General features: G+C 51.6%; 2 protein-coding genes across 2 annotated transcripts; both read left to right on the top strand.

Annotated features, from left to right (window-relative positions):
* Positions 1-17938: 17938 nt before the first annotated feature.
* On the top strand, positions 17939-30363 carry DEFB1 (defensin beta 1). Its single transcript, XM_007089218.3, has 2 exons — positions 17939-18082; positions 29523-30363. The coding sequence occupies exons 1-2, from the start codon at positions 18025-18027 to the stop codon at positions 29669-29671; spliced, it is 207 nt and encodes a 68-aa protein (XP_007089280.1). The 5' UTR covers positions 17939-18024; the 3' UTR covers positions 29672-30363.
* An 11215-nt stretch (positions 30364-41578) lies between these two features.
* XKR5 (XK related 5) lies at positions 41579-65837 on the top strand. The gene is made up of 7 exons (XM_042982866.1): positions 41579-41636; positions 43538-43721; positions 52125-52309; positions 53371-53580; positions 55472-55641; positions 61608-61719; positions 64034-65837. The coding sequence occupies exons 1-7, from the start codon at positions 41579-41581 to the stop codon at positions 65143-65145; spliced, it is 2031 nt and encodes a 676-aa protein (XP_042838800.1). The 3' UTR covers positions 65146-65837.
* Positions 65838-70680: the final 4843 nt, after the last annotated feature.

Raw genomic sequence — 70680 nt, 5'->3', positions numbered from 1 at the left:
ATGGAAATTTAAAAAAATAAAATTAAAAAAAAAGAAAGAAAGACAGTGGTGGGGGGTGCCTGGTGGCTCAGTTGGTTGAGCATCCAACTTCAGCTCAGGTCATGATCTCGCGGTTTGTGAGTTTGAGCCCCACGTCAGGTTCTATGCTGACGGCTCGGAGCCCGGAGCCTGCTTCGGATTCTGTCTCCCTCTCTCTCTGCCCCTCCCCCGCTTGCACTCTGTCTCTCTCTCTCTCAAAAAGAAACAAACATTAAAGAAAAAAATTAAAAATAAATAAATGAATAAGTAGATAAATAACTAAAGAGAAGACAGCAGGGACTCTGCTTGTACAAACGGGGAGGAGCTGGCACAGTGTCCCCACAAGGCCACAGCCACCATCACAGAAACTTCTGTCACTGCTGCAGCCCGAGCCATGGGGCTGGAGAGGACATGCTCACACTCATGGGGAGCCTGAGAAACCTCCAGTCTCCCTCTGTGTCACTCTCACCCCTCAAAGCCCGCAGGCAATCCCCACAGTGAAAAACCCAGACCTAGGCCACCCACGAAGGAGCCATAGACAGCCCGCCCCGCCAGCTCACCGCTGATGCCCCAGCCAAAGAGGGTCTCAGACACAATGAGGGTGATCCATCAACGTCTTTGAATGAACGGACCAACTAATAAGGAACCAGTGACACTCAGATTGATTAAAAGGCACTTGGGGGCGCCTGGCTAGCTCAGTGGGTTCAGCATCTGACTCTTGGTTTCGGCTCAGATCATGATGTCATGGTTCATGGGTTCGAGCCCTGCATCAGGCTCTGCACTGCCAGCGTGGAGCCTGCTTGGGATTCGCGCTCTCTCTCTGTCTCTCTCCTTCTCTCTCTGCCCCTCTCCCACTCATGCTCTCTGTCTCTCAAAATAAATAAATAACTTTAAAAAGGCAGTCTGCTTGGGATTCTGTCTCTCCCCCTCATGCTCTCTATCTCTTAAAGTAAATAAACTTTTAAAAAAGGCACTGGGAAATTAGAAGAATATGATTTCCAACAACCAAAAATTGTGTTTGGCTATTTAAGAGCAACGCACGGCATATCCGTGTAAGCGGGAAAGCTCATTGTTAACACGGTGCGCACCATTTCCGAGCAGCGGAGAACATCACAATGCAGGTAACCACGTTTATCTGTGGAGGCTGGTTGTTGCTCATGACTTAGGAACTAGAGCAGGACCGTCTTGCAGCCCTTACCTCACCGTGTTGTGGGCAGACCTTGTTTACGGTCTCGGCCACCTGCAGGGGCCGCTGCCCTGGGCGGGGCCTGCAGGGCAAGTCTAAGAATGCAGATGCTGCCAGCACAGAGCGGGGGCTCCGCAAGGGCTGAGTGAGTAAAAAGGAAGAAATCTGTGCGTGGTCTGCTCCATTATAATCAGCCTTGATAAGGTCGAGCCCACGACACCCCCACTGATTGGTACAATGATTGGTACTGATCGGTACCCACTGATGGTACAATGAATACACCGGGCCACACCGGGGGCTGACAGCAGGTGACATGCTCGTAGCCCAGCGCTGAACCAGAATGATACCTTTACTCCTTAGAGCAGAGGTTCTCAGCCGGCAGTCGTCTGCCCCCTGAAAGGCAGTGGACAATCCTGGGGACATTTATGACTGTCCTGAGGGTGCCGCTGGCATCTAGCGAGGGATCCTGCTCAATGTCCCACAATGCCCAGGACAGCCCCCCACGACAGAGGACTGTCCAGTCTGAGATGCCCACTATGCCGAGGGTGTGAGATGCTGCCTTAAAGCAAAGGGTTCAAGCCCAAGACCTCAGACCAAGACCCACCTTTGGACAGCTTCCTCTCTGTGGGTCCCCCCAACTGGTGGCCCAGTGCAGGTGTGGTCTGGCCAGAGATCATGGGCCTGGCCCTGTTGGGGTTGAGGAGGTCAGGGGTAGGAGGACGGTGCAGGAAGCGGGGTTCAGCCAGTCTGGCCAGCTTTTTCTGGGACCACAAGCCCTGAGGACGAAAAGAAAACTTGAGAGCTGACTGGAGGAAAGTTCCGGCCGACTCTGCCCGCCTTCATCTGGAAGAAAAAAGCCTCCACTTCTCCCAGAGACAGGCCAAAACACAGCTCCTCCAGCACGAGGCAGTCGCTCCAGCCCCTTCTTCCACCCTGTTTCCTCACTCGGAAAGTGGAGGGGCACCCGGGCGGCTCAGTCGGTTAAGACTCTTGGTTTCGGCTCAGGTCGTGATCTCGCGGTTCATGAGTTCGAGCCCCACGTCAGGGCAGATAGCACAGAACCTGCTTGGGATTCTCGATTTCCCCTTCTCTCTCTGCCCCCTCCCCTGCTCACGCTATCTGTCAAAAATAAATAAACATTAAGGGGGCGCCTGGGGGGCTCAGTCGGTTAAGTGTCCGACTTCAACTCAGGTCATGATCTCACGACCCGTAAGTTCAAGCTCCACGTCAGGCTCTGTGCTGACAGCTCAGAGCCTGGAGCCTGCTTCAGCTTCTGTGTCTCCCTCTCTCTCTGCCCCTCCCCCACTCATGCTGTCTCTCTCTCTCTCTCTCTCTCTCTCAAATAAATAAACGTTAAAAAAATAAGAAAATGGAAATTTAACAGTATGTCTGTGCAGCATGGGAACGAAAACAGATTTGAAAGCCCTTTGAACGTTGCAGTGGGTTACACAAGGCAAGTCGACCCACCCAGCTTTCTAGTTGCTTGAAAACCCTCCCAGACCCAGCCACCTCCGGGAGACACGGGCCCTTCCTGTGCCCGCCATGGCTTGTTGCAGCGGTGGAGGCTGTGGAAGGTACTGGAAGGGCTCACAAGGCTCCTTCCTCAGGAGTCAGAGGGGAGGCTTGCAGGGTCACGGGAAAGGCTGTGCAAATGTATAGGTGAATCGTAAAGTGAGGACAGCCACGGAAACCCTCCATAATCATGTCAAGTAACAAAAGCAATTCACTGAATAAGGTGTAGCATGATCACACTGGTGTGAGGAAAAGAACAAAAAGGAAATCTGCGTGTGTGTGCACACATAAGTCAGTGTAGAGAAAAAAGCCAAGAGCCTAAAAAAGAAAATTACCGAATGTTCTTTATCTCTGGGAAAGAGAAGGAAGCTTGGAAGGGCAGGTAGTGAATAAATCTTGCCATTATGTATTCTGTACACTTTTATTGTTTGCTTATTTTATAAGCACAGCAGCATGGATTATTATAAAATTTTTAATGTTTAAAAAAAACAAAAACCTTTTATGGGCTGGGTTCAGCTATGTTTAACCACGTATTAACATTAGCAAATCCTACAATCACACACAAACGAAAACAATGTAGACGTGGTATTTGCATTTGATATATCAGCACATTTGTTGTGCACTGAGGATAGATAACAACTACCCAAAGCCAAGAATGAGGGCAGACGGCTTCCTGAAAGTCACTCCAGTTCCAGTGCCCTGACCTTCTGAGCCCAGTGCTTGGAACCCCAAAATGGGGGCTCTCGATGGCCTGAGATACAATGAATCCAACCAACCTCAACTCGAGAGAGCCCGGTGGGGGCCACCCCCTGGGCAGATAATAGAAATCCAAACTCCATTCAGGTTAAGTCTCCACCTTCAAGGAAGGTGAGGGGGCAAGATACCTACACAAAGAATAGAAGCAGTAAGACCCACTGGCCCGGAGTGCCGGGCACTGTTCTAATTCTGTAAGATCATGTATTTCTTACCACAATCTGAGGCAGTAGGTGTTGTTATTGCCACCAGTTTACAAATGGGGAAACTGAGGCATAGAAGGTAAGTTGCCCGAAGGCCCCCCCCGCCAGTTCCTTTGGGAGGGCAGTAGGAGTTTGGACTCCTGAGTCTATGGGCGCACTATGCCGTGCTGTACTGGTGGGTCCAGGATGGAGGCAGGAGGCATGACTAGAACATGAGTGTGATTCACAGACTCTCCAGAAGAAGGTGACCCATTCCGGATTACAGACTCCTAGCAGAGCAGAGGTAAAGGACTTTAGAAATCAAATGACCCAAACTCACCTTTGTTAAAGAACTTTTTATAGTATTTATTTCTAAGAGACGGGGGCGGCGGGGGGCGGGGGGGGGGAGACACAGAATCTGAAGCAGGCTCCAATGCTCCGAGCTGTCAGCACAGAGCCGGATGTGGGGCTCGAACTCACCAACCGCGAGATTGTGACCTGAGCTGAAGTTGGACGCCCAACCGACTGAGCCACCGAGGCGCCCCCAAACTCACCTCTTAATAAGCAGGACACCAAGGCCCAGGAAGGGACTCAGTGTGATCCTGGTTGGGCTCTGGCTGGGGAACCCAGCTTGGTTTTCTGGAAAGCAGTAACGGCCCAGCAGCACCCGCCTGTGGAGGCAACAGAGTTTGCCATGACTGGATGGCCTGGCTTGGAGCCGGGGGTCAATGCTGTACTGAGGCACAGGGACCCACATCCCACGTTCAGCACTGAGCCTGGCCTTTTGCAGCCTACTGAACTGGGAAGCAGCTTTGTGTGGGGGCAGGCTGGGGTACTGGGGGGGTAGTGCACCCCCAATTTGTCCTGCTAAGACAACTGCTCTGTCACCACTCTGAAACACTGCACTCTCGACACTGTTAGAACGTAAAACCTGCTTTGGTTCTGAACACTTAGCAAGGAAGGTGGATCGTGAAGTCCACAGATGCAGGTGGAACAGATGTGCAGAGACACGGTGCAAGGACACCTGCCTCCTGTGGGTGCTGGTGCCCAGCTCAGAGGGGCTCGCCCTGACGCCAGCCCGGGCAGCGTGAGGTCCGTGAGCAGAGGCCACACTCTGCCTCCACGTCGCCAACCTGGCGGGGACCCCAGGAGCCACGTATCCTGCACAAAGACCACTCCTTCTCATCCTCGGATTCTTTCTTCTTGCCCCACTGTTCCTGGGCACCTCTTCCCCACTTGCCATGTCCTGATCTGCGTAGTTCTTGACCGTCTCTCCCTATCCTTGGGAATCATTGGACCAGAAGACTCAGCAGCCATTCGACCCAGGAACTGTGACGTCCCAGGGAAGTCAGCTTAACGTGGTTGAACCTGTTTGCTCATCTAGAAAATGGGGACTTGGGTATAATGGACCTACTGTACTCATTTCACAGGGCTGACGTGATCATCACACAAGTGTGGGGTCGGCCGAGCATTACAAGCTTTACACACTGTGCGAACGTACCGGGCCAGGATGACCGATGGCGGGTAGGAGGCATCCAGAACAAACAAGTGGTTACCTAATGGGATATTTTTCCCAAGCTAGAGTCGGTGGAACACCTCATTCACTGTGGTAACACTCCACCCCGCATGAGGTCTCACGCGAGGCCCTAACGATCAGTTGCCAGGTGGATGCGTGCAAGAGCAAACCCGGAACCAGTTAAGGATGGATGCATTTCCAACCGCCAAGTGGCCACTGAGCTTTTATTATGTGCCAACTGTTGTCACGGGCTTAGTTTCTGTGAAACTCATAGGCTAACTGTTCTAATACGAAGGGGATAAACAACTTTAATTCAAGGCAGAGAAAGAACAGTACTGTGGGGGAGGCCCCACGTGCAAAAAACAGCTTCAAAAGGAGGAAGGTGTTACAGCTATTGGGAGGTCGAGAAAGGTTCACAAGCCTCGAAGTATGCACAGAATTTTAGCCCATGTCATTAGGAAGGGTCTCCCAGGCCCAAGGGAAGCAGGGTGGGGAGGGGAGCAGCGACACGACAGCATAGACATGGATGGGAGTGCAGGGGAGAAATGAAAGATACTCCAGGGAAGCCTGCTTCAATCCAAAGAATGGATGTCTCCAAATATCTGCTAAGGATTGTAGACTTTCTCTTAGGACAGGAAAGAGGATATGAGGTTCTTCCAGGCATTGACCTGCTCAACTGGCTCCTTTTGCAGGAGGAGCAGTTAATTATGGCTTAAATTCACGATTCCTTGGGGCCCCTGGGTGGCTCAGTTGGTTAAGTGTCCGACTCTTTGTTTCGGCTCAGGTCACGATCTCACAGTTCATGGGTTCGAGTCCCATACTGGGACTCTGTGCTGACAGTGCAGAGCCTGGTTGGGATTCTCTCTCTCCCTCTCTCTCAGCCCCTCCCATGCTCATCCTCTCTCTCTCTTCCTCTCTCTCTCAAAATAAATAAACTTAAAATAAATTCATGATTCCTTGCCCAAACCTAACTTACTGCTGCCTGTTATAGATGCTCTGTCTTCCACTCAAACAGGTCGTTGGCCTCTGAAACCTATGCATCAGCATCTATTTGACGGGATTAACCAGGACCCTACATATGTTTTGGGAATTAACAGTGACAATAGCTATGTGAGTCCTTGGCTTGGAGACGCATCTTTTTTGTCCAAGGGATCACAGCAACCTTCCTTCTCTGGTAGGGACTTCTTTGCAATACAAACACACCTGCAGTGAGGAAATGCATTCCAGAATTATCTAACTGGAGAAGATGCCATCTGACAGACCAGGAACTCCAGAGGTGGGAAGCAGTGGCTGGCCAAGCCACACGGCCAGTCTCCCACAGACCCGAGACCAGAGTCAGGGTCTCCTCCCTCCTGCCACTGGCTCCCAAAAACTGAACACCAGACGGGGACTAAAAGTACTTGAGGTATTTGTCTGCAGCAGAAGAGGCTGGCCCCCCATGTTAATCCTCAGTCTCCCATCCCTTAAAAGTCCAGAGCACAAGTGTTGAGGATATTGGCCAACTCCTCAAGATTCCTGTTGTTCCTGTTGTTGGCTTGCAGGGAGAGCAGGGAGTCAGGCACAAGGTCAAGGAACTTACCTTGTGCCAACAGGACTTTGCCTCAACTCTGTTGACAGCTATATCCCTTCAACCTACCACACCTGAATGCACAGCCGGGTGAGTTGTCGCATGGCTTTTGAGCATTGTGCAGATTTGGAAATAAAGACTCAGAGAACTCAAACAATTAGACCAAGGACACGTAGCCAGTAACCGCCCCTTAGCTCAGTTTCCTGTTTCTCCATCAGCCCTTGCCTGACGTATGTACCACGCTCCTTGTACATCGTCTTTACCAGCGTTAACTAGTTACTCCTGGGTTGCTGGAATCAACGGACACTCTTTCAGTCTTACCAAACACCTTCTTCCTGAAGGCGCTTCTTCCCTTGGCTTTCATGATACCACACTCCTCTGGTTTTGTCCTCTCTGAATGTTCTCTCTGTTTTTGGCTGGCTGATCCAACTCTACTAGACCATAAACATGGAAGTCTCTCACAGATTTTTTTTTTTGACCCCTCTGCTTTCTCTCTGCACCCTTGCTCTGGGGAATTATGTGCACACCTTGGACCTCAATTATCAGTTCAGGGCTGATGACTTCTCCATCTGAGTGGCCAGCTTATACCTGAACTCTGGACTTAGAAATCCCTGCTTGGATGGCACCCATGCCTCTCAAACTCCACTTATTCAGAGCTTAAGTCTTCATCTGCATTTCATCCTTGCACATGGCAGCCCCATCCACCTGGGATAATATCTGCCTGACTCTCTCTCTCCCTTGGGCCCCACACCCAAACAAACTTTTTGATTCCTCCTCTTAAGTAGCTCTTAAGCCTTCCGTTTCTTACCATCCTCACCACCACCTAATCCTCTTATGCTGGATTCATACAACCAGTATGAGTAGGAGACCTCAGACCCAGCCTGGAGCCTCTCCTAGGGAAGATGCTTATTGTTAATATTGGTTAAATATGTAAATCAAATAATCTGTCTAGTCTACTCAAGCCCGCTTTTTCTATGAAAAGGGAACTGTTCATCCCCTCAAGGTCTACTTCATAAGGTTCCCATAAAAATGGAAATGAGATTAGGTGTTCCTCAACTTAAAAAATGCCACTAAATGTAAGATTCACATTTCTTTACCTACTTTTGAGTGGAAGGCAGGAGACCACATTCATTGTTATCATTATTATTTAGTACCCTTTACTATTCCATAGAAATTTTATGTCAACATAATTATTATTAACTCAAATAACTATATTAACTATAACTTCAAGATGCTAAAATGAAAAGGTGTACATTGACAAATCTAAGAAATCCATTAAGATGTGTGACAACACAGAGCAAATAGCATTGCATGATTGGTGGTTATTGGGGGGAGCAGATTAAAAAGATTCTAGACTTACTGTTGGCAATTCTAATTCAGGGGCTGTTTTGTAAATAAAGATGCTCCAGTTATTCAGAAGGGGTGTCCAGTTTGGAACTGGTCACTAAAAAAACCCATAAAATCCACCCTGTTCTTTTACTAGAGAGGAAACTAAGGATTGTAGATAGCCTATAATTTGTCCCAGGTCACACACGGTCGGTCGGTCGTACCTAAGCTCTGACTCAGGATTGGCCTCCTACCTCTTTATCCCCCGGGGCTTCCTACCAGACCATACTGCCTCCTTCTGGCTCCAGCTCAGGCTTTCCCAGATCCTGATGACTGACAGTTCCAGACTCCTGCATCATTATCTATTCTCAAGAAGGAAAGTCTGTGTACAAATCACCCATGGGAAGAGCTGGCTACAGCCGGAGATGGTCTAGGGGATTTCTGTTGGGGACTGACAGTTGCACACACAAAACTGGTCTTACTTCCTTTAGGGTCTAGTAACTCTTTTGCTTCACACACCAAAATAAACTCCCCTTGAGTTTCCGGTATGCCTCCAATTGCCTCCATTTTCAAACAAGGCTAACGCTAAAAATCAGCCCGGCAGGCATTCAGCGACAGGTGGGTGTGGTTGGCTTTACTGTGAAACAGAGGCAAGTCCCCATAAACCGAGGATCTCTCCGTGTGCTCAGATTCGGAGATTCCGGAAACAAAGACCACCTGCAAAGGCGAACAGAGACTAGCTGGACCCTCTGGGCAGCACCAGCCACCCTAACCAGGCCAGAGGGGCCAGATCCCGGTGTCCAGACATAGACATACGAGCGAAACCACCAACGGTCCCCATTTCACCAAAGTCTTAGGGTTCTGAACACACGCCTCCACTCGGCACTTAGTTTCTGCATGTGTGAAACATCGGATTGTGTTGAGCTGGATTCATTCGGTCCCTCCTTTCCTCATTCCCCGAAACCCTGTTTCACACAGAAGCTCGTTCCCCAGGCCTGACACAGAGAGTGGCTATATCTGGGTTGTTCCGGCTGAAGTGGTCACAAGGTCCAGAGTGCAGGTCTTGGTTTCCGGGAGAGCCCTGAAGTCTCCATGGAACACGTGAACTCTGCGGAGGCGATGCTCTCGTTCCTTCCCCCTCAGCTGTCATGGGGCTACGATTCTCGCTGGCAGTACGTGGCGGTTCTGGGCATAACTGTGAAAAGCTGGCATCCACGCAGGGCTCTGCCTTCAGTCCCATGCCCGAGCACAGGCTTACAGCAGCCTGAGGGGAAGCAATTGGCCGTGACCATAAATGTTACCTTCATGAAGTGTGTTTACATTCTAGTGAGGGGCACTGCTCAACCTTCAGTTCTGACAGACAAGGTAACCCGTTCGGGGAGGGTTACTGGCAGCTGGGGGGCAGGTCAAGGACGTTCCTTCGGAGGCTTGCCCTACTAAGTATGGGAAGAGAGAGTGTGAGTGGAGAGAAGAGAGGAAGGTCCTTAGTTAGAGATTTTCCTAGACTGTAGCACTAGTATTGATTTTATTTCTTCAGAGCGCACTGAAACTTCACTCAGCCTTACAAAGGAGACTCTGACACCCGCCATGGCATGGGTGAACCCTGAGGAGTTATAAACACCGTGTGATTGCCCTCACATGTAGTACAGAGTGGTCTGACTCATAGAGACAGAACGTGGAATGGAGGTTTCCGGAGGCTGGGGTGGGGAGAAGGGGAAGTGAGTGTTTAACGGGCACAGAGTTCCACTTTGGAAAGATGGATAGTTCTGGGTACGGATGGTGGTGGTGGTTGCACAACAGTGCGAATACACTTAATGTGCTGTGCATTAAAAAACGGTTAATTATTTGTACCTTACCACAACTTTCAGAAGTAAGTATTTTTTCAAAAGTATTCCACTGTAGGGGCACCTGGCGGGGCGGGGGGGGGGGGCTCACTTGGTTGGGCATCCGACTCTTGATCTCAGCGTAGGTCATGATCTCACGGTTGCTGGGTTTGAGCACTGCATCAGGCTCTGTGCTGACAGTGTGGAGCCTGCTTGGGATTCTCTCCCTCCCTCTTTCCCTGTCCTCCCCCTGCTCATATTCTCTCTCTCTCTCTCAAAAATAAATTTTTTTAAAAAAAGTATTCCACTATCGATGGAACACAGATATATTATAAATGCATCATAAAAATGAAGTTGATCCAATGATATTGAAAAACGTCCCAGTGAAAATTGGAAATAAAGCAAGCCACAAAGCAGTATCACAGCATGGGGCCTTTAAAAATACACGTGCGTCTGACGATGTGTGTGAATAGATGGCTGTACAGGTGCAGAGGAAAATGTCACAGACTGAGAGAAACCACACTGATGGCGAGCCATTCCAACATCTGTGGGAAGTAGAATTCAAGGTGACTTTCATTTTCTGCTGATATGCATCAGTATTGTTTTAGCTTTTCACAGCACGTATATTGTTTGTGGAAAGGAAGCCAACAGCAGGGAAGACGGCTGTGCAAGCACCCCCCACGCGGTCCACTCCGCCTGGGTTCAATCCTGGGCCCATCCCTCATGAACTGTCGATTATTCTGTGCCAGTCTGGGTGTCTCATCCAGGGAAATGGGGACAGCCATGTGCTCGTAACACAAAGAGCAGAAGCCAGAGCTGTGCTTAGGGTACTGCAGAATCGGACATCCGGCCAGATTTCCCTCGAAATGCCATTCTGAATTCTAGAGCATCTATCAATGCTCCCCTTCAAATGAGAGAGTGGCTGCTTAAATTGCACGTATTTTAAATAAGATTCTTCATAACAAATTTCAGTTAGTACCATAGGTAGTATATTTATTCTAAAGAACTTAAGGAAAACTGCTAAATGGAAAAAAAAAAAAAAGAAAGAAAAAGCAAGAGCTGTCTGAAATATCACTTACCAAACATCGTCAGTTACTGAACACCCCCTCCCCCGCCCTAATCTGTCCATTACTTTCTCACCTTGACTGTAGGAAAGGCACAGGAGCCTCTGGTGTTTTGACTGCTTGTTCTTCCTACCTAACAGAGGGGCAGCTAAATGCCACATCCACATCCACCTAGAGGCTCAGAATTGACATCTGGTCTAACTCGGGGGCTGATTCAACTCCCTTCGTGGCCTCTCGTGGCTCTGCAGACTAGACACTAGAAAGACCCCACCTGTACGTGGCCTGGGGGGGTTGCTCAGTCAGGCTCTCTCCTTCTTCTTCCCCCACCCCGTACTCAGGAGCAGCCCCCACATACTCAGCCGAGACCCGACCTCGGAGGAGCGCTGAGCTGGGCCTGAATCAGTTCAACCCCACGATGAAAGGCCAAGTCTCATCTGATCTTGGCAGGTGAGCCCCAAGGCAGGTGCTACCCAGCACCGCCCCTCCCCACCTGCATCCCTCACCTCTGCACCCCGGTCTCAGGCCCCCAAGGTGTGACCAGCACCTGACACAAAGAGTCCTGCCTCTGGACAGCGGCCAGCAAGGCGGCCTAGGAGATGTGTCCTAGAGATCAGCGGCCAAGGACGTGACCTCGGCAGACCACGGTCAAGGTCTGGTCCATGTGAGAGGGCCAGGGAAAGGGCTAGAAAGTGTGCCCGCTGCTTCTGGGACGCACACAGCCACAAAGCAGGATGTAGCATACATTATCCGAATAATCACAGAGAATAAATATGCACAGAATGAATACAGGCAGGGTTGGCTCACGGCCTGGCCCTTCAAGCCTCCTTCCCCTCCCCACAGGTAAATACCATTAACGCTGGAGCTTTTTTTTTTTTTAGGTCCTGGGCTTTTTGCTTTGCATTTACATATGCGAGTGTGTGTGTGTGCACGCATGCACGTGCACACACACGCGTGCACACACACACATAGATTTTTCTTTCTTCCCCACAGAAAGGTCCTTAAATCTGAGGCTCCTCCTTGAAAATAACCTGACTCATGCTTCTCTGTCCTAAAATGCGTTACGATTACCATTCTCTAGAAAGCAAGAGCAATGGAGAGGGTGCCCTCCAGAAGAGGCCTGAGGCTGTCAACCTGAGGCCTTGAGTTTGTTTTGGGGACAGAGTAGAATGGAAAGGGACTGCCATTAGGATGCAGAGGGGGAACCTGATACAGGTGCCAGGAGGGAGCAAGCTGGCGGTGGGGACGGAAGGAATGGGGCCCTGGAGGAAATGAAGGTTAACCAAACAGCCAAGGCTGGACGCTTAAAACAGCAAACATTCACCTGTCCTAGTTCTGGAGGCAGGACGTCCGAGATCAAGGCGCAGGCAGGTTTGGATGATCCCTTTCTTCTCTGTGCTCACCTGGCACTGAGAGAAGAGAGAGGTCTCCCTCTTCCCCTTCTCATAAGACCACCGGTCCCAGGGGATCAGGCCCCACCCTCATGACTTTATTAACCCTCATCACCTCCTTAAAGGCCCCTCTCCAAATAAAGCCACATTGGAGTTAGGGCCTCGGCATAGGAATTTGGCAAGGACACAATTCAGTCCTTAGCAACACTACTATGTTCATTCATTTCTTCCAAACAGTGACTGGGTATCTATGGCAGATAGCGGAGCCCCCCGGGAGGAGAGGTAATGGGGTTTCCACTCAGTCCCTCCCCCAGATTTCACTGAGTTGGGTGGGGGTAGTGACAAGTCTGTAAAGTACATCACGGGGAAGGAGGTGTGAGGGAGCAGCTCAGAGGCCCCCAGCCATGTTTAGAGCCAAGAGCAGAAGTCAGGGAGGGCTTCTCGGAGGAGGTGACGGGGAACATGAACACAGCTCACTGACGGGAGCCCCCAGAGAGCTGGGCACGATCTTCGCCCCTACAGTGCTCAGCGCATAGTTATGTAATAAATACTGTTGAAATGCAACCAAGTGTATCTTTGATGAGGAATGATCCAGACATCCACATAAAGTGTGTGGATCAGCCCAGTGCCTGTGAGCTGTCAGTAAATGTAGCTGTTCTTACACTCCTTGCACCCTGTATGCGGCAATGTGAGTTCACCACCATCCTTCTGCCAGTGGAAACACCACAAACACCAGTGCACCTGACCGCTAGGAGCCCTGTTCCAATCTCTCTAGCTCATGACTGGGGAAATGCAAGTCAAGACAGAGTGTCCCGGCTGGCAGGTGCCAGGCCCACCTGGCTCTAAACACAGAGAACAGATGGGAGAGACACACGAAGGGCCGGACCTCACCAGGAAAGGTGGCCTTGCCCCCGGCCTGGAGCTTCCTGACGGCCACGGGAAAAGGGAAACAGGAAGGCAGAGACTCACTGCAAACACAGACACCTGCATCTCACCTGCACACACTCCGACATACCCCCAGCCAAACAGAGCCAGGGAGCCAGGTTCTCTCCCCATTTTGTCCTCTGGGACCCCTCATCCTTTCAAATAGACCGCTCCAATTTCCTGCCTCTTCTTTCTTCTTCTTCCTCTTCTTCTCCTTCTTCTCCTTCTTCTTCTTCTTCTTCTTCTTCTTCTTCTTCTTCTGCTGCTGCATCTTTTTAGCACGGGCCAGGGGCTGTGCGGCTGCTCTCCCATTTCCAACGCCCTCTCCCCTGACCTGAGGCTCTCTGGTGGTGGTGCCTTCTCATCGTGGCTACTTGGGACCCTGCTGCTGGGGGCTTCCCGCCGAACGGCGAACACCGTAAACACAAAAAAGGACCGAAAACATTGAAAGCCAGTGTTGACACAGGGCCAAGGGTAAAAGAACAGAGCTTCAACCCTCAGGTGCCAGAAATAAAGTAGAAACTGAGCCAGGGGTGAAGGAAAATTGCTTCCGTGGGAAGCAGACAGATAACGGACGCAGATTGGACCCCGGGGGCTGGAGGAATGTCAGTGCCCACATCAGGCAGGACGGACGTCGTAGATACCTACCTGGCTGCAGCCCCCTAGAACAAGTCTGGGGCTTGCTCTCATAGCCTCGCCAGATGGCAAACCCAGTGGATGCCCTGTGATGCTTTTTTCTCCTACGAAGTTTGCTGCATTAGGCGGCCCCCTCCCTCCTCTGAAAAGGATCCCTCCCCTGACCTCCACCCCCTCTCTCATGGTTTTCTTTCACACTCCCTTAAATGTCAGTCTTCTCCGGGATTTGCTAAAAGCCTTCTTTCCCTACAGGTTTCATTCACTACCACGGCCACCTTTACGTTTCCATGCAAATCACCTGCCTTCCAAAACCCCATACCCGCCTCTTTGCCACAAGGCACCACAGCCTAGTCACCTCCGTGAATGCCTGGGAGATTGCTCCCTCGAACCCCTGGGTGAGGGAGCCGGGGTATGAACACCCCGGCTCCCACATCCCCTAGCCTGGGAACCCCGGGCCTTGTCCTCCCAAGACCGCCTACACAATCCAGCTCCGAGCATCCCCTGTGGCCTCAATATCACACATTTTAGAGGCTGTCCTGCCTCCTCCACATCATTTCTCCCCCACCTTACTAATATTCTTGACATTTCCCAGTCACTACGTTTGCTCATGCCTCCTGGAAAACCTCACACTCCAACATTTATTCAACCACCCTTTCCCCGAAGCAGCTGCACCTCCTGCACCTCCTGCTCACTCCATCTCGGGGTATGACGTCACCTGTTATCTAAGTTTCTGTCCGTTCCTCTTCACGACCTCAGCGAAGACCTCAATTCCGCCACCAGCCTCTCGTCTTCCCAAGTCCAGTCCTGCCCTCCTCCACCCATCTCCCACACTTCCCTCAGGCTGTTTCTAGAATGCCAGCTCCTCCACTCATTTCCAGAGATTCAAATCTTCCAAAGCCTCCCTCTCGCTAAGGAGAAACCCCAAACTGTTCAGTGTTACATTTAAAAACCGAAATACGCGTCCGCACACCTCGAGCGCTGTCCTGGCCCATCCCACGCCTGAAACGCATCCCCAGCGGAGTACCTCTCCGGGGTTGTCACACCATCTGTCTGCTCCCCTGCCTTCCCAGCTGGGCTTATGCAGCAAGCCTCCACAAAACCTGTTCCTCCCTGTGCCCCAACCCCCTGGACATCGCCTGGTGCATCATGGGAACTGGATTCGTGCACCTGACTCAGCCAATGAAAGAATCAATAAACTTGAGTGTAACGAACACTTACGTATGTTTTTATTCACCCAACACCTTGGCCCGTCTGAGTGTTTAGGGAGCTCTAACTTCAGAGCTTAATAGGAGGCAAAAACGCCCCTCGGCAGGTGCTGAGTGTGTGACGATCTTGCTTTCCCAGACTCCCTTGCGGCTGGCCCCGTGAGCGAGGCTCTCCCACCCGGACCCGGGGCAGCTGGGACACTGGGACCAAGGGAGGGGCTCAGGATGAGAAGGGCAGGGAAGGGGGCTCCTGCTGCCAAACCCTCATCTGCCTGTCCTTCCATTTCTGTGTGCCTCTTTGTTTCTCTCTTCTCTTTTTGTCTCTCTTTCTTACCTTTGTATTTACCTCTTTATGTTAACTCTCTGTCATGGTTTCTCCCTTCCTTTTCTCTCTCTTAATTTCTCTGTCTCCCTCAGTCTCTGTCTCTGACAGTCGGTGCGTGCATGTATCTCTCTGTCCTTCTCTCTGGCAGGGCTGCCGTGGAAGTATCTGGAAGGTGGTGCTTAGGTACAGACTGTGCTCTGCGGTGGCAGCCACAGTGAAGGCCAGTTCCTGGTGTCTCATGCACAGCGGCCACAGCACAGGGCCCTCATTGACCGGTTGTGCAGCACAGTCTGGACAGTGTTCTGGAAGCTGAGCTGTAGGCTCGTTCTCCAGGAACCCCCATCGACGATCCTGTGACATACCCAATATCCTCTTAAGAAACTCCTCTCTTATTTAGGGGTGCCTGGGTGGCTCAGTGGGTTGAGCATCTGATTTCGGCTCAGGTCATGATCTCACAGTTTGTGACTTCGAGCCCCACTTTGGGTTCTGTGCTGACAGCTCAGAGCCTGGAGCCTGCTTGGGATTCTGTCTCCCTCTCTCTCTCTCTCTGCCCTTCCCCTCTCCCTCAAAAATAAACAAACATTAAAAAAAGAAGAAACTCGTCTCTTGCTTAAACAGCCAAAGCTGATTGTGTTGCCCAGATAAGAACATTGACCAAGAGGAAAAGCTTTGACCATTAGGAAAGCTGCTTATAGAATTATGAAAACTCCTAATAAATAAAACATGTAAAAAAATCTTTACAATTGATGAGAACTCGAGAGAGCCTTCGATATTTGCTGACACAACACCCCCAGTGTGACAGCTGAAAGACTGGGTTTCCAATCCTCGCAGCTCAGGAAGACTCGGCCCAGTCTGGAAACCAGGCCTTCTGACCCCAAGCTGCCACACCACTTCCTCGGAAGCCGTGGGCGAGGACTTCCGGGCAACATATGTCCAGTTGGAAAAAGGAAAGGCTGGACTTGATAAGACGCTCCACATCGTCTGTCATCAGGGAAATGCCAATCAAAACAAGGACACCCCACTGCACACCTGTGAGAACGGCCAGAATCTGGAAGCACTGAGAACACCAAATGCTGGGGGCGACGTGGAGAAACACGAACTCTCGCTCACTGCCGGTGGGGATGCAAACTGTGCAGCCCCTTTGGAAGACAGTTTGGCAATTTCTTACACATTAAACATGCTCTTACCATGTGACCCGGCAACTGCACTCCTTGATATGCGCACAAAGGATTTGAGGACTTATCCCCACACAAAAACCTGACCCAGATGTTTACAGCAGTTTTGTGCCGAACTGCCAAAGCTTGGAAGCCATCAAGGTGTCCTCCAGTAAGTGAACGGATAAGGAAACCGTGGTTCATCCAGACAATGGGATATTATTCAGCGCCGAAAAGACATGCTCTATGAAGCCATGAGAAGACACGGAGGAACCTTAAATGCCTATCACAAGTGAAAGAGGCCAATCGGAAAAGACTACAGACTGTTTCCACCTCTGTGACATTCTGGAAAAGGCAAAACTATGGAGACAGTAAAGAGATCAGTGGTTGCCAGAGGGGAGAGGGGGGAGGGAGGGATGAATAGATGGGGCACAGAGGACATTTAGGGCAGAGAGACTGCTCTGCATGACACTGTTGTGAATACATGTGTCCAAGCCCACAGAATGTATGACACCCACAGTGAACGTTAATGCTATGGACCTGGGGCGATAATGATATGTAGATTTAAGCTCATCAATTGTAACGTATGTTCCCTCTGGTGGAGGATGCTGATGGGGGGAGGTTGTGGGGAGTGGTTAGAGGGTATACGGGAAATCTCTGTGCCTTCTCCTAAATTTGGCTGTATACCTACATCTGCTCTAAAAAAAAATAAAGTCTTGATAAAAATATACTGTTTCAGTGATAGAAGAGGCCCATAGATTACAAAAGATTTGAGAGACACAAGGGGAGGGGAGGGGAGGGGAGGGGAGGGGAGGGGAGGGGAGGGAGAAGGAAGGGAGACTGACATTGGTTACTTAAGGAGAACGCTCACAGCAGAAGCAGAGAATGGAGAAAGCAGCCTTGGCCTGTGGGAAAGTCCACCCCTGTAGGCTAAATGAAAAGCAACCAGTTCAGCTTTGATCAGGGAAGAGGGTGATGTCTGGGGCCGTCTGACAGGGAACACAGCTCAGCTACATACACTCGCCCCGGCTGGTGGCTTAGTGTCCCCTGAGGCCGCTTGTTCGGGCCCTGGGAGCCGCTCCAGCGGGGCCGCTAGCCTGAGCTGCCTTCTCCGGGAACCCCATCAGCATTGTCCAGCCTCAAAACCAAACAGAGCTGGCCGGAGGAGCCAACCCCAGGTTTCCAGGCTGAAGGCTGAATCCGGTTGCAGCCAGATGGAGAAAAGCGGGTCCACGTGACTCGCAGCCTACTCGGGGCAAGTGGCACCAGGGGTTATTTATTAGAATTTCACTCTGTGGATTGCGACACCACCCTTCAGATCGCCCATGTGATTGTGCAACCCTCTGCCCTATAAATACAGACACTCCCGCCTCTGGAAGCCTCTGTCAGCTCGGCCTCCGAGGAGCCTCCTTGGCCAGGCATCCGGGCCCAACCCGCCGGCCGCCATGAAGGCTCTCTGCTTCCTGCTGCTGGCGCTGTGCCTCCTCTCCCGCCTGGCCCCAGGTGAGCTTTGGGACACCCTCGCCCTGGGCCAGGAAGCAGGGGCTGAGTTCGGAGGACAGCTGCCCTTGTGTCCCAGGGGATGGAGGGACGGAAAAGCATCCCCAAGGTTGAGCGGCCGGCTTGGGCAGGTGGCAACGGGCAGGCCTGTTGAGCCTGGGGCTAGGGGCCACCCCCGGGAGTGACAGACTCAGGTCTCCCCCAGTGACTGTGGCTTGGGGGCGGGGGGCTCTTTGCTGTCGGTGCTTGGCAGGGATGTGGGGCTGGTCTCAGGGAGCTGCAGCATCTCCCAGCCCCGTGTTTGCCTTGGACATCTAGGAAGTCTGCCGTGTGGAAGGGGACCACCCACTCCACCAGCAACATGGCTCCCTGCACTGAGGGGCCAGCTCCCTATCCAGCTGAGGGAGGGGCAGGCTGCCACCCCGGCTCACCCCAGTCACTGGGTAGGGCCTCCCAGATGCCACGGCCAGAAGATGCCAGTTCCTCCGGGTCAAAACAGCAGTGCACCTGCTGTAAGAGGAGGCAGTGCAGCCAACTGGGGGACATGTTTTATCCTGGCCCCCCCACTCCGTCACTGAGTGGCCTTGAGCAACCCATGCATGCTGGGCCTCAGTTTCCCCATCTGCAAAATGAGTGGGCCACTGCAGGTGGCCCTTAGAACACCAAAGCTCCGGAATTCTCTCAAAGATCAGATTGTGCTTCTCTGCAGGGCATCACATAGACGTGGCTTCTCCAAAAGTGACTCAGTCCCCCATCTGAAAACTGGGTCCAAGATACTCTAAGGCAGACTTTGAGTGTTTCCAGCCGGGATCTATCGGAGGGGTGGGGAAATCAACCGAATGAGTTGCCACCACATTTTTTCAAAAGAACAGAAAATACTAGTGCACGCCACACAGCGCACATCCGTGCCGTTTCGCCATCCTCTTACTCCCGCGGGTGTGTGAATGTGTGTGTTTGTTCCCGGTGGCCGTGCAAAATCGCTTACTGTGGTTCAGTGCCAACTCAGAAAAGTTGGAAAGCCACTAGGTTAACCCGAAGAGTTATCAATCAGTCCGTCACCTCTAAATACGATTTAAGCATGTCATTCAAAGCACAGAATATAAAAGTGTTTCCAAGGATGTGCAGGGACGACCGGACCTAGCAGTTAGACAAATGGTGGCGAACAGGATTGAACACTTGGCGTATGCAGGATTCACTCAGACTCTCCCCGGGGGATCTACCCCGTGCTGCCCTCCCGACGGCACGTAAATCCCGTCTGCACAGCCCTGCCAGGAAATGGATTCTCAGTATGGGGACGGGACTAAGTTTACTGTCTGAAGGTTGCTCAGTGGAGCTCCTGGAACGTGCTGCTCGGGTCCCAGCCTCACACAGTGACTCACCCTGAGCCCTCACGTGGGATGGGTTCACTCCCATTTCTGGGAAAGCCGGTAGGTTCATCTAGTCACACAGGGGGAAACCGAGGCCCACGTGCCCCGAGGCAAATGACAGTTGTGGAGTCACTGCAGGAAACCATGACTTGACAGTCTCTTTTAGCAGTTTTTAATCTCTATCAGAAAAAAAAAAAAAAATCATTTCTTCCTCTTATCTTCTACAAATCTTACGTCTTATTCCTGGGAACACAGAATGATGTCAAAATGTCAAGGCAACTCGGGTCCCCGATCAGCTGGACAAGAACCCAGCCAAGGGGTACAGAAATCAGGGGAGTCTGAGGCTGTCTGCTCACCGATTCAGTGACTATTTAGTTAACAGCTACTGTGTGCCAGCATTGTCCCGGAAAACACAGCCCTCGATGTCATGGCCTTACATCGTAGAAGCAGAGCATGACAAGAAACCCAATTTTATAATTAATTGTCTCATTACCATTGTGTTGTGAAATGCCATTAAGTACAGGGTGGTAACAGAACACGTCACAGTGGGAGCTGACCTGGTCTTGAGGGGCCAGGCAGGCTTTCTTGAGGAAGCAGAGATGGGAAGGAAAGATGGAGGTCACTTTGGTGTTCACGGTATTTAAAAAAAAAAAAACAAAACAAAACATATATATATATATTTTTTTTTTAAATATATATATAAAATTTATATATATATATATTTTTAACATATATATAAATTTTATATATATATATATATAAAAATTCCTTCTAGACATTAAAAACCCAGGATGTGTTGCATAAAATTCAGATTTTTATCTTCTCTTAAAAACACACAAAAAATGAGGGGCGCCTGAGTGGCTCAGTCAGTTAAGCACCTGACTTCGACTCAGGTCATGATCTGATGGTTCGTGAGTTCAAGCCCCAAGTGGGGTTCTGAGCTGACAGTGCAGAGCCTGCTTGGGATTCTCTCTCTCTCTGCCCCTCCCCCTCATGCTTGCTCTCTGTCTCTCTCTATAAATATGTATATAAATAAACTTTAAAAACACACACACAGAATGAGGCCACATTCCCACATAGCACCAGGGAGCTGCAGCCGTGGTGGCTGCTGTCCCAGATGGACACTTGTGTCCACATCACCACAGACCCTACTACTCCCTATCGCCTCCCCTCAGACCACTGCACCGACATCTAGCATCTGCCTGGCTTCGGTGCGTGTCCGGGTCCGCATTCCTGAGGGAAATACACTGGTAAAAGGTGAAAGGGCAGGTGGGACTAAGGACAAGCTGGACAGAAAGGAAATCAGGTGGGAAGGCCCACAGAGGAAGAGAAACAGAAACCCCAAAGCTGTCTTTTAACTTAGTGCTTCGCCCAGGCCCCTGTGGGGAAGGAAGAATCATTATCCTCGTTTTGTGGATAAATGGCTTGGCCAGACTCACACAGGGCTGGTGACAGGCCGAGGGAGGACTACAACCCAGGCCATCGGCACTGCCTGCCCTTGGGGCCCAGGGTGTCAGCACAGAGAGGAGTCACAGGGACAAGAGGCTCTGGGGCCTCATTGAGTGAAGCCTTCCATGGCAGGAAACCACGTGGGTGTGGACGAGCCCCAGAGACTTCTAAGCCGAGACAGTGAAGGAATCAGAAATGGCTTCTTCAGAGGCTGTGTTCACAGCGTGGATGCTGGTCAGGGGACAGCCGCACAGACACAGAGATGCAGACAGGACCTTCTCTCCTAGCTGCGCCTTTGTCCCAGGTGGTCAGCCCGTTACTATAGCAACACTAACCAAGCCCCCTGACAGAGGCACGGGCCACTCCTCGATACCCCTCCTTCCTGTCCCTCTGAGACACGGCTGGCACTCCCGGAGGTCTGGGCCTCGGTTTTCACCATCTTTAAAATGATGGTTTAGGCAAAATGACTCCCAGCTCCCTCATTCCGTGACCCTCGGTCTCTGCCCTGCCTTGCCCACACCTGAGCATCGCACTCTGTGATCCCCACCCCAACCTGCTTGCCCGAATTCCTTCCACCTGTCTGACCTCTGGCGACAGCCACCAGGAATGTGCGTGCTATGGCCTCTGGGTCCTATCCAGAAAAACACGCTCCCCAGTGCCTCAGACATAAGGGCCCTGCGGCCTCCAAACCAGGCTTTGCAGAAGCCACCTGGTCGGTGCTGCACGGGAAACTGAGCTGTCCTCACAGAATGTCACACGTGGCTCTTCACAGCTGGAAAAAAGCAGTTCTACGAATATCATCTCACCACATGTCCCGGCCAGAAAATAGCAAGTATTTGACTTCATTTGTGTCTCCAAACCCCATACTCTTTCCACAGGCTTCCCAAAGACCTCTGGATGCATCACCAGGCACAAGGATCGATCTTTTCAAGGTTTTTTTTTATTTTAACGTTTTATTTATTTTTGAGACACAGAGAGACAGAGCATGAGCAGGGGAGGGGCAGAGAGAGAGGGAGATACAGAATCTGAAACAGGCTCCAGGCTCTGAGCTGTCAGCACAGAGCCCCACGTGGGGCTCAAACTCACGACCTGCGAGATCATGACCTGAGCCGAAGTCGGACGCTCAAGTGACTGAGCCACCCAGGCACCCCACAAGGATCGATCTTAAGAATAATCTAGACAGAGGGCTCGTGGGTGGCTCAGTTGGTTGAGCATCCAACGCTTGATTTCAGCTCAGGTCATGATCCCAGAGTCTTGAGATCGAGCCCCATGTTGGGTTCTGTGCTGAACATGGAACTTGTGTAAGATTCTGTCTCTCTCTCTCTCCCCCTCCCCCCGCCTCTCCCCCTCTCCCTCTCTCCCTCTCTCTCCCTCTGCCTCTCTCCCCTGCTCACATCCTCTCTGTCTAAAATGAAAAAAATAAAAAATTTAAAAAAAGAATAATCTAGACAGGAATTGAGTTCAAACTTCTCACGCACTTATAAGAGGCTTTGCTGATTTCCAAAGTGTGAGTTGGCGAGCAGGGAGGTCATGAGCTACTTGTCTGAAGAAGACAGTCTCTGGTCTGCAGTTATGCTCCAGTTCAGTCTGGAGTTTTGTTATTTGTTTTGCAGGAGTGGCTTGTGTATTTGATTTTGTCCCCAGATACCTTGCGAGTGAAGTCTGACCCTTTCTAGCCCCCACCGACGGCCTGAACAGCACCAGACTCCTACGCCGACAAGCAGCCTCTCTTTCAGTGCCCCACCCGCTCGTGGGCAGGCCTCCCCCTGACACGACCCCCACCCGACCACCTTGTCCTGACCAGGGAAGGCCCAAAGCTGACTTGCTGAGGCCCAGAGGGCTCCCATCAGCCGATCTCCCAGTCTCGCTCACTCCCCACCACCGCGTCCCTGTACGCCTCCCCGTAGGCACGGAGCTCTGCCGTCGGTGTTGCGAAAATCCAGACTGCATTCTTTGGCTCCGTGTATCTGTACGTATGTTTGCTCCTCACGCAGCTGAGGCTGATCGGTCACGTAGGTGGTGTTCTGGCTCCTGACTTTCTGCAAGCCTGGCCTTTTCCTGCACATTCCGCAGTGCGGTGCCGGCCCGAGACGGGGGCGCGGATCCTGGCGCACGGCGAACGTGGGCCTCGTCTTTTCTGAAATGCTTATCATGTTGGCGATTTGCTCTCGCCTCCGCCTGGTGGTTCTTTAGCCCAAGAATTGTATAGTTATTTATTCAACAGTTTTGCCTTCCAACGGTGTTCCAAAGCCTCACCTGCGGCTCTAATTAACACAAAGGCAACCTTCGTGCCCTTGCTTCAGAGCAGAAGGACACAGAGCGAGCTCTGTTCTCAGCAGCCTGACAGCCACACTCCCATGCTCGGATCCTCTCCCCTCTCTGTCTCCCATTCCCTGAAAGGCTTTTCGGGAAATGTTATTTTCGTGGCTCTTCTATGTAAGGTCTAAAGATCCCCTTCTGCATTTATCTCCTTTATGATCCATCCCGCCTGCTCTCCCTTGAACCATCAGCCTGTCACCTGCGCAGGTTATATTGCCTGTCGGCAGCGTGGAAAGTTGGGGTTCCTGCTTGATGCAGATTTATTTTCTGATGACCCTCAAACTTCAACCTCTCGGGTGCTCGCTGCCCCGACCGTTCCTTCCTCCCTCTTGTTTTCTTCCGTGCCTGACCCATGCGTGGGCACGTATTTCCTAGTTAGTCTCCTGCCTGTTATTACCCCCTGACTAGTTGCCGTTGCGTTTAGGTGGGATTAGGGACAATCCAGCTGTAACTGGCTTAAACGTGTGCACATCTGAACGAGTCCCCATTTCTGCCTCAAGCACAGAAGCCGGCACAAACCCGCTTTCTCTCCTTCTCACCCCTCATTCTTACCTGGAAGGGGGTTGTCCCTCTTCCACATTCCTCTGGTTCCGGGCGCTCCGGCGGGCTCACGGGGTGTGCTGGGTTGCATTCCTCAGGCCGCTCCGTGAGGACCCAGGTGGGAATGAGCACCAAGTTCAGGGAAGAGTTGGTGCCCTTGGGGAAGGGGAGAAGAGCAGGCTGAGTTATCTGCGGAGCTCACGGGCAGGGAAGGGGACCAGCGCAGGGACAGGAGAGGGCACTGGCGGCTGCATGTGGAGCAGGACGTGAGCAGCTCTGGGAATATGCAGAGACCTCTTCAGAAGCAGCTCTTCCTTTTTTCCCTGCCAAATAGGACATGCATCCAGAAAAGTGCAAAAGCATGAAGTACAACCTAATGAACTATTATACACAAGCAGCCTGTACCCAGGGTTTTAGTCAAGAAGTGGGACTTGGCCGGTGCCCAAGAAATACCCCTCCAGCCTTCCGGGTCACCCACCCTTTGCGCCTTCCCCCAACGGTAATCATTGCTTGACTTTTATGGCAATGACTTCCTTTATTTCTTACACTTTTACCTTGTCAACACTCGTGCTGAATAATACAGCTTGGGTGGTGCCTGCCTTTCAATTGGCGACATGCCAAGAGATAGGGGACATCGTGTGTCATAGGATATGCACAGGGGCGCCCGGGGGGCTCAGTTGGTCAAGTATCTGCCTCTTGATTTCGGCTCAGGTTATAATCTCATGGTCCGTGGGATCGAACCCCACGTTGGGCTCTGTGCTGAGAGCAAGGAGCCTGCTTGGAATTCTCCCTCTCCCTCTCTCTTTGCCTCTCCCCTGCTTGCACCCATGCGCGCGCTCTCTCTCTCTCTCTCTCTCTCTCTCAAAATAAATTAAAAAAGAAAAAGCATCTTCCAAAAAACAGGATGTGCACATATTCCATGTGATAGATGCCGCACTGCTCTCCAGGGAATGCCAGTTCCCACTGCTCCGTATCCATGCCAACAATCATTTTTAAATTATAACAGTCTGCTGACTGTAGTGGCAGCTCGGAGTTTTAATTTGCATTTTCCCAATAAATAACAAGTTGACCACTTTTGTATACAGTTACAGCCATGTGGATATCTTTTGTGATATGTGAAACTATGTGTCTATGTTTCCTATAGATTACCTGTCCTTTCTTAGTGATTTGTAGCAGTTCTTTGTATATTCTGCATGGGAGCCCTTTGTCGGCTGTAAGCATTACAAATCTCTACTGCTCTCTTGTGCTTTGATTTGCCTCCTAATGGAAACTTTCCTTACATAGAAGTTTATATCATTATCACAATATGGCTAAATGTGTCATATCTTGTCCTTTATGGTTAATGCTTTTCGTATCTTTTTAAAAAATTTTTACTTATTTTTGACAGAGAGAGAGACACACAGCATGAGCAGGGGAGGGGCAGAGAGAGAGGGAGACAGAATCCAAAGCAGGCTCCAGGCTCTGAGCTGTCAGCACAGAGCCCGACGCGGGGCTCAAACCCACAGACTGCGAGATCATGACGTGAGCTGAAGTCAGACGCTCAACCGACTGAGCCACCCAGACGCCCCAATGCTTTTCGTATCTTAAGAAATCTTTCTTGGGGCTCCTGGGTGGCTCAGTCAGTTCAGCACCTGACTCTTGATTTCGGCTCAGGTCACGAACCCAGGGTCGTGGGATTGAGCCCTGCGTTGGCTCAGTGCTGAGTGTGGAGCCTCCTTGTGATTCTCTCTCTCTCCCTTTCTCTCTGCCCTTCCCCTGCTCATGCTCACTCTCTCTCAAAATAAAAAATTTAAAAAGGAAAAAAATAAGTCTTTCTTTACCCCCAAAACATGAAGAAAGTCTACAACATTGTTTTCTGAAGGCTCATTATTTTTCCTTTTTCATTTAGACTTCTAATCCATCTGTCAGTGGTTTTTATCTTTTTAATATTCTGATTTTTTTTTTTTTTAGAGAGAGAGAGAGAGAAAGCATGCGTGTGCATGTGTGCACAAGTTGGGGGGGGGCAGAAGGAGGGAGAGAGAATCCCAAGCAGGCTCCACACCCGGCTCAGAGCCCACGGGGCTCCCTGTCTCACTACTGTGAGATCAGGACCTGAGCTGAAATCAAGAGTCGGATACTTAACCAAGTGAGCCACCCAAGTGCTCCCATCTGGCAATTGTTTTAATGTGTGAGTTAAGGGCAAAATGTTTTGTTTTTTGTTTTTTTCAGTATGAATATCCAATTGTCCTGGAACCACCTCTAAGGAGACCATGTCCCCCGCACTGTTCTCCTGAGCCACTGTTGGTCTACGTCAATCCTCCATATATGCGTGGGTCCCTCTCTATGCCCTGCATTCTGTTCCATTTGTGTTTGTCTTTGTGTTACCACCACACAGTCTAATTAGAGTGGGTCTATAATTAGTCTTGAAATCCAGTAAAGCAAGTCCTCCTACCTTCTCCAAGAGTGATTTGGCTATTCTTGGTCCCTCTGAATTTCCACATGAATTTGAGTAAGTTTGTCAAGTTTCACTGAAAGAATCTCTTGGGATTTTCATGATATTGAGTTAAATTTACTGATTAGGGGCACTTGGGTGGTTCAGTCGGTTAAACATCTGACTTCGGCTCAGTCATGATCTCACAGCTTGCGAGTTTCAGCCCTGCGTCGGGCTCTGTGCTGACACCTCAGAGCCTGGAGCCTGCTTCAGATTCTGTGTCTCCCTCTCTCTCTGCCCCTCCCCTGCTAGCGCTGTCTCTGTCTCTCAAAGTAGTAAATAAACATTTTAAAAAATCTGCAGATTAATTTGGGGGAATTAACCTGTAAAAAATAATTAATCTTCCAGTGCTTAAATATAGAATTTCCGCTTCTTCTGTTCTTCTTTAACTTATCAAAAAAATATTGCATTCTTTTTTTTAATATCATATTTTTTATATGCAGAAGTACTTCATTTTCTTAGATTTAAAACTACGCACCTGATATTTCAATATAGTGATTTATTTTAATTTCATTTAATTTGTTGGTTGCTAATACACAGAAGTAAAGTTGATTTTTTTTTGTATGTATTGATATCATATAAAGCAAACTAGTTACACTTGTTAATTCCTTTTGGACTATCTACCTATAATCAGAATGCCTGCAAATGGTGACAATTTTATTTTTTTCCCAACCTTTATACCATTTGTTTTTGTTTTCTCTTCTGTTAGTCCCCTGGCGAGTACCTCAAGTACAACAACATTCAATGCAACTGACGACAGTGACTATGCTGGCCTTGTTGGCCATCTCACGTGAAAAGTTTTCAATGTTTGACCATTAAGAGTACTGCTCGTTGTAGACTTCTGCAGATACTCTTAATGAGATTCGGGAAGTTCCCTCTAGGGTTATCTGTTAAAAATTTTTATCATAAGTCAATGTTGAATTTTTCCAACGCTTTCTGCATCTGTTGGGGTGATTATATGATTTTCTCCTTTAATTGTTAATAGGCATTGACTGATCTTCAAATGTTAAATGAAAGCTTGAATTTGTGAAATAAACTGAGCCTGGTTTTAACCTGTTTGCTGATACTTTACAGAGGATCTTTGCCTCTCTACTGAGCAGGGAGATTGAATCATAGTTTTCCTTTCCTTTCCCTGAATTCTTGACCTTTATAGACAGTGGCATTAAGATCACGTTGACATCACATCAGGAATGGCAAATGTTCTCTTTTGTGATTCTGAAAACAGTGCGTCGTGTAGATGTTATTCTTATTTGTTGTTTGGTAGAATTTGCTAATGAAGCCATTTTGGCCTAGAGTCTCATTCATGGACCCAACAGCTTTGATAGCTATGAAACTATTCATATTTTCTAATTCCCATTTATTTCAGTAAGTTATATTTTTCTAAGAACCCTTCTATCTCAAGAAAAAAAGACTTTTCTATTTCAACTCAATTTTCAAGTTTGTTCAAACTAGTATTCCATTTTTCTATATGAACAGAAAAATATTTCTAATTTTTCTATTTCAACTAAATATTCAAGTTGTAAGGTTCATACTACTTTTAGTTTTTTATGTTAATAGAATATGTTGTCCTGGCTTTCCTTCCTGTCTGCTCCCAATCTTGACAAGGTAATTCTTTCCTGTTAGCTCTAAAATTTGAAAACCAATGGTCCAGTAATGCTCATTCTTTACTGAACATTACATTCACCTAAGGCATTATTTCTTCTTTTCATGCCAGTACATAAACTCCATCCCGGGACAATTAAGTCAATATTTTTAAGTATATCTCAGCTGATTTCATGGGTATGCAGCATGGAGAACCACTGGTTTATGCTACAATTTCTCAACCGTAGTGCTATCGACATTTTGGGCCTGAAAATTCTCTGCTACAAGGGCTGCTCTGTGCATTGCACGTATCTGGCAGCAGTTCTGGCCTCCACCCACTAGATACCTAAACATCCGCCCTGCATCCCCCACAGGTGTGACAACCAGCAATGTCCCCAAACATTGCCAAATATCCAGTCACCAGACAACCATGATTCCAGATCAGATGAGGTAGCTGTAACAGGGATATGGATTAAATAAGAGGACAATTTCAACCGGTATGAAAACTATCTTTCCAATAAGCAGAGACACATGACATCAGAATGGACTGTTCCCCAGAGTCATGATGGCCTGTTGTGTTAGCTCGAGTGGTGGCCGTAATAAAATAGCACAGTGTGGGCTCCTTTAAGAGAGGTAATGAATTCCCTCACAGCTCTGGAGGCTAGAAGTTCAAGTTCAAGGTGTCAGCAGGTTTGGTGAAACCTCTCTCCTTGGCTCACAGATGGCCGCCTACTCTTGTGTCCTCACAAGGCCTTTTCTCTTTGAGTATATATCCCTTTATATATCCAAACGTCCTCTTCCTACAAGGACACCTGCCATATTGGATTAGAACTACTTTTATGACCTCATCTAACATTGATTACCTGCCCAAAGACCCTACCTCCAAATACAGTCACATTCTGAGGCACTGGGTGGTTAGGACATCAACATACTCATTCTGGTGGCGGGGACACAATTCAATTCACAACACCTATCAACGAAGGCATGCAAAACAATGGCCTGATAGTCACTTATCCGGGATATCATAGGGCAGCTTTGTTCTCTATTAGATAGAATATGAGACTAGTCTAGAGACCTTGTGATTACGAGATTCTGGGATACTGGGAAGAAGGCAGAATAGATTCCAACTGGGCAAAACAGGGAAAGCATTATAGTACAGCTATACTTCCAATGCTAAAGTGAGCCAACCTGCTGCCCCAGGCCCAGGGAGGAGAGAAGGCAGCCATCCGGGCTCTGCACATGGGCACCTGCCATGGAAGGACCACAGACTTGGTGACAGGAAAGACGGTGGAGAAGGGAATCGGTCCAGAGAGGATGGTATAACTAGGCAGCATGGGAATGGGGGCACATACAGGAATGCTCATGGGGTTAGAAGTGAGTTTCAGCGTTCCTGAAACATGAGGCGTGTATTTGGGCAACAGTATGATGTGGTAGAATACTTTATGTGGGGACTAACTTGAATCCCTTGCACACCTCAAAGCTCTCAAGGAAACCCTACTCAGAACTCTACTGCTCATCACCGGCTGGCACAGACCTCAGACGGAGGACGCTCTGCAGGTGTCTTATTTCCTGGGCAGCCCCGGAGACACACGGAGTGCAAAGTTCTTGGAAGAGAGAACCCGTGGAAGTGCTTTGCAAAGAGTTGCTTTACCTAATGTTCTGAAGTCACTGTGGCCACAAGCCATGAGTCTCAAGTGTTTTCTCTCCCTTCTTACAGGTGCTGCCTTTCTCACGGGTCTCGGCCAGCGGTCTGACCACTACATATGTGCCAGGAAAGGAGGAACCTGTAACTTTTCTCCATGCCCACTTTTTACCAGGATCGATGGCACCTGCTATGGTGGAAAGGCCAAGTGCTGCATGCGCTGACTCTGGCCTGGGAGCGATGGACAAAGCGTGTGGAAGTCAAGTGAAGTCTTTGTAACCGCTGTTTTAATAAAAGAAGACTTTTTTTTTTTTTTTTAAAGCATCGCTCCTTCAGACCAAAATGAATCTTGTGTCTCCTTCTGGAAGAGGTTGAGAAAGTAAGGGGGTTAGGAGAGCGAAGCTGGGCCGGGCCACGGAGCCTGCCCAGTACAAGGATGGGAGATGCTGACCACAGCATTTTATCACCAAACCAACAGGCGGGCAATGAGACCCAGGACACATGAGGAGGAAATGCTGCAGAGGAAAGCTTCCCTGATCCTAGAAGCAACTCAACGTCATCCCAAACTCAACGTCTTAGCAGCCTGGTCAGGGGAACGGCCCATGTGCAGAGCCCGGATGGCTGCCTTCTCTCCTCCCTGGGCCTGGGGCAGTGGGTTGGTTCACCTTAGCACTGGAGACCCTCTGTCATGAGGACAAAGCTCCTCCCGTAACTTCCACTCTCGTGCCCAGACTCCCGCTCCACAACCACACCACCTGGCCGCACACTGCCACCAAGAGCATCTCTTACGGCCACAACGTCTCATCTCACTCCCTCGGCCTGTAGACACCTGTTGGTGAGGGAGATGGGTCGCTCTCCCTTTTTTCCAATAAATTTTTTACCACTCTTGACGACGCACGTGGTGCTGTGGTCTCCTTATCTGATGACATTCTCATTCTCCACGTCAATACGTTATAAGCACAAATGAAAATCAAACTTTGTAAAAACATTATGAAACCAGCGGCAGGTTTCGGCAGAACAGCCCTTGTTTGTGAGGGAAAGGCGGAGGGAGGGGAGGCTCACCGGTGTTGTGGACATCAGCCTCCTCTGGGCCTTCTCTGTGACACACAAGCAATACATGGTCAAGGACCCCAGGACATCTGGGCCTCTCCCTTTCATGAAAAGCTAATAATCCAGAGGCGTTCCATTTTGAAAAGAAACCTCAGGCCTGCCGTCAGCTTCCCTCTTCCAGATATGGAAGCCCCCTCCCCCCCCCCCCCAGCAGCATTTCTCTGGGTGTTAAATCAAAGATGGATTCCCGGAGGAGCCTTCCCACTTAGGGCAGCCGATGTTTGGGTTTCCCAAGACCCAGGTCCTCAGGAGGAAAAAAAAGCCCACATGCTGGGTTTACCTCACATTCTTTGGTTTACAAGGTTGTGGTAATTTTGCCTGCCCTGCCAAGAGCTCTTCAAGTGACCAAAAGCACATGCTTGGGGATCCCCAGCCAGACAGGGAGGGGACGGTCCTGGGCAAGAGGATGCCACCGTCCCCAGAAACCAGAAAAACTAACAGGATTCCTGCAGCCCATCCATCCCTAAGACATGTGGTCCCAGGGCTTCCATAACTATGTGGGTAGCAGTCCTGACTACACATTTAAAAAATATATTCATTTATTTATTTTGAGAGCACGAGTAGGGGAGGGCAGAGACAGAGGAAGAGACAGAGAATCCCAAGCAGGCTCCATTCGGTTAGCACAGAGCCTGCTGCGGGGCTCGAACTCACGAACCATGAGATCATGACCTGAGCTGAAAGCAGAAGTCAGATGCTTAACCCACTGAGCCACCCGGGCGCCCCATGACTGCACATTTTAAGAGACTGATGCTGACGACATTCTCATCTGCTCTCTGCACCCCTCCACTCCGCGCTTCCCCCCTCCATCCAAAGGTCCTCTGAGCACATGCACTCACCTGCCCCCGTGTGCCCAGGACATTTGCAGGCTTGGAGCTTACAGAGCGGCCAGAACCCTCTAGACCCGGCGCTCCTGCGATGAGGCCCTTGCTGCTTCTAACTCCCCCACCTTAGCGGGACCACAAAAGCTTCCCGCCTCTCCCTCCGTCTCCCCCCACAAATGATGCACACTCCTCGCCCTTCTCACCACTACACCCACCGGTGCAGCACCCCCCTCTGATAAGACTCAAATGCAAACAATATCGGCTGAGCCATCCTTGAAGGAAGATGGTTCTAGAGTTAAGGGGCTGTGTACAGTTGTCTACAACCCATTTTACTTCTGAACGGTTGCAAGGACCAATTTCTGGCCCCTAGGATGGCATTTGCGTCGATGAAAAGGAAGCATTGATTTGAATGAGCTCAACAACAGTCCCAGGCCCAGCTTTATTATCGTGGCTGTCCTTAAGGGATTACTGAGTCATGGTCCTTTATAGCCGGTCAACATGCTGACTCCAAGTGGGGCATGTCCACTGAACTAGATTGGTTTTGCACAGTTACCCTTCTAAGGAATCTCTCCCACCTCCTAATTACTTTTGCCCTTCAGGGTGCCGTGGTAGATAGAAACCTAGCTTACGCTCAGTGCGTCTGCTCACGAGACCATGGTGACAACGCAGAGGGCATTGTGACTTGCATGTCAACGTGAAATAGTTGGGGAGGGCCTTTACCATCTCTGCAGTGTGTCGGCAAAGCTGGACATGCAACCCATATCCTGGGAAAAGGGTGTAACGTATCACTAGGGCATCTTGTCAACCAGCCCGGACACACACGGGAGCTGTCAGCATCTATCTTGGTCACAGAGGTATTTCAGAGAAAAGGGGGATGTCACCTACCATCTAAAACACACCCTAGCTTTGCTTCAGCTTTTTGAAAAAAATGTTTATTTGCTTATTTTTGAGACACCGAGAGAGAGGGAGACAGAGAATCGCAAGCAGGCTCTGCACTGTTAGGGCAGAGCCCACACGGGGCTCGATCCCATGAACCGTGAGATCATGACCTGAGGCGAAATCAAGAGTGGGACGCTTCACCGACTGAGCCACCCAAGCGCCCCTGCTTCAGCATTTGATAGTAAAATCATATGGTCTCATACAGAAGGCAATGTGGCTTTCTGTGATTTCTGTGGCTCATGGGCCCATAAGGCACGTCACCGAATGCAGCAGAGAGATGTGTCATGGAATTAGAATGAACCAAAGAAGCATTCTCGCTTCGACGGGCACAAATACATGTTAGCCATTCATGATTTCGTCATAGGTTTCCCCGAAAGGGGTCTCCTGCAATAGTCCAGTACTCCAAGCTTTTCTCTGATAAAAATGAATGAACAGGAAACAACAGGAACTCTTCATGCACATGGGGGTCTTCAGAGTAAAGGCGTCTGTATCAATCCGGGTTCTTCAGAGAAACAGAACCAACAGGATGTGTGTATAAATATGGAGTGAGATTTACTTCAAGGAATTGGCTCGCACAATTGTGGACACTTGGTAAGCCCCAAATCTAATGGGGCCAGCCAACAGGCTGGAGATGTAGAAAAGAGTTTCAGTTCAAGTCCAAAGGCTGTCTGCTGGCAGAGGTCCTTCTTTCTTGGGGTAGGTCAGTCTGGTTTAGGAAGGCCTTCACCTGATTGGATGAGGCCTACCCACAATAAGGAAGGCAATCTGCTATACTCAAAGTCCACTGATTTAAATGTGATATACGTTATTTTCTGCCTATTATGTTTTGATATTTATAAAAAATGAAAAACAAAACAAACAGAAAAACCTTCCTGGTGGGGAAGACTGCCCCTCCCAGGGCTAGCTGACTCTTAGAGCAAAGCCCCAGCCAGGAGCATCCTGCCATGTGTAAAATAACCCATCCAGAGCCACACTCCTCTGTCTGGCCCATGCACCCAAGGAGGCAACATTCTTCCACCTCTGTCGTCCTAGGGGAAGGTCCCAGGCTACTGGAGTCTACCCCTCCGGCCTGAAGCCTTCCGAAATCATTCAAACAAGCCAGTCCCAAATGGTGACTGCTTTGCCTTACCCTCTGAAACTCCAGTGAAAGCAGGGGCCTAACCCCTCCCCGCCCTTCTGTATTCTGCCTCCTGGCCATGCAGGCGTCTCCACTGGCCCCTGCACGGTGCGCTGTGCCTCCATCTCTTGGACCTGCGAATGTCATAAACCTTGTGTCCTGGAGCCTCTTCTCAGTCTCCCTGTGACTGCACCTGACTGATCGTCTCGGGGAAGACGACCAAACACTTAGTGTCAAGAACGGCACGTCCAGTCACAGCCCAGAGGGGACTCAGGAGGTGCCCCACAATGGCCTGGCTGGCTGACTGGCCGCCCCCACTGGACTCTGCCCTCCGTGAAGGCTCAGTGGCTGCTGGTGTTCCGTGAGCTGCTCTGCTCTGCGCTGCCTCTTTGGGGCACTGACAAGGCTTCTGGCCTGAAATCAGGCATCTCCTCCTGGAATTCTGGCCCTGCTTCCAGCCAGTCCTGGCTCAGCGGGAGGGGGAGAGGTCCGTCTGCCCTCCCCCACGAGGCTCGCACCACAGGCTACCACTATCACAGAGGCTCCCCCGGAGGGAGGGGCTCCCCTGCCGGCTCCCTGGGGGTCAGGTGCTGTGGGCTGATCTGTAGGCGGATGAGGGCCGGGTGCCCGTGACATTGCTCAAGGGGATGAGCACCACGTTCACGTTCATCCTCCTTGTGTTCTTCCCAGCCAGTGAGGGGTGTTCCTTCAAGGGAAGCCCCCCCACCTGCAGGGCCCCAGGAGGGTCGACGCTGCTGCAGCCCCTTCTCGCCTACATGTCCTGTCGCTGCTGCACTTTGTATCCCGATCCCACGGGCCATCACAGGTCCCTTGGGACTGTGGCTCAGCATTTAACAAAAAAGGGAAAGGAGAAGGAATATTTCGTTCCACGCCCCCTAGAATACCTGCAGAGTCTTCCTGGCTGAGGAAATTTGCCCCCAGGGTTGATACAAGGATTCAATGAGAGAGCTGTGCATAACGCCGACTCAGCGCGACAGAAATCTCGTTTCCTCTTGTCTTGCTCTTGGAGGTGCAGCTTCGAGGAGGGAGACACGTCACATCGTCTCGTCCAGGGGTCAGTGGTGAGGAGCCTGGCTGGCCATCTGCACGTGGCCCTCCGTCACCTCGTCCGTCTGGGTCACTATCGAGCTGGTTTTTCTGCTTGTGTGGGTTCAAGCGCCTCCATCCGTGACAAGGAGTCTGACTCAGGGCTGAATCAGAATATCTGAGCAGGAAGAGAGAAGGTTCCCGCAGGGGGAGACTCAGAAGATCACAGCTAGAGCCATCGGAGTTGAAGAGTTGAAAGTGAAAAAGGCCTCGCAAGCCATTCGTGGTGGGGAATGGGAAGGAGACGATGGTCTGGGCCCCTCTCCACTCCCTCCTGGAACCCTTATTCTTCCTCTTTTAAGATCGTGCCCAACATGCTAATTAAAGCATTAAATGCTTATGCAAATTCACCCAGCAAACTATCACTGGTTTGACTGAAACATCTCAACGTATCAGGTCACAAACCAAAAGCCGCTAATGGTGTCTCAGTCCCATTCCATCACGTTTGGGAAACTTCCAGTTATTAAAGAATGTCCTCTGGTTATTAAGGCGTAGGCTCATCTATTTTCAAACTTCAGTTTCACACCCTGTTGGACGTTCCTTCCCCGGAACAGGCTACACCTGAGGAGTGGGGTGTGTGAGGGCTGGGAAGGGGGTCCTACCTGGGTCCCTTTCTTCCTCATACTTGGTCCCCTGAATGGGGGTGGGGTGCATTACGTTTGCTCTTCCAGAAGAACACACTTGATTATCAGCCGGGTTTCTGGTCCACTTCCCGACACCGGCTGCTTCCCCTGTGCTACAGGTGTCTGGCTTCCCCCTTCTGCTGGGCTGCACTTGCTGGTTCTCCAGCGGACCCCAAGGAGCTTCCCCTACCCTGCCCCCACCCCGCCCCCATCCCCCCCCCCCCCCCCCGGCATGGGGCTCAGGCTCCAACTCTCCCCACCAGCCCCCATCTTTGCTATCGTGTCACCCAGTAAATGGCCTGCTAGAGAAAGGCAACCGGGTGACCTAAGTCCAGCCATTTCCAGTGTCCCTGCCAGAAACGCCCGGATCCTTGAACGTAAACGGCAGGTATGAGGAGCGCCCCGCCAGCACAGCACCACGCGCTCCCTCCCTCGTCTGTCCCCCGTGTCCTCTCCACGCCCCCGTGGCAGGGGCACCCTCTTCAGGCATAACTCCGTGACGCCGCAGCTGCGGACGCTGCACCTGCGGACGCCGCTGCCTCACCTGCCGAAAGGGAGCAGCACACGGTGGAGGTCTGCGCCCCCTCCCCCGCCCCCCCGCCCCCGGGGATGGGGGAGGGTGAGACAGCGCAGCTCCGCAAAGGCTCACCCCGGGACGTCCCAAAGAGAGCAAGAAACGTTTTAAGCATTTCCTTAAAACACGGTGGCCGGTGGCGATGCAGGGAAAAAAGAAACCGAGGGCAAGAGTGATTGCGTAAGACGCAGTTGGGACTCACCTTCCCTTTTCTCTCCGCTCGCCAGTGAACAGCCCTGCCGCCACCTGGCCAAGAAAGAAGCAGAAGCCAAACACTCAGCGAGGCTGGACATCCCCGCGCCTCCCGGACCGCCTCCAGCGGCTGCTCTTTGGCGGCTTCCCCAAAGCCCCATCGGAACCCTCCTGCGTGACCACCCAGAGGAAACCGCCTCATTCGCAATTCTTTCTTCCACCACATTTTTAAGGCAGGAAGCTGTAGGTCTCCAGCTCTGCCCATGAACTCACCGTGCAATTCTGAGGGCGGACCCGCATCTCACCAGAGGAAGCGGAAACCTGCAGGCTCTCCTTCTGCAAGGGACCCAGGGGCCCGGATGAGGCCTTTGCCCTCTTGGGCGCCATCTAGCGGCACTCAGTGTAACGGGGGCTACCCCTGCAACAGCATCGTCCGGGCGCTGGGATTTTTCTCAATGCCTCAAAGCCAAAGCTCTGAATAACCGACTCTCCATGATCTAATTTCCAAAACCAATTCGCTGAATGCGATTTCCCCTAATTACATGTTTTGGCATAACTTTAAATTGTCTCGAACAATTCATCAGAGTCCTTTCGCCACAAGGCAAAGGAGGATAAGAGTGGGAATAAGGGCAGTCAGAAAAAGACAAAAGTCATATGACTTCACTCATATGAGGACTTTAAGAGACAAAACAGATGAACATAAGGGAAGGGAAACAAAAATAATATCAAAACAGGGAGGGGGACAAAACAGAAGAGACTTAGAAATATGGAGAACAAACTGACGGTTAATGGGAGGGGTTGTGGGGGGGGGGGGATGGGCTAAATGGGTAAGGGGCACTAAGGAATCTGCTCCTGAAATCATTGTTACACTATATGCTGACTAATTTGGATGTAAATTTTAAAAAATAAAAAATAAAATTAAAAAAAAAAGAGTGGGACTAAGGGGTCAAGGACTAGGATGGGGGTGGGGTGACAGGTCAGGGACTAGGATGGGGGTAGGGTGACAGGTCAGGGATCAGGACTGGGGACACAGCATGGTAGATTAGACACTAGCAGGAGCACAAGAACAGAAGCGGGAGCACATGCAGAGCAGAGGCAGACGAGACACACAGCACTGGAGTCCGGAACTCCGTTAAGGAGAGGATCACAAACTGACCTAGGAAACAGACACGTGAGTGTCTGAATGAACCATGAAGCAGAGACTGGGGGGAAACTATAGCAACAAAACTACTATGGTGAAGACACACGGTACACCTAAAAGTTTCACAGGTGAGACTGAACGACTGGGAAGAGGAGGAGCCTTCAAGGTGACAGGTGAATTCAGGCATGATGTCTTCCATACAGATCTAAACACCTCTTGAGGAACGGGGACCCAACCAGCTCCTGGAGATCCCTGTACATCAAAAATCCCAGGTGACTGTACTGATCACCATGGGCTGCAACAGCAAACGTCTGCACATCTCAGAGTCTTAGCAGAGCCAGAGGTCTGTGTGCACCTGGCTATGCGGCCTCTTCCCCGGTGGCAGGCTGGCTCCACGCATCTCTCATCCGAGACGCACGCGTCCCGGTCGGTGGCCGCCGCTGGCACGCTCTCCTCATGGAAGCGGAGTGCCGAGGGGCTGAGCTGAGACATGACGCAGTCACTTCGTCCCCGTTGGCATCTGTTGGCATCCGGTCAGGCCCTGAGTCAGCAGACGGGATTGTAAACTGCACCGATTGAGAGGCATTGCAGAGCATGGCTAAGAGATGGCATGTTAGAGCATGTATTAGCCATGATTTTCATCTTCTTTACCCAGATGCTTTGACGCTGGGGCCTTGCTCACCCTGTAGGGACCCCCCTCCCAGAGCTGGCCATTTCCTAGGGACGGCAAACAATTGCCCGTGGACTTTTCTAGTGCAAACCACCCAGTCCAGATCCCACACCCCAACCACCTCCTCCATCAGGCTCTCACACCCCAGGCCACTCTCCACCTGCCCTACGACCCCAGGGCAGGGGCCAGACAAGGAGGAGCGACCCCAAGCCCGGGAGCCCGCCGGTTGTTCAGACTCTCCAGTCCTAAACCTGTGTCCCTTGCCTCACCCGCTCCTTCCCGTGGAAACCCCAATAGAGACCCATGCCCACAGTCCCCTGTGCCTTCTGCCCGCTGACTGGCCCTGCTCCCCACCCCAGATGTCCCGAGTGGTGTACCCTTCCTCTTGGGATCAGTGAGCAGCAAACTATCTTTTCAATGGCAACAGTCTCCTGATCTGTTGGCCTCATTGCATCTCAAATTTTCTATCAATTCACTGTATTTTGAGGCAAGGAACAACCTCATCTACCAGAGCATCTGTTGAATCAGGCTGTCCTCAGGCCCATGTCTGGGAGTACAGACAGCATTAAACTCCCCTCAATGATTCAGGGTGAGGCACGGACCTCAAAAACAGATCTGTGGCCAACACGACACCCGGAGAAGCCAAGCGAAACCCTGGCTTTTTTTTCCTCCCGGATGTTAGTTAATGTTAGTTTGCTATTAACACATCCAGTGGAAACTGCACCTACGAATTCCACCACTTTGTTTGTTGGCTCTTACAAAGTAGTAGACCACGGCGATTTGTTTAGACCCCAAAAACAGACACCAGTGATGGAATCGCCCGTTTATGGGTTCCTCGAGGGCAGTGGCCAAGCCATGCACCCTTCCCTCACTTTCCCTAGGTCCCGCAAACCTCACTGCACGGTATAAGAGACTGCACCTGCTTCCCCTGGGGGACACGGCCTGGTGTGTGAGAACAGAGGGGCACGGCCATTGCTCCCAACACACGCCATGCCCTGCAGACCTGCAGATCCCAGAGGGGGTGTTTCCAAATTCACCCACAGCAAAGCACACCCGTGAGCTTGGGCCCGGCCTCTGTGACCTCTCACACCTTTCTCTGCTCATAGCGGCAATTTGTGACCTAAAATTCGAGAAGACAGGATCAAAGAAGAGAGAGCACACCCCCGCCCCCTCAGTCCTTCATTTAGGACACAGGTGGCTTTTCTCCATGCTCATGCTCTGTTCTACGTGTCACACACTTACCAAGAGCTGTGGATTCCTCTACTTACAGGGAGACCGTGTGTATGCACAACTCTGTGATGTGGAGAAAGGTGGAAACCATGCACATTTCTCAGCATTTACTCTCTCCCACTGGGTTTGAGGTGTTTCATGTCCTCTCCTGCTGTGACCATATAATCAGATTTTCTACACATCTGCAATCCAGACTGTCCCATCTGTGGATCCTGGGAAGAGATCCCTTAAGAGCAAGGCAGATGGGGTTAGTTTCTTATGCATAGTTAGCTCAATGCAGCAACCAACCTAGGAGCTGTCTTAATGCCATTAGAGTTTGAACACAGTGTCTATCGAATCCACACTGGGTATTTTAACAAAGAGAATTTAATGTGGGGAACTGGTTAAATGAACTGGGAGAAATGGAAAAGCCAAAAAGGCACAGCAGCTCCCACCCCAAGGACTGGGAGAAGAGAGAGAGCTCGGGGCTCTCAGAAACTGTAAGGAGCCCCACACGGCCAACACTGCCACTCTGGTGCCTCGTACGGTGCCATGTGCTGGTGTTGGGGATGCTGCACCTTCCACTTCTTCATGGAGAAAGTAGCAAAGTCATATGGCAGAAAGGTGGGCACCTGAACATGGAAGGAATCTGTGGTTGTCTTTTCCAGTCTAACACAAAAGGGTCAGATACAGGGTAGGGCATTTACACATTAGCAATACACAATCCTCCAGTTTCTGAGATTTCTGCACGACCCCATGCCCACTCACCATCTGTCATCCCATCACTATCATTTGGGGTGGGAACTGCTATTTTCTGACTGAAGGCTAGCCTCCAGGGACAATAAACCTTTTCTCCATGATGTTTTCCACTTTTCCTTTCAACCCCCCCCCCCAAGCTTCAAGGAAGGACACATTAACTGTGGCTCTTATTCAAACTGCTGCTGTCCCAGGAGACATACCCTCCCTCAAACTTCTAAGTCATTGAATCCTTTTTGTAATGTAAAAAATATAGGATACATGTATATCCCTCAAATAATACCTGGGAATTAAGGGAAAAAAATTTTTTTTCTAAACATGAAATGAAGAAAGTATGGAATATCAGAATGATCTCTCCCCAACCATAAACACTCTCTACTCCCAACACTAATTTCTGTACCTGATTTCAATTTTATATTCCTCTTCTAGTAGAGGACAGTCCTGCTTCCAACGTGTACAAATAGCAACATACTGCCTTTTCAGGAAAACCAGAAAAAGGAGGATCTGGGAACTGGAGGTGAATAAAAGGAGAGGCTGTAGTAGACAAAAGGGACTTTTGTCAGTGAGGTTTTGGGGAAAATGAAGCTGAAGGAATGAAAACCCAGGCTTTAGAATTGCCCCCTTGTATCAGCTTCGAGGGAAGACAGTTCAAGAGGTTTACAGGAGGTTGTGATCTCCGGTACTGCAGCTGAGTCTCTGAAGCGGGGAGACACCTAGAGGGCAGAATTTGCAGTTGTGATGAGAAAACCAGACACGCACTGACAAGTGAATGGAAGCGGCTGAGAGGACCGGGAGCCTCTTAGGACAAACAAGCATGATCTTCACTGAAACAAATCATTTCATGACAATCAGTGGAGCTGTAGGGAAGAACCCAAGATGTCTTTGTGGCTTTAGTGGCTTTAGTTTGGCAAATAAGTATCACAGTAGGTAATCACTGTAGGTCTCCTTGCTTTGTAGATTCACTGGGTGGTCCAGCTCCATGCTTCCCCTTCAAGATGGTAAGTTCTTCCACTGTGGCTTTTCCTACTACAGGGCTTTTGTAGGGAAGGGGGCAGTAGTCCATCTAATCAAACCGGTGTGATCAGTACAGCAAGATCCTACGGAAGTGGCAAACGTGTCCTTGACTCAAGAATGGTGGCTGGAAAACTCCCCCCAGAATAAAAAGAAGGAATGGTTTGGCTAATTGCCTGCTTTGGGCGTTAAAGACCCCAAATTCATCATCACCACCAGCATGCCTGAATACCACTTCTTCCATAAATTACACTGTAAACAGCACACGGATATAGGTGGACTGACGTAGCCGGAGACGAGGTTTTCGGATACGCAGCTTTCCCTCCTGCTCATTGCAATCTTGGTTAAACCTCAAGCCCATCTGGAAAAAGTGTGAGGGCAGAGATGAATGTGAGGGCGAGACGCAGAGGAAGATGCCAGTTAACATACCCTGTGAAATTTCAAAAAGACCAATTAACGCCTCCAATCCAACGCCATCCACACAAACGCACTCTGACTAGTGGTTAACAGGGCTGTCCTTCAGCGGCCCCCGGAGGCCGTGACCAGTTTAACCGTCTCGTGACCAGCCTACCAGCAGTCACATCGACCACGAAGTACCCTCCAGGGCCCCTTACCAAGTCTGGGCAACGGCAGAGAAACGCTGCTGCCCCTATGGAGAGGCCTGATCTGATTTGTGCTTGCCCACCCAGGCACCGGAAAACTCAGTACCGCCGCGCCTGGCTAGCAGCCAGGGAGGAACCGGCACGGACCCCGAGCCCCTCCCGACCCCCGCCGTCGGTTCTGGGGCCGGAAGCCTCCCCGGCTCGGGGGGCGGGCAGGGGAAGGGGCGGGGGCCAGGAGGCGGCCCGGGCGACACGGAGGATGCACGCGGGGGCCTTGGGGCTCTCGGCCCTGCTGCAGGCGGCCGAGGAGAGCGCGCGTGAGTGCCCACCCGGCGCACCCCTCCTGCCCCCCGACCCTTCCGGACTCCCGCGCCACCCCTGCCGCGGCGGGCAGCCCACCCCGGGCCCGCGCTCAGCTCTGCGAGCAGGTGGCACCCCGCCCCCACCCCACCCCCGTCACCGTCCTAGGTGGGACCCCGCGTATGCACGCCCCCCCCCCCCCCGGAGCCTGGGCACGTGCATTCCGCCCTTCCCTCCGCAAAAGCCCTTCTGAACTCAGCGGGGGCTGCGGCGCGAGCTGTGCCATGCGCGGGCCCGATCGCGCCCCACTCTCCCGGGCCCGGGCCGGCCTGGGGGTCTCGGCGGAGGGGGAGGCATCCACGTGGCCCCGGGGGACAGGGGATCCGCCGCGGGGTGCAGGACCGGGCCAGACGCGGCCTCCTGGGAGCAGCCGGTCCCGCCACGCAAGATGGCAACACCGTTTAGCGCCTTTGCAGTTTGAACTTGTAACTCTTTCGGCGCCGCGGAGGAGGCCCCGCCCACTTCCGCCAGGCTCCGGGCAGAGGCTTCGGCCGGGAGGCGTGGGGTTTAATGGGGCCCCAGCCTCCAGACCCCAGGAGCCCCGCGCCCTTCGCAGCACGCACGCGTTTGGTGACCCCGGCCCGCTCCGGCTCTCGGCCTTCCCCTTGGGAGCGAGTTGTTGCCTCCGGGTTGGCGGGGTCTCAGCTTGAACCGCTGTCCCTGTGGGTCCCTCTGTGGCGTCCCCGCTGCGCTGTTTCAAAGGCGCCTTGGCCACGCACCCGGGAGGAGCCCTAGTGAGGGCTGCTGCAAATGTCCCGGGTCCAGCGCCGCGACAAGCAGGCCTCAGACACAGGACCCCCATGTCAGTACCCACCCTCGGTGGTCCCGCAGACCTTGGTCCCTCCTTCCCTTCCAGCCAGGAACAAACTAGGGCCACAGCGTTTCTGGACCTAGGCAGGGCAGTGACTTCTCCTGAGACCCAGAGACTTTGTGCCGGAGACCCTGTTTGCCTCGGTAGGACGAGGGGTTGGGGAGCAGGAAACCCAGGGTGGTCGCAACTCCCAGACAGAGCCTGGGGGGGGGGGGAGGGGGGGGACAGGGAATAGCCGCTCTGCCCCCTCGGTCCAGACCTGCAGGGTCCTGTCTGGACCTCGGGCAATTCCACTACAGTTCACAGCATTATGTGCCCATAAATCCATCTTAAACTTTAATATTGGAAAACGCAAGCAATGATCATATAAAATGATTATAGTGAATTAGTGCATCTACTAGCCCTGGAAGCTTCAAGCACCACCACCGCACCCCCAACTTCATTGGCTGACACTGCAGATCCCAACCTAGATTTGTCTAACTCTCCTCTGTTACTCTACCCTAGCATCCTCAAATATTAAAAAAAAATCCCCAAAGAGGAGGATTCGCATTTAAAAAAAAAAAATTTTTTTTAATGTTTATTTTTGAAGGAGAGAGAGAGAGCATGAATGGAAGAGGGGCAGAGAGCAAGGAAGACACAGAATCCCAAGCAGACTCCAGGCTCTGAGCTGTCAAGAGCCCCAGGTGTGGCTTGAACTCATGAGCAGTGAGATCATGACTGAGTCAAAGATGCTTAACGACTGAGCCACCCAGGTGCCCTGAGGATTAGCACTTTTTAATGCACATAGTAGGGGCAAGTATTTGGTGTGTGCTGTCCTATGCAACCCAACAGCCCCTCTGTATGACCATGTGTCTGATCTCTTGGGTCCGCTGGAACTTCCTGGTGCCCTCACTCCACCTCACGCCTGTCCGGAACTCTGGCAGGCTCTGCCGGCTCCTGGGCTGGGCCGAGTGGAGAGCCCTTTGAGTTTTGGGGATGCAGGGTTGGCTGTCATTCGTTCTTCCTCCAGGCTTCCATTCACCCTCGTCTTTCCTCTTTCGTCTGCAGGCCTCTGCTCCGTGGTTTACTACTTCATCACGGGACAGCCCCTCTGGGGGTGGCTGGCCCTTTCTGTGCTGCTGCCTGGCTTCTTGGTCCAGGGCCTGAGCTATCTGTGGTTCCGAGCAGATGGACATCAAGGTCATTGCTTGTTGGTCATGCTACACCTCCTTCAGCTTGGCGTGTGGAAGCGGTAAGAACAGGCAGCCTCCTTTCACCTCTGGAGCCTGATTTCATACATGCAGCAGGAGCGGACATTTTCTGTCCTTAGGGTCGTAAAAGTTCAGGGCTGGGAAAATGCTCAAGGCCACCGCTTTGAACCCTTGCTCTGATACGGGCATCCCCTCTTCCAGCTGGCCCTTCCTTGAGCATCTCTATCATCAGACGGCTCCTTCCAGAAGCAGCTGTGACTCTTTGAAAGCTTCTTCTTTGCTTTGGCTGAATTCTGTCTTGCTCTTGTTTCCATTTGTTGGTCAAGGCTTTGGAGCCGTAGAAAGTGACTGGCTTCAGGAAGTTGCATTTAAGCCCCTACTACCTTAGGTGAGGAAGGTGATGTAGATTTAACCACAGACTAGGAAGTAGGACTGGCCTTGTTACGTTTGCATCAAGGCTTCATTTCAGGATGAAGCCATTTGGGAGCTAGTTTTTTGTTTTTGTTTTTTCCCACACAAAAAAGCAGCCTCAAAGGACCTAGTTAGTGCCCAATAGCCTTACCTGTGGTTCACCTCTGCAGGTAAGATACTGTTTTCCCTGGGAGTACCTTGATACCTGGAGGGTCAGGAGAGATCTGGCAGGGAGTTTAGGTAAATGGCAAATTTCAGCTCTTAGCCACCTCATAATCCCATAGCTGCCAGGAATTTTTTTAAAAACGGGAGATGGGGGGCGCCTGGATGGCGCAGTCGGTTAAGCGTCCGACTTCAGCCAGGTCACGATCTCGCGGTCCGTGAATTCGAGCCCCGCGTCGGGCTCTGGGCTGATGGCTCAGAGCCTAGAGCCTGCTTCCGATTCTGTGTCTCCCTCTCTCTCTGCCCCTCCCCCATTCATGCTCTGTCTCTGTCTCAAAAAAAATAAATGTTTAAAAAAAAAAAAACGGGAGATGGGGCTCCTGGGTGGTTCAGAAGGTTAAGCACCTGACTCTTGATCTCAGCTCAGGTTATGATCTCATGGTTCGTGGGTTCAAGCCCAGCATCGGGGTCTATGCTGACAGCATGGATTCTGTCTTTCCCTCTCTCTGCCCCTTCCTCTCTCTCCTTCTCTCTCTCAAAATAAATAAACTTTTTTAAAAAGAGAGAAAAGTTCGGGGATCATACCAGTGAAGCCATGCAGCTCAAGTGTTCATTAAGTTATAGACGCCAAGGATTGGAAGGGTGTTCAGGAAGTCAGTGCAAGTTTGAGATCTTGGGCTGTGCTTCTGGAGGCTGTGGGTGGTTTATGCCTTCAGCCTTCCCCCAAGGGTTTCTCTGGAGGAGCTGAAATAAGTTTTCTGATTTCTCTGCTGAGTCTGAAGAGGGAATGATTCCTCATATGGAATCAGTCTCAGAAAGGAATGACTCCTTTCCACCCAGTGCAGAATCTCGAATAGGACGTAGCGGGTGCTTCCAGTAAGGACATTAAGCAACTGCCCCAAATTTCACTGGGCCACTCACAGCTGGAGCCCTCCGTCTCTGAAGGCACCAAAAGCACATTTGCGACCACAGCAGTTTTGCCCAAAGCTGGGCCTTTGTGTTCAAGGCCTTTGTGCTGGGCACCATCCACCATAGTGGGTATTTTCAGCGCCTTCCCTCAACCCAGCCTGGTAGGAAACCCATTAAGGGCTGTGGTGCCCTGTAGGTCCTCACGTATGTGACCTTGAGGTTAGATAACCGAACATTTGATAATTCAAAAGGAGAGTTCAGTGAATGCCAGTCACTTGAGAGAAGCTTCCAGAATAATTGCCCGATAAATCTGCTTTCTGAGGCTGTGTGGGGACCCTTGGGCCCATCCGATCCAGTGCTTTCTTCAGGGATGGGTCTGGGTCAGGCCCACGACACATCCATATTCATGCTGCTGGTGTCGCCTGTGATTCCGGATTCTTTTCTCCCCCATGCTCCCTCAACATTTCGTAAGTGGTGCTAAGAGTTTCTGGTACACACTAGTGTTTTTAAACACTAAAACAGATAAGGGAAAAGAGTCATGAAAGTGAGACCTCAGGAGAGACAACTTGTCATCTGTATCTCTTTTTATTTTAAAAAAGTAAGTTTAAAGGGAATTTTTAAAAACCCACATAATTTACAAGGACAAAATAAAACGACATGAGAAAAGCCAGGAAGAGGAACGATAATGCTAGAAAACAGGACAGAGTGAGAACGGACAGTTGTTCACGGTGAGCCACAAATTTGACTCCCTGTCTTATAAACAACCCGTGCAAGCAGAAGCTATGATGTTTGCCGTGTTTCCGAGATCCAAACACAAACAGAAATCCACCTCCATAGAAGAAAGCTTCGAAAGTAGAAGTAGAAAGCAGCCATTCTGCATCTCATCCTGGATGGGCCAGTTGGGTTTCCAGAGAGAAAGCTGGGTGAGGTGGGGTCCTTATTCTAAGTCTACCCTGAATTTTGCAAGACTGTCTTAAAGCCTGCGAAGAAGCCTTTCAAGAAAAAGTGCAGTTTTCTGAAGCACCTGTAGGGGGAGCCAAAACAATTGCATTTGGCACAATCCTGACTGGCCTTTAAGAATGGATCACACTTTAAGTGACTTTATAACCTAATGCAGAAGAATCTGCTAAGAACAGGAAAACTAAGAAAACACAAACCTCTTGAAGCAAAGTAGCTTATGAAAAATACAAGAGCTTAAAACATATATGTATTTTTTTTATTCCAAATGATATATACTATATTGATGGGAAGTCTGATTCTATTCAAGTGACCTGACATTTGTGACCCTTTGTTTAAACAAAATCAGCCACTTTTCTCCATTTAGCTTTTACATTTTCACTATAATGATACATGTTGCGGACATCTTTTTTAAAAAATGTTTAAGCCTGTGAATCCATTTGGAACCTCAGCATGAAACAATGGAGGACTGTGTAACTCATCCCAACCTTAGGACCTGTCCTGGCTTAGAAATTTTTCTTTAGCGGAAGCTGCAAGTTCTTAAAAGGGAAGTTGAGGTGAATTTTAAGGTTACGTATATTTAAAAGTATGTAAAATACAGCCATGCTCAACCTCCCTCGTCATCAGGGAAATGGGAATCAAAACCGCCATGAGGTACCGCATCACACCTGTCACGATGGCTAAAATTAACACAAGAAACAACACGTGTCAGCGAGGATGTGGAGAAAGGAGAACCCTTTTGCGCTGCTGGTGGGAACGCAGACCAGTGCGGCCACTCTGGAGAACGGGATGGATTTTCCTCAACAAGTTCAACAGGATTACCGTGTGATCCAGCAATTGTACTTCTGGGTATTTCCCTAGGAAATTGAACTCCAAGGAGTTGAAAGCAAGGTCTGGAAAAGATATTTGCATGCCCGTGTTCATAGCAACATTATTCGCAATTGCTAAAACAGGAAGGACCACCAAGCAAAGCAAGTCAGCAGATGAATGGATGAGCGGAATGTGGTTTACACACCTGATGGAGTATTATTTAGTCCCTAAAAAGAAGGAAATTCTTCAGTGCTACAACATGGATGGGTCTTGAGGACTTTATGCTAAGTAAAATCAGGCAGTCCTCAAAGGGTAAATAGTGTGTAATCTACTTATATGAGGCATGTAGAGTAGTCAATCTCATAGAGACGGAAAGTCGAATGGTGTTGCCAGGGGCCGGGGGAGAGGAGGGCATGGGGAGGTTAGTGTTTAATGGGTGCAGAGTGTCCGTTTTACAAGATAAAAAGGTTCTGAGGGTGGATGGTGGTGATGGTTGCTCAGCATTATGAATTACTACAAATTATTAATGATCTATCAAATTATAGTGTTAAATTCTATTACTTTAATCATTTAAAAAAACTTTTTAATGTTTATTTTTGAGAGAGAGAGAATGAAAGCAGGGGAGGGGCAGAGAGAATGGGGGAGACAGAGGATCCAAAGTGGTCTCTGTGCTGACAGGAGAGAGCCAGATGCGGGGCTTGAACTCGCGAACCGTGAGATCATGACCCGAGCCAAAGTCAGACACTTAACCGACTGAGCCACCCAGGCACCTCATATATTAATTATTAATACCACTGAACTGTATAGTTAAAATGGTTAAGATGGCAAGTTTTATGTGTATTTTACCCCAATTTAAAAACAGATTTAAAAGAAATATAGCCATAGCCATGACCTCAAGCTGCTCGCTATCTCAGGTTTAACATCGCCAAAAAGTGTGAAAGTGGAGAGAAGTGTGCGTACTCTTCGAGCTTGTAGGCCTGTGACAGACTATTCTGGATGAGGTGGATATGTATGACTTTCTACTTAAGCTGTTAGTGAGGACAGAGCACAGCTTGCTGGGAAACTTCATTCCCAAGGCCTGCGTTAGCTGAACTACTACTGTCTTTCCAAAGGTCAGTTTAAAGCGTTTGTTCCTGACGCAACTAGAAATCTCACACCATCACCAACGCAGCTCGACCCGCCCAGTATACATTTGTTCACACTCGGTGACGTGTGTGACGAAAGGGTCTAGACACCCATGATTGAGATGGGGTCTCTGAGGCCTGGCTGGGGACACAACCGAAAGCCGGGAACTCAGAAGAACAGAGAGAAGGTGTTCGCAGCCCTGGGGGACAGCCTGGGGGAGGCTCCCGCGGTAGCAGTGGCTGTCGGCCGGTTGGGCACCAGCCACGGATCGTCACCGGAAACTCCTTAAAAACCCAGTCATCCATCTGTGCCTGGACCCACATCACAGCACAACAGACTGTCTGTGATTCTCCAAACGCACCTGTTTAACCAGAAAATCTGAGCCTGGAGCCCAGCAACTGTACTGAAACAGGCTTCCAGGTGACTAGAGCTCAAGTTTGAGAACCGGGTGCTGGCGAGGGAGCCCTAGTGTCAGGGCCGAGGAGGTGGCCGACCCAATCTGCCTGGACGCGGAGGCCCGGCCCACCCAGCAGACAGCTTTCAAGGCACATGGAGAGGCAGAAGGGCTCGCTCAGATGCTGTGCTTGGTCAACTAGCACTTTGCCATAATGTGAGCACAGGCAAGAATTTTCTAGATGGGAGACCGATTGGGCTGGGTCCCGCAGGGACTTGTCACTAGGGAAGGAATTTGGGTTCTACCCTCCAGGCGTCTGAGACCCATTGGAAAGGTGTAAGCAAAGGACACACACGGTCAAATGAGGCACTTAGGGAGATGGCTGTGGGGACAGTAAAGGCAAAGGGACATGCTGGGGAGAGACCAAAGGCTGGCAGGCTGCGGGAAATCCGGGCAAGAGCGAGGGGGACCCAGATGGAGGCATCAACCCCAGGGACGGAATGTGACGGGAGCTACTGACCAGTCCTCTTCCTGCCCACGGCCGCCCCCACCTGGCCTCAGCTCTGACCCTGGGCATCCCCGACGGCTTTCCAGTGATCTCGGTCTGACTTCCAGACTCTGTGATGGCATCCAGATCCCCGTTCAGAACACCAGGTGGACTGCATTCCCCCTGGCTGCTCTTTATTTCTTAGAAATGAAACCCAAAACCTCAGCTAGACCCGAAGAGGCTCCTGCTGGCCAGCACCTGCCTCACTGCTCCCGTCATGCAGCCGCCCTTTCACGGGCCCTCTTCGGCCCACCAGCCCACAAACGCTCTCTTCGACCCCGCTCCCCGGCTGCTTGTCCAAGGTGCGTGCACCGCTCCTTTCCTGAGAGCCCTCTCTGACCACGTCCCCGGTCCCTGGACTGGTTCCAACACGATCCGCCATTCACACTGCTCATTTCCACATGATTTTCTTCCGGCTTAAACGTTCCAGGTGCACGTGGTTTCTTTCCCCGGCTGAGCCTTGGGCTTCTAGAGAACATCTTTCCTTTCCTTTTGTGCCTCCTGTTAGCTCCAGCAGGTGGTGAAAGCCCAATGAAAATGCTCCTTGAACTAGTGAAGGCTTCGGGGACACATGATTCAGGACTGAAAGGGAAGCTATAATCCCCTGATGTTTACAGTTGTGGCTTTCTTTGTTGTTGTTTTTCTTACCATTGTGTTCCTGTCAGAGGTCACAGCTTCAAAGGCGCAGTAAGAAATCAGTCTGATCCAGCATTCCCAATCGTGAAAAAGGAAAACTTTTCCTTAAGCATCTCTCCTGGGCCCTCGGGACCGTGAATAAGGCTGTTTCAAAGAGGACCCCCATCGGCCCTGACCGTGGACATGTTGGCCAGAGATGACAGGGAGGCTTGTGGCCTGCGGCCAGCGCCCCAGGGAGCTCCTTGGAGAGGAGCTTTTCAGGTGATGTGAAGGTGTGTCGTGCTCTGAGCTAGGAGCAGGTAAATTGAAATGACTTCCGGTTTTTCTTAACTCGGACAAGACAGGCTCGCGTCCCTCTAGAGTTGGTGGACACCTGCTACAGTCAGGTGTAGTGATCTCCCTTGTTCCTGCTCATGAAGGAAGGACACTCGTGCACGGGGGAGACCCTTGTGTGGAAGCCCAAAGTCCATGGTGCCCGGTGGTAAAGGATGGTGATCCATATCAGCTTGCAGACAGCTTTCCTAACAGGGCAGTATCAGCAGAGGTTTCTGGGATGGGTTTATGGAAAACAGGAACGGGAGCATTTCCTAATTTCTTTTGTGTTGGTTGCTTTTCGTGCACCGTAGGAAGGTCGGCCAGCCTGGGGGAGCCAGTGTGTCCCCAGGGCCTGTGACCGTGGAGTCTTGCGGACCGCTGGGGACTGGCCTCCCCTTCCTGCTGTCCTCTGGGCCAGGCCCGACTCCTTGGACCAGGCAGTTGGCGGTCGGAGGTCTCCAGACCCGCAGCGTCCTGTTAGCTTTGTGCACTTGATGTTGGCCGCTGTGCAGTCCTTTCGAAAGCCTGCCCTCCTTGCTTCCTGCTTCTATCCTCCCAGCCTGGCCTGCTTTCTCCTTCTCGTGCAGGCCTCTCAGTGGGAACGGTCCCCAGGGTTCTGTCCTTGGGCCACTGCTGTCTGTGTGCCTCTGTGTGCCGTGTCCCCGTCCTCAGATGCCTCCCGTCTGAGGACGGCATATCCTCCCGGCCCGTCAGGCGTCCCCCCGGAAACTCTGGCTTGTTTCTGTCCAGAGCACGCCGTGCGGCAGCTCCCTTGTCCGTCACCAGGTCCCCGGCCACCCCCCAGATCTCCTCCATCTGCTCCCTGCTTCCCACCCCCCGTTCTCTGTTCTCACTCAAGCTTGCAGCTGTTATTGCTGGGACTAGTAGACGAGCCGTCTTCCTGATCTTTCTTTCTGCAGCTCACACGACACCTACACACGTACAAGGGCCTGGAAGGGTGGCTTACAAGAGACACCTGTTTCTCAGTCCCGAAGGCTGCAAACCCAAGATCACGTTGTCCGCACATTTGGCTCGTGGTGAGGGCCGGCTTCCTGGCTCGCGGTCGTCTTGCTGTGTGTGCTCACGTGGCCTGGCCCCGGTGCATGTGAGCAGAGGCTCAGAGAGTGGTCGCTGTTCCTCTTCTCGTGAGGGCACTCCTCCCATCATGGAGGCCACCTCAGCGCCTCGTCGAAAACTAATTACCTCCTGGAGGCCCCGCCTCCTAAAACCATCACACTGGGGACTAGAACTTCAGCCTAGGGATTCTGGAAGGACACAGACATTCAGTCCATCACATACACACAGGAACACGGTCAGCCATACCCCAAACACCACACACACAGGTCTGCCAAGTCCTTTTTCCAGGGCAAAATCCAAACCCCATCACCTGAAATTCAGGGCCTGAGCTACCTTGCAGGGCCACCAGAGCCCCACCTTCCCGTCACCTTCCAGGCGTCTCTCTTGCCCAGTCCCCAGCGAAGCACCCCTCCCCCCCCACCGTCCTTCCTTATTCAGCTCTGTGCCTGTCTCAGTTTCAGAGGCGCACAAAGTTCCACGTTCTGTGAGGACGAGGACGAGAGTTCTCTCATTTCTTTACGCTCTAAAGCAAGGACAGCATGGTGTCTTGCAATATGCATTTGTTGGGTGAATTAATTCCCATCCCAGCAGGTCCTGGGGTGGAAGACGCAGGCCAGGGTTAGCTCCACGCCTCGCAGGGCTCTGAGCAGTCCCCAGCCAGCCTGTCGGGTCCAGGCTCCCGTCATGCCACCCCCACCCTCCCGGCCACCCGTGAAGAGCAATCGCCCACTGTGGCACCTGAGTGAGACCTGCCCGCTTCAGCGTGGTGTTCTCTAGAATGCCGCGTGGGAGGGGCGCCTCCGTGGCTCAGTCGGTCAAGAGTCCGACTCAGGATTTTGGCTGAGGTCATCATGTCACGGTTTGTGAGTTCAAGCCCCGCGTCGGGCTCTGTTCTGACGGTGCGGAACCTGCTTGGATTCTGTCTCCCTCTCTCCCTGCCCCTCCCCTGCTCATGCTCACTCGCTGTCTCTCAAAAAAATATACACATGTATTAAAACAGAATTTAGGATGCTGTATATGATAGGCCAGAAAAGGGGGTGAGGCATCCTGTTAAAGCTGCCACAGTCTGACTCTGCACCCCGAGCCCTTGCTCATCCTTAGGCACTGGGACGCCGCGTCCACTGCTCTACAGAAGGAGCGGGAAGCCTCCAGCCGAGGCCAGCTGCTGCTGCAGGAGGCCGACCTGTCCGCCCTCCGCCTCCTGGAAGCCCTCCTGCAGACCGGGCCCCACCTGCTCCTCCAGACGCATGTTTTCCTCGCCTCGGACTTCACAGATGTTGTGCCAGGTGAGACACGTCCAACCCCGAGCGCAGACCCCCCGACTTCCCCAGGGGAGTTACAACGGACGCCTTACTTAGAAAAAAGTTTCAACCCAAGATCGGCCCCTGCTTGGGAGGATTAGGGCCGCCCATGCTCCCTGGCATGAGATGGCAGCTAAAACAGGTGTCTGTTTGAGGTTGGCTTCCTTCGTGGGGTCAGTCCACAAGGCAGAAATTGCGCGAAGTCACATGACCCACACGTGCCTTGGGAAGGGACCACACGCTGCTCCTCAGGGGCATCAGTGCCTCAGCGTCTCCCGTGTCCTCAGGCCCTGGCCTAGCTTGACACAGCCAGAGGCCTAACCGTCCAAAAACAAGTCTGGCCCACAAAACGTCACCAGTGTCACCAGTCAACGTTTCCTGTGGCGTCGGCTCTCTCTCTCTTTTTCTCCTGGTCACTTCTTGATTCTCTGCCAGCCGCCTCCTCCTCCTCCCTCCTTGCCGAGCGCCCACATTTGTGTGTGCTTACACGAAGTACCTAAAACTCAAGACTGTGCCGTCCTTCCGTCCATCTTTATCGTGGAGCCTGGCACGATTTGTGTTCTGGCTTTATTTCTCTGACTAACCCTCCACATGAAGGAACACTGGCTACAAGAAAACACTCCCCACACGTGTCGCGCACGCCTGTCACGCTGCCAAAAGCTGGGACCAGAGAGAGTTTGCCCAGCAAAGTACGTTTGGGATGGAGCTCCCTGCTCAGGAATTCTCCTACAGCTGCTTCGTTACCAACAGAGCTCGGACGGAGGGCTGCAAGGATTAGTGGCCCGGGCTTTTTTCTTAAAGGGCTTAGAAAGGAAGGGCCCCGCTTGCTTGCCAGGAAAGAGCACGCACTGGGCTGTGCAGAGGAACCAGAGGAACCGCCTCCCGCGCGTCCTCATTTCTTCCTGGGCGTGTGTGCTCGTGTCTGTGCAGAGTTGTCGCGCTCCCCGCCCATCCGGGTGCTGGGTTCGGGATGCCCCGTGAGCAGCCGGGCTGTATGGGGACGTGAGACGGCCCACAAATACTGTTGTTGTCCGCTTGCCTTCCAGGCGTGAGCGCCCTGTGCTCCTGGTCCGCGCTGTCCTGGGCCCTGGTGTGCTATGCCTGCTTCATGGGCTTCGTGAAGCCGGGCCACGTCTTCACACCATGGGCCGCCCTGCTCTGCCAGCAGCTCTGGAGGATGGGCATGGTGGGAGCCCGCGTCCTGAGTCTGGTTCTCTTCTTCGGAGCGCACCGCGTCTGGGTTTTAGTGTTTGGAGGTAAGCAGGGCGAGTGCTGTGGCTGGCTGTTGCTGTGTGTAACAGACCACCCCAGAACATAATGCCTTTTGGTTTTTAAAATTTTTTTTGGATGCATTTTATTTTATCCCCCACCATTTATTTATTTATTTTTATTTATTTATTTTTTAATTTAAATCCAAGTTAGTTAACACGTAGTGTAATAATGATTTCAGGAATAGAATTTCGTGATTCATCACTGACATATAACGAACTTAATGCCTTAAAGTAACCATTCACGACCATCATCCCTGGTTCTGGGGGACCCCGCTGGGCACCTGGGGGTTCTTGCTCATGGGGGGGGCCTCAGGTGGGTGCTGTAGGATTCATAAGGAGGCTCCACTGGGCTGGCCGCACAGACGGTGGTCTCGCTCCCACGGTGGGTGCCCGCATGCCCTTTCTCTCCAGCAGAGTGGCCTGGGCTGTGGACAGGGTGCTGGGGGTTCCAAGAGAAAGCAGGGGGAAGCTGCCGGTCCCCTTAAGACCGGCCGAGCGCTGGATCAGCACGGCTTCTGCTGTATTCTGCCCGTCAAAGTAGTCATGGCCAGCCTAGAGTCAAGAGCACGGAGGAGTAGACTCCACCCCCTGTGAGGGTACGGGGAGGGGGCTGCATATGGCGCTTCTCTCTGGAGACACACTCCCGTGGCTTAGATAGCCCAGCCCTCAGCCCGGCCAGCTCCAGACCACAGCTGCAGCCGCTGTGAGAGCTCCTCGAAAGACCATGTCCTGTATCACGCCTGAGATCTTTTCTGTAGAAAAACAGGAGGGAGGCGTAGGGTCCCGCTTGTCCCGACCTAACACAAAAATGTACAGTGCCCAGCTTCTGACAGCCCTCCGTTTCTTCTGAATGCTGATTTTGGACATCTTCTCTTTCAAATAGGGCATCTCCACTGAGCCCACCTGTCACCCCCCGCCCTCAGTCTAGGTACGTGGATGTGAGAGTGACAATGGGGTCTGCCTGACCCTGCGGGAGCCCTGCGGGGGTCTCGGTGTCCCCACCAAGCAGAGGTATCTCTTCTGGCCATCAGGCAATGCACTCTGTAAGAAGGAACAGTGTACTCATGTTTTAAGAGAACAGGAGACACTGACAGATATTTACACTGAAGCCTGGAACAAACATTAACACCTGTTGGCAGGAAGGAGAAATTTTTGAAAGAAATTGTGCTGCTAAAGAGAGATGAGCTTTTTTATTCATTTTTTTTTAAAACAAATTCAGCTCAAACTTCAGTAAGATATTATTCATCTTAAAATAGGGGAATAAAAATTATAGCTGGACCACATACAGATCTTTCCTTTGGATGCAGATGTTTTCAGCTCTTGAACTAGTAATTTAAACAATAGTGAGCCAGGGGTGCCTGGGTAGCTCATCAGTTGGTTAAGCAGCCAACTATGGCTCAGGCCATGATCTCACAGTTCCTGAGTTCAAGCCCCCATCAGGTGAGCACGAGACCCGCTTCTGTCTCTCTCTCCCTCTCTCTCTGCCTCTCGCTAACTTGCACCCTCTCTCAAAAAAAAAAAAAAATAGTGAGCCATGAGGTTCATAACAGCCTCCTTAGGCACCTCCTGGAACTGGAAGAGTCAGTACATAGTGTTTGGGAAGTGTCCTTGAAGGTAGCCTTTTGTGTGCTTGTCCCCAAATTAGTTCAACTACCTTTTATGAGGATCAGATGAGATACTGTGGGCAAAGAGAAAAGCTGCTGGTTTTCTGTGCCCTGTGAATCTCTCCTGGGTTTTGATCTCTCCTCTGGGATGCTGAGTCAGGTGTGGTCAGGACAGAGAGGACGGCTCCGAGCCCCGGGTCTCCATGTCCGTGCCCCTCCCCCTCCCCAGGTCCCCTCCGGGACCCTGACTTCCACGGCCTGCCTCCCTCCAGGTGCCCACTGGCTGGTGATGACCTTCTGGCTTGTGGCACAGCAGAGTGACATCATCGACAGCACCTGCCATTGGAGACTGTTCAACCTGCTCGTGGGGGCCGCGTACATCCTCTGCTACCTCAACTTCTGGGACAGCCCTTCCAGAAACCGGATGGCCATGTTCTATACGGCAAGTGGGGCAATGATGGCTTTCTTTACTGCTAATGTTACAAATTTCATATGTATAGAGTGCACGTGGGTGTAAGTGTGTGCATGCAGGCGTGTGTGTACTTGTGCATGCATATCTATTGAAGGAGGAATAGCTTGGTCTTAGGAAAAATTCTAAAAGGAATCACTGTCGTGACAGTGACAGGCTCTATAAATCGCAATCTGACCTCCAGTTTTTCCTACGTGGTTAATGTAGTAAGAACTGTGTTTTTTGGACACTGTCTACATCTGATAACTATAATCACAGCTCACCTATGTCAATGTCATATACACAGCGTCCTAGTAGCTCTGTCATTACTGAGTTCCAGGCGTGTCCTTAGGACAGTGGGAAAACCACGAAGGTGAGAGAATGCCTGTCATTGGGCCGCTTCTAGCCCAGTAGGGAGGATGGGCTCCATTCCCAAATAACTGAACGACGAGGCAGAACGTGGGTAAATCCTGGAAGACCAGCGGTCTGAACTCACGAGTATGGTGGGGATCACTTCCTGTCGGACGAGCAGAGGCGCCCTTTCTAGAAGGTGGAAGTTTAGCTGCATTGCAAAGAGCAACGGAGAGAAAATGCGGCCAGCACCTCAGAGCACCGGTTTGGGAATCAGGCACTTTCTGTGGGACCGTGGTTCGCCATTTACTGTCACCAACCCACTTGGCCAAGGATTGAAACGCCCTGAGTCTGTTTTTCCATCGCACATTAGGAGCAAGGTCTCTCAGCGTGGCTGTGATAATTTTATAAGATCCACCCACTTCTCAGGGCCTCCAGTGAAGATGAAACACATAACCTGGCACCGAATAACCAACACGTCGTGGCCATTATTGATGATAGAAAGGGAAAGAGACTTTCAGGGGAGTGGACCCTCTAGGACGGAGCTGTGAGCAGATGGAAGGTGTCCAGGAGACAGCGGTGGTGTGGTCACCTCCTGCTTTTAGGGGAGCCCCGAACGGCTTATCAGCCCTGCAGGCTACGGGGTCCACAGACGGTGAGGATGCGTGGTGCTGGACAAGTTATAGAGCCACTCCAGGCCTCGACCTCCCCGTCTGAGAACCAGGAATAACGGTACCCATGTCGCTGTGCGGGAAGAGGGCGGGTGTGCAGAGCAGTCCATGCCCCTGCGGGTGTGGCCGATAAGCTGGAAGCATCCAGAAAGAGGTCACTTCCGTGGCTGTGTCACAGTCACACCTTTGCCAGCCTAGCCCCTGGAGTCTGAGAGGCTGCTATGTAAGGAAGGGAAAGGAAAACTCGGTCCTTCCCAGCCCACTTACTTACTCTGTCACTGGGCCCGCGGGCAATGGCAATTAAGCAGGAAAGACAGAAGGTGGACAGTCCTGAGGTGCACATGTATTTATTGTCCAGCTCTCTTGCTCTGCCTCACAGACCTCTGCAGGCTTATCACAGCTAGGGACTCCACCCACGGAGGTGACCAGGCACGTCCAGGGCCACAGGCTGGCCAGCGAGGTTGCCCAGGCTGCGCCCTGATCCCTGGGCGTCTGGTCCCAGCCTCCTGCCAACACCCCTCAAATGTGAGGCCTGCCATCTGTCCTTTCTTGGACCGCCTTCCCCAACAGGCGCCTTCCTGGGAAAGAGACACGGGTCCTGACCCCCACAGAATGTCACTCCTTTGGGGTAAAGTGCAGTGTCGGCAAACAGAATGTTAATGCTGCCTCCTCGTCTGTTGTTGTTATTCCAAAAGCCAAAAGAGTACAGAGTACTTGGAAGTCCACTTGCTACGGGGGGTGGGCCTGGGGGCTTGGGTTAGCTCTGGTTTTCAATGGCTAATGGCTTTGCTTAAATCATGGAAAGCTGTCTCCAAGGTCAAAGCAGGAACTTCTACAATTCTTCTCTCATTGATTTGCTCAACAAGAGTACGAAGCATTTGTAATCTTGTAGGTTCTGTGCCACGATGTGTTCCTGTCCCCCTGTGACCTCCTGTTCTCATCTTCCAACCCTGGGAATCGTAACGGAATCCTTAGGAATAGCTAACGGTTCGGGCAGGATCATCCTGCACCAGCCGCTGTTCTAAGCTCATTAACTGTCTTTATTTCTCACAACGCCGCATGAACCGAAACCCATTTTACAGACGCAGAAACTGAGGCATAGAATGGCCAGGCATCTAGTCAGACAGAGGCAGGATTCAAATGCAGCTGGTCTGCTGCTACAAGGCCAGCTGTGGCCGGGCAGGACAGCCAGGAGCGTTTGAGCTGGAAAGGCCTCGGGCCTCTGTGCGACCCCTTCTCAGCCTGGGCGATTGTCACAGGCGCTCAGGGAGCCTCTTCGAGGTCGATTCCCAGGTGCCTTGTCAGCGATTCCAGCCAACAGGTGTGAGCGGGGCCCTGGAATCAGCGTTTGAGAAGCCGCATCACGTGGTGCTGATGTTCGGTGACATCGAGAACCATTCACCTTAACTTCTCCCTCACAAGGTGGAAGCCGGCCCCTGGGTGACATGTGACGGGGAAGCCAGGTTTGCCCTGGTTCACGTGTCATCGATTCGCTCACCTGAGCCTGCACACGCGGCTTCCTCCGTGCGCCAGAAATGGATTCAGATGCCGGGGTGTGCAAAAGTCGACTCTCAGCGGCCAGAGACACAGACCCGTGAATGCAACCACGGGGGCCAGAGAAATGACGTTACCAGACCCCCTCAGGAGTACAGAGGCTGAGAGAGGAATGCCAGAGAAGGCTGTACAAGAGGTGACCTTCGAGCCGGGTCTCAGGAGATGAACGTGGCCTGAAGAAAAGGCAACGAGGGCTCAGGAGCATTTGAGGCAAATGCGACAGAAGCAAAATAAAGAGTGTCAGGGACATACGTGTGGTGGTGTGGAAGATACTAGTTAATGCAGCGAGGGGCGCCTGGGGGGCTCCATCGGTTAAGCGTCCGACTCTGGCTCAGGTCATGATCTCACTGTTTGTGAGTTCGAGCCCCGCGTCGGGCTCTGTGGGGACAGCTCGGAGCCTGGAGCCTGCTTTGGATTCTGTGTCTCCCTCTCTCTCTGCGCCTCCCCTGCTCGTGCTCTCTCTCTCTCCAAAATAAATCAACATTCTTAAAAATTAAAAAGTAAATAAAGGCAATGAAAATAGAGCTAATGAAGCCCACTGCAACAGGGAAGAGGGTCCAGCATGAACCCACCTCAGTCAGTTTGTGGGGAAGTGACTGCGCATTTTAAAGGGAAGATGGGGACACGGAGGGGCCGTTTGAGCAGGGTCAGGGGAAAGGAAATTTATCAAAAGTGGGAGAGAGGTGGTTAACGGGACTGTGACATCTGGTTTTCTGGTTGGCGTTTATCTGGCGGAGGCGCCCACTTGTCGTATCTGGATGACTGAAAGCTGTAGTTCATGCAAGTTAGAGCGAGCCCCGCCCTGCCCCCACGCCCCCAGGGGGCCTGGAGGGTGATCTTGAATGTTCAAGGCTCAAAGAAACCGTCCTTCTGGATTGCAGACGATTTACACCTCAGAGATGCAAAGGATTTGTATGCCAAAGCTTGCTTGCTTGCTTTTTTTTTTAATTTATTTTGAGAGAGACAGAGACAGCCTGAGCAGGGGAGGGGCAGAGAAAGAGAGAGAGAGAGAGAGAGAGAGAGAGAGAGAGAATCCCAAGCAGGCTCCACCCTGTCAGCTCAGAGCCTGAGGTGGGGCTTGAACTCACAAAACAGTGGGATCATGACCGGAGCCGAAAACAAGAGCCGGACGCTCAACCAACTGAGCCACCCAGGCACCCCTGCACTTACAAGCTTTATAAAGCAACAGGTCCAAGGGGGGGTTCAGGGGCTACCGGCCTTTCACCAGATTTCAGCTGGAACGAAGAGGAAGTCTTCCAAGCAGCATTGCTTCCTTGGGCAGAAACGGGACTACAGCCAAGGTCCTCACCCTCGGGACACAGCCTTGAGGGGCTAGGAACTGTGTTAGTGTTCGTTCAGGTCGCTCAACGTGTGTGTTGGGGGGGGGGGGGTGGGGGGAGGGGAGCAGTGATGGACAGAAGCATTTGTTCTACGTGTCTGCAACTTTCATCGGCCCAGCTTGAGGCCTGGCCAAGGAGAGGGCTTAGAGATGCGGATCTGCGTCAGGTTTTGTCAAGGAGAGAGTCTATGTGAGCAGAATGGCATCGTATCAGTCAGGGTTCTCCAGAGAAACAGAACCCGGAGGACACGCAAAAACACAGAAGAGGAGATTTATTATGGGGATTGGCGTATGCAATTTTGGAGGCTGAGATAGGACACGGTATGCCTTCTAGAAGCCGGAGAACCAGGAAAACGTTGTGTAATTCAGTCTGAGTCCAGAGGACCGAGCACTGGGAGCTCCCACGTCCCAGGACAGGAGGTCAGCTCAAGAAGATGGAGGGTTTATTCTTCCTCCACTTTGTCTTCTATTGGGACCCCCCCCCCCCAGATTGCATGGGGCCCACCTGCACTGCTGAGGGTCCTGGTCTTTACTCAATGTACTTATTCAAACGCTAACCTCTTCTGGAAACGCCCTCACGGACACACTCCGGAATACTGTTTTACCGTCCGGGCATCCAGACAGCATCCAGGCAGGCTGGCCCATCACATCTGCCATTACGGTCATTGTGGGAACCGCATGTTGGAGGGTTACTCTGGAAAGGAAACTTCGGGATGCGCTATAAACAGAATCGCCCACACTGTCAGGGAATGGGGTCTCGATGGCCCTGGGTTGAGATGGGGCTGTCTCGAGGTGTGTTGGGGGAGATGACAAGGTCTGCTCTGTAGGTGAAACAGATCGCCCGGCAGCAGTGTGGAGGAGTGATTGTGGACAGGGAACAAAGGACCCGGACAGGAAACCATAGGACCCAGATAGGTAGTGACAGGATCACAACTACGAAGGTGGCAGTGAGGATAGGCAAAACGGCAATGAATTTGAGACAGACTTAAGAATTTGGCTCCACAGACCAGATAGCTGATGAGACGTGGTTAATGTAAGGAGCAGAGAGAGACAGACCCCACGGTCTGTGGACTGGGCTGGTGGGTAATGTCATTTAATGCTGCAATATGCCTGCTGGACCTTTGAAACACTGCTGCCCAGAGCCTAAAGGCCTGGGGAGAGTGGGCATTCTTAGGATTGTTAAGTAGCTCTTAATAACATTTTTAGTTCTTTCCATATTTGACTTTCCTGGAGTTAAAATGGGGCCCATGAATGAGCATGGCAAAGATTCCTAAGATTTTTGGGCCTACCAGTATTAGAATTTCTTAATTTCTTAATGCCTCCTGTATAGTATGGGAATGTATCATCTTCTAATTATGTCCAGTTTGTTTACTTATTTTAAGAAATATATTTTAATATATAAAAACTGGCAACCAAAGTTAAGAAGCCAGTCTGGATGGGGGGGTACAAAGAGCCTTCTGCAAGAGCGGCCGCCATTTTGGACCGCGGAGGAAGGCTTTCCTTGCTGTTCCCTTGGGCCACAGGCCAAATTTACCTCTAAAGAGGCAAATAATTGAACAAACAATACTAACATTCTTATCAAAGTTTGTGACCTAGCGTACTGGAATTCGATGGCACTATGAGCTCTGCAGATACTTTTATTTATTGCGCGATAAAACTCAGACACACATGCACTCAGCGTGAGAACATGAAATGTATAAAACTGGGAATAAAAGTCTCCTCCCTCAGCCCACCTGACTCAGCGGAGGGAGCCACCGTGGCCACGTGGGCTATGCCCTTACCTTGCACGTGCACTTACGATTCTGCAGACATTTTAATGAGCTGCATTGAAAACAGGGAGAATTCCCCCTTTGCCAGAGAAGCTCTCTCAGACCTTGACCCTGCTTCTGTTGGGAGGGGGTGGCCCAGTCAGCCGTGGGGACCCCAGTGGACATTGAGGACAGAGGCTTCAACACTGAAGGACACTGCTGCAGAGTTTAGGGTGAGTGTCCCCGAGGCCACGTGCACCTGACTTTCGGTGCTGACTCTACCTTTCGGTCCCACAGATTATGCTGCTGGAGAACATCATCCTTTTGCTGTTGGCCACTGACTTTCTCCAGGGGGCCTCCCGGACCAGCCTGTGGACCATAGCTGGCGTCTTGTCTGGATTTCTGATTGGTAAGGCCCCACGTTGCCCTCTCGTTCCCTCCCTCCCCGCCCCCAACTTTTTTCTTTACCATAAACTGACTCCAAGGGCAGGAAGTGATGCTCAGGAGCGTGAGGTGGAGACCAAGGAGTGGAGCTCACTGTGCCTCCGGTTGTGCCCCCACCAGGGCCCCAGACACTGAATGCGGCCTTCATCCGGAACCCGAGAAAATCCGGACCCACACTGTAGACTTCTATCAAAAATGACTCATGGGCGGGGCCTCCTCCCCGGGCTTCTGGCTGAGGTCCAGCACGTGACTGCCCTCTCCTTTCCACCTCAGCATCCCAGCATCGGGGAGCAGAGCAGGGATCCCCAACATGATGCCCCGTGCTGTATGCCAACAGGAACCCTAGGACGTGGGTGCTGAGTTACCCTCAATTCAGAGCTGAGCAGCGTGGCACAGAGGAAGTTAAATAATGTGCCGTAAGGTCAGACGCGGTGTAGGTGGCGGAGCTGGGACTCACACCCTACTCCCATCTGGCGTCTACACGGTGCCTGGCAGTTTCAGATCATCAGCTTGGTTTTGTGAATGAGTGTATGACTCAGAGCACTCCGTGCCTGCCGCGTTAACCTGGCTTCACAGATGGCCGTGAGCTGGAAAGGGAGTTCCTGTCTGCTCTTGGGAAGTGAAAATAAAGGAGGGAGGGAGGAAAGGTGTTTTCATTCTCAGCGTGGTGACCCAGGGCACAGTGACTGGGGAGCTGGGGACAAGGGTCAGCCCCGGGGCTCAGACGGAGACACCTGCCGATCCTTCTCCCCCTCTTTCCGGAGCTGCCCGAACCCCTGACTCCCAAGTGGCCCCGGAAGGCGTCCTCAGTGGGAAGATGGTGAGTGAGCTCTAGTCAAAGGCACACAGGCTTTATAAACCGTTTTTTTTTTTTTAATGTATGTTTATTTATTTATTTATTTTTGAGAGAGTGTGAGCAGGGGAGGGACAGAAAGCAAGGGAGACACAGATCAAGCAGGCTCCAGGCTCTGAGCTCTCAGCCCAGAGCCCGACGCGGGGCTCGAACTCACAAACTGTGAGATCATGACCTGAGGCGAAGTCAGACGCTCAACCGACTGAGCCAGCCAAAGGCACACAGGCTTTAAAGCTGGCAGCGCTGGCTCACATCTTGAGCGCCCTTGACCAACATTTATTGAGCTCCTACTGTATGCCAGCCTGGGGCCGCAACCCAGAACCCTGTGCATGACATGGCCTGGCCAGAAGGCTACCCATGAAACGTGTGTACTTTGGACTTGGCTGATGAGGGGACTTACTTCCCCTTTCTGACCTTGGGTGGCTCATCATAAAAGAAGGGTGACCTCTCCCCCACCAGCATCGTGAGAACTCAGAATAGCGGGTAGAAATGGGTTCAGGGGTGCCCATGGCAGAGCCAACAGTCACCCCACGGGAATGCTGTCTCCGTTCCCCCGCAGGAGGCCCGCTTTGTTACCCCCCCACGCCTCATCCCCCAGAAGTCCTCGGGGAGAATCCACGGGACCACGTGTCAGCCCCACCTCCACCCCCAGCTCCATCACCCTGCCGTCTGCCAGCCCCTCCGGGGCTTTGACCCCCCGCTCCGGCTTCAGACTTCTTGCTGTTTATAATGAGTGCCCTGAAACCAGGCGCTCGATCTAGTACAACAGGAAACTGGAAATAACGTGGGAGGCTACTGGAATGCTCTGCTAAAGAAATTATTGCCGTCGTCAACACTTCTGATCAAAATAAATCGCACTGACAACAGTGTGATTAAGATGTTTATGCACAGAGGAAGTGTTGCTGCTGCTCATGGAAATTCCTTGATACGGGCTCCTTGATGGCTGTGGTCAGCCTTTCCTTGGGGCTTGTTTTTGAGGTTATCCTGACCACCCCCTCCTCGAGCGTTGGAGTCTGTCAGCCGGCGTGTGGATGGTTTTGCCTTCTGAGTATTTGTTCCAGTCACTTGAAAGTGAAATGAGCATTTCTACGAGACACCTCACACGCAGCACAAACACACATAACACACTCGCGTGCCCCCCCCACCCCCCCATCTAGGGTGCCTCGAGAAAGAAGTCATAGAATCAATAGGTTATTGACTTGGCTATTAGGATTTTCAGCTTAGGAATATTTGCAGCTTACGGAAGCCGGAGCCTACTTAAATGCCCCCAAAATATCCAGATCTGATCCTCCATCAAGAGATCACGTTTGAGATCCCAATTATATTCCTCTGTCCAGAATTCCAGACTCTGGAATTCTCAAGCCGTGGGGAGGATACAGGACTTCAAAGAACATGACCTTATGTTCCTCTTTTTCTTCTTTTCTAGGCAGTATCTCGCTGGTAACTTATTACAGCCTGCTACACCCTAAGTCCACAGACATCTGGCAGGGCTTTGTGACAGAGGTCCGTGGCACTGCAGTGGTTGATAGAGCAGAGAGAGAATCTTCTCCCCGGGCCTCGGCCGCAGCTGGAGAGAGGCCAGGGAACCCAGGGGACAGTTGTGAGTTAACACATCTGGGTAGGGCCCCTAGCCCACAGTGGGGACCCCCAGAGGCTGGGCTGGAAAGCCAGATCGTTCAGGAAGATTCCTTCCTCGGTCACCATCACTGGCTGTTGGTGAAACTTGCCCTCAAAACAGGAAGTGTGTCTAAGATCAACGCAGCCTTCAGAAAAGACGGTCCTGGCTTCTTCGGTCCCCCTGAGTGGGGGCTGAGCCAACACCACAACCATCAGATGACGCCCAGGTTTTCCCAGAAGGAGCTCGCATCGTCACCCCACGACCCCCTCTCCTCAGACAAGGGCTGTGAGCCTCAAGTTGTCTGGAAAGCAGAGGCCAACCTGCTGGACACCTCAAGCTACGTCTCTTTGGCCAGCGACAATCCAGACGAAGCTCCTGGCCGGCGGTGGTCAGCTGCACCCAGGGAGGGCAGCCCCAGGGAAGGAGCCAAGGCAGTTTCTCCGCTGCAGGGCAGGGGTGCAGGTGACCAGAGAGGAGGGGCAGGACAGGAGAGCGCCACCCTGTACTTTAGTGCCACGGCCGAGGGGGCCACATCCCCACAGCGGGAAGCCGGGCAGGCGACTTTGCAGACACCCCTGTCTTGGAGGAGTTCGGAGCCCTCCCCTCGGCCGGCCACTCGGCCCTTCCCTGCCACCATGGCCAGCATTAGCCCGATCCTGGGCCCGGGCCGCACCGGCAGCTTCCGCCCCAGCACAGGCTTGCCCAGCAGAGCCCTGGGCGGCTCAGAGCATGGGGGACAGCAGGAGCCCATGGGGGACCCGAATCTTCCCACCATTGCGGGGACACGGATGGCATTACCAGAGGTGAGGCTGAGGCCCGCAGACGAGCCTTGCCTCACATCCACCCCCAAGTGTGAGCCTGCCCACGGGGACTGCGGCGGGAGGGCCCGGCCGAGGACCATGCCAAGTTTCTCCATGTGACCGCAGTCCCGGCGGGCAGGGCGACAGGCGGCCGAGTCACGCTGGTCCCTGGGCTTTGAGATTTGAGACCTGAGAATCCCAGTTCTACCTCTGCTCTCCGTGTTTCCCCCAGACCTGTTTGCACAACTGAAGCATGAACGAGCTGGACCAGATTACTGGCAAGCTCCCCGTACACACATGTGCACAGAACACACTTTCCTGTCACACTGTGGGAGCGGGGCAAGGGGCTTCCCGTCAAAATTGCCCGCTTCCTTTTACCAACAATATGATCCCGATTTTTAAATTTAATATAGCCTTAGTTTTGTTGCTGTGGCTTCCAGGAAAGTCAAAGGTAAAGAAAGCCCAGGGTTCCGTTTCATTGTGAGTTCTCGTTACAGTTTGCCTCTGCTGACACGAGGGGATGATCAGTCCCTTAAAAATGTATTCTCCCTTATCACTTTACGGACCTCCATGATAAGATAATGCAAGCCCTTTCTGGAAGCAGATGAGAAAGCTGTGCTTCTCATCATCAACATAGCGGAAGAATGCAAATGTCATCCTGAGATTCCTTTGGCAGAAAAAAAAAATGCTACGTTTGTTGCTGACCCTGCAGACCCCCGCCCCGCACGCCGGCCAGCCAGCAGCCTGGACCTCACACTCCATTTCCTCTACCCCCACACTTTGCTCCCTCCTCCGTGCCACGGGGGACACTACCTGTGGTCTGGACTCGCCGGGCGAGAAGTGCGGCCGCTGTCCATTTCCTTCTCTATTTCTTTCTCTTCTTCCCCTAAACTGGGCTCTTTGTAGACAGACATTCACATCATTTCTGCAAGCCTTCCTTCAGAGCTGGTGTAAAAAGTGCAGGCATAGGGGCCCCTGGGGGACTCAGTCGGTTAAGCGTCCGACTCTTGCTTTCGGCTCAGGTCGTGATCTCACGGTTTGTGGGACGGAGCCCCAAGTCGGGCTCTGCACTGACAGCACAGAGCCTGCTTGGGATTCTCTCTGTCCCTCTCTCTCTGCCCCTCCCCGCTTTCTCTCTCTCTCTCTCAAAATAAAATAAACATTAAAAAAACAAGTTTAAAAATTAGAAATAAATTTTTAAGTGCATTCATAAGCCACCGAAGCAGAAGGCGGTCCCCACATGTTTGCATGTGGTCCTTTCTACCTTCACAAACACCTCTGGGTTCAGGGACAGTATTCAAGCCCCAAAGAGGAAGTGTGGTGAGCTGTCGGACCGTCAGTGACCCTGTTGCTGACTGCGTATTCCAGTGGGACGTAGCAGACGGTGGCTCAGATCTCCTGGTACAACAGGTAACGACAAGGGACCTCAGGCCACCGCCCGGCGGGAGTGTGTCCAAGAAACACCACAGCTGGACAGTAGCTCCGGCCACGCAGACAGGTGGTGCTGAGGACCATTGCAATGGGGGAAAGAGAGAAGTCTACGACTGGGCTCAGCTCCAGATGCAGCACGGGTAAGTGGGAACCGAGAGTCCAGGAGCAGGGGAGAGGTCAGTGGACGGAAATGTACTGAGGAAGCCCGAGAGGTAAGGGAAGGTTCTGACTCACGCAGCCGAACAGGCCTCCTACTGGAGGCAGGCCGGGCCGTCAGACTCCGCCTGGGGGTGGCAGGGTCTGCGGAATCTGACCATCTACATACAGAAGGTGGTCAGACATGGAGCATTTGGAGGATTCTTGCTAAAACCGGACACAGCAGAGAGAAACACGTAGGCAGGCCTAGGTGAAAGGCTGACGGGAGGCTGAGTAGGGTTTGGTCAAGGACGGTGTGCGCTGCAGCATCGGCAACTCTGCCCAGGACGATAAAAGGCGCTTTCCGAGCCAGGACGCTGGCCTCCCCCTCCCGTGCCAAGGTCTCGCCGAGGACCGGGTGCCCACGCTACCTTGGAGACGCGGTTATGAGGCACAGGGGTCTGCTTCACTGCACTTCTTGTCTTTGTGTTCGGCACAAGTGTGACACTTTCAGAGGGAAGGGCCCAAGCCCTTCAGGTCAAGAGCGTCAGGGGCCACCTGGAATTGAACCAGCTGGGCTCACGACCCCTCGCATCGAGGGGGAGTGCACCTTATGGGGGCGGCTCAGTAAGAGGTGGGAGAAGGGGCTCAGGGGATGGGGGCTTTTGTCTCCCGCCACCGTCTGCACGTGGCCTCGTCTGAGGCTAATCTTGTACAAGATCGTTGGTTTCCAGCAGAACACGTGGCCTGACCGTGGGCGCCAGACGGGCTCCCAGATGTCAGAGGCTGACCTTTTCTCACTGGAATATTAGTAGTAGCTTAACAGCTGCTTGCTAAGCTAAGCATTATATACTGGATCTGTTCTATCCACACCACTGCCTCTGTAAACGGCCATCATCCAGAACATCAAAACTCGTGTGTGTCCCTCCCATAATATTTGCTCCAAGAGCATTTATGTCTGCAGTTGCACCCGCCCGGCTGGTTTTCTGGATTTCTTCCTTCTTATCGCATGAAACCACACTGGATGCGACAAACCACATAGGATCCATAAACACCACGGACCGGACAAACACTACCTTCACTGCTGTTTCTAAAAGGCAGGGAAAGCCCGAGCCATCCAGGACCTGTGGAAACTGGGGTGGATTCCCACGTTTCTACAGTGATTGTCAGCTGCTTGCAGTAGACTCTCTAATTCACCTGTTGGCCCTGGTGAGGCCCGGTGGGATGAGTGGGTTCCCAGCAAGCACTCGTAAACACCTGTGAAGGGGAATTGAATTTCTAGGTTTTTCCGGGATGACTAAGGGTTTTACTTCTCATAAACATAGCCTCTGAGTAGCCATTTTGGTTTTGCTTTTCTATTATTGTACTTTTAAAGTAGCCTTTATACCCAGCGTGGTCCTCAAACTCACGACCCCGAGCTCAAGGCCTACATGCTCTACCGACTAAGCCAGCCAGGTGCCCACTGAATAGCCACTTTGGACGTGGGTGTTTGTAAAACCGTTGCCCACCCCCTGCCTTGTTAGCAGAAGACCCAGACCTTCTCAAAAACTGACGGCCTCTCTTATGCTCGCGTGGGGTAATGGGGAGTCCAGCAACGGGACTGTTTGCAGTGATGTGGGCTAGAGTTCCAGAAACCGAGGAGGAATGGGGGAGCAGCCCGGCTTGCTGCTTCTGCCCCCGAGGGGACACCCAGGTGAGCACTCCAGCTTCAGCCAGTCTGTCCGGTCCGCACCGTGGGCTCTGTGCCGTGGTGACTGGGAGGAAGGGAGTGCCTGGGCCTGGCTCTCCTACCCCCACTGCCTTGGTCAGACCTGTGCTGAGGACGGGGACCCAATGCTGCCTACAGAAGTTGAATTTTTGTCGCTCCCGTAGTCACAAGCTACGGCCGTTGTAAATACGTGTCCTCTCCGTGTCTTCCTCACCCTCATACAAGAGGAGAAGAAAACAGTTATTTCTGTCTACCTAGTTGCTTAGATTCTGGGCTGAAGGTTACTATCTCTCTGTGATCTTTGCTGGCATAAAGTTAATTCTCTGAAGGTACTTCTATTACAAAGGAGAAAAAAATTGGGGCACCTGGGTGGCTGAGTCTGGTAAGCGATAATAAACTTAAAAACAAAAAAAGAAAAAAGTTGTAACAGATGTTAACTAGACTCACAGTGATCATTTTGTAATATACGCAAACATCAAATCATTATGATGTACACCTGAAACTAATGTACGTCAGCTATACCTCAACTTAAAAGGAAAAGGCATAAAAATAAGAGTGAAAGTCTTACGTCTCCTGCGCTCCTATGAGATCAGAAGGGAGCCTAGAACCAAGAAAATTCCTGGATATGTCACAGCTGCTTTGTAACTTGCACGGAACTGCACCACTGGAGTAGAATCAGATGTGATGAGATTAGGTGAAGTTCCTTCTTTCAAAGCAGGGCCAAAGGAACAGCTCGGTGGCCAGAGACCGCAAACACTTTTCACTCGGGGGTCTGAGGTCATCCATGGGGTTCTGCTTCAGGCTGCCGGTCAAAGTGACACGTGCTCCGCATCCCAGGGGACAGGAGGGGTGGACGTGCAAAATTTCCAGAGGAGCTGGTGGACACGTGCCATGGGCCAGCCCGCCCACGCTCTGTGGCCTCAACAAGTCACGTGGCCATGACCTACTTCCGTGGGGCAGGGGTACCACGAAAGTCCATCACCGCCGCAGGCCGCTGCCCTCCCCTCACTGGCACCCTGTCCTGACGTCAGGGCTGCGGGCTTTACCACAGCAGGAAGGGTTAGTGCGCATCTAACAAGGCTCTGAACTTACAAATACAGAAACATTATCACGTCCCGAAGCCTCAGCCTTTATGACTGCAGACAGAGGGCTGATGTCATGTCTTGACGTACCTTTCTCTAAGTCAAGAGAGAGGTTTGATGCTTCCTTTCAACTACAGACTCGTCAGTGGGGTTCCTTGACCAATGGTTCTGGCTCTTGCGTTGGCCACTTTTGCCTTAGTTTTGATTCTGTATTCTTTCCTTTTGACCCCAGACAGCTGACCAGTTCCTTTTTGTTGTTGTTGTTTTAAATGCTTATTTATTTATTTCTGAGACAGAGATCATGAGCAAGGGAGGGGCAGAGAGAGAGAGAAAATCCCATCCCAAGCAGCCTCCATACTGTCAGCACAGAGCCCAATGCGAGGCTAGAACTCACGAACTGTAAGATCATGACCTGAGCGGAAATCAAGAGTCAGACACTTAACTGATTGAGCCCCCCCAGGAGCCCCGCTTACCAGTTCCTAATAGCGGTTTTCACGGCCCTTGGAAAGGCAACCAGAGCCACCTGAGAGAAGATCCAGAAAGGGAGGCCCTTGGGTAGGGGCTCAGATAGGGAACCCCAGCTCCCCAGATGGGCCTCCCAGTTCCTTCTCTCCTGTGTCCTTTTCCTCTTCCAACAGAGAGAAGTGTTTGCAGGCCCATCTAGAGCCTGTGGACAGGCTTTCGGCAGGGGCACCCTGGGCAGCAGCCTCCTGGGGGGCCTAAACACCCGTGAAATCCCTCGCTCTGCTTATGCCTCCAGAAGACCAGAGGATAGGTTCACCTCTGAAACTGTGAGCCAGAACAGCAGTTTGCTTGGTTTTTCATGTGACATTCTTCCACGCCAGCCATGACATTTCTACATTCCTTTTGAGCTGTTTCCTGAACACATTCTCAAGCTAAATGCTGATTATACTGAGGCATTTTAAGCATCAAGAAAGGATTTTCCTTGAAACCTCAGTCTGGCTGCTCTCTTTAAAATAGGCTATTACTTTTCTTTCCTCCTGAATTTAATTAAAGTTTTCATACCATTTAGGATGACCAAGTATCCTGGTTCCCCTAGGGCCGGAGGGATTTTATTTAGGGCTAACACCAAATTGTCCCAGGACGGTGGGGATGGCTGGTCACCCTAATACCTGTCAGCCCTGTTCACTTTTTGTACTTTATTATAACCACAAATTCAGAGAGGAGAGAAAATACTCCCTGGTTAAAAATCTAGGAAATTGTCTAGGTTTCCTGACGTAAGTTTCTATACCCACTAAAACTCTATCCCCTGCCCTCATCAGTCTTGCAAAAATCAAT

The sequence above is a fragment of the Panthera tigris genome, chromosome B1 (genome assembly GCF_018350195.1).
Source record: "Panthera tigris isolate Pti1 chromosome B1, P.tigris_Pti1_mat1.1, whole genome shotgun sequence".
Lineage (NCBI taxonomy): Eukaryota > Metazoa > Chordata > Mammalia > Carnivora > Felidae > Panthera > Panthera tigris.
The sequence above is the reverse complement of the archived record's forward strand: the minus strand, read 5'-3'. Positions and strand labels throughout refer to the sequence as shown.

What these genes read in the sequence shown, in the direction of transcription:
- DEFB1 (XM_007089218.3), top strand. Translation starts at nt 18,025, where the DNA reads ATGAAGGCTCTCTGCTTCCTGCTGCTGGCGCTGTGCCTCCTCTCCCGC. An exon ending in CCTCTCCCGCCTGGCCCCAG is followed by an intron (nt 18,083 to 29,522) that starts GTGAGCTTTGGG and finishes CCCTTCTTACAG; the next exon opens with GTGCTGCCTTTCTCACGGGT.
- XKR5 (XM_042982866.1), top strand. Translation starts at nt 41,579, where the DNA reads ATGCACGCGGGGGCCTTGGGGCTCTCGGCCCTGCTGCAGGCGGCCGAG. An exon ending in CTTCACAGATGTTGTGCCAG is followed by an intron (nt 52,310 to 53,370) that starts GTGAGACACGTC and finishes CTTGCCTTCCAG; the next exon opens with GCGTGAGCGCCCTGTGCTCC. An exon ending in GGATGGCCATGTTCTATACG is followed by an intron (nt 55,642 to 61,607) that starts GCAAGTGGGGCA and finishes TCGGTCCCACAG; the next exon opens with ATTATGCTGCTGGAGAACAT.